General features: G+C 37.7%; 1 protein-coding gene across 3 annotated transcripts; it reads left to right on the top strand.

Moving 5' to 3' along the window:
- Positions 1-15,141: 15,141 nt before the first annotated feature.
- LOC113061878 (protein c-ets-1-B) lies at positions 15,142-57,583 on the top strand. 3 transcript variants are annotated; one of them, XM_026231363.1, is made up of 10 exons: positions 15,142-15,287; positions 16,693-16,791; positions 21,417-21,567; positions 44,118-44,237; positions 44,971-45,171; positions 46,050-46,127; positions 46,577-46,822; positions 48,546-48,806; positions 53,622-53,740; positions 54,901-57,583. In XM_026231363.1, exons 2-10 carry the CDS (start codon positions 16,723-16,725, stop codon positions 55,114-55,116), a joined length of 1,461 nt encoding a protein of 486 aa, XP_026087148.1. In that variant the 5' UTR covers positions 15,142-15,287; positions 16,693-16,722; the 3' UTR covers positions 55,117-57,583. The 3 variants fall into 3 exon arrangements, with proteins under 3 accessions (XP_026087148.1, XP_026087149.1, XP_026087150.1); XM_026231364.1 differs by lacking the exon at positions 16,693-16,791 and having other exon boundaries at positions 15,186-15,287; XM_026231365.1 differs by lacking the exons at positions 15,142-15,287; positions 16,693-16,791; positions 21,417-21,567 and adding an exon at positions 33,538-33,830.
- Positions 57,584-71,207: the final 13,624 nt, after the last annotated feature.

Genomic DNA, 71,207 nt, shown 5'->3' with positions numbered 1-71,207 from the left:
GGGGTCGGCACTCAAGGAAAGAGAAGATTTGAACCATATCCGTCTCTATAAAATGTTAAAAATGTAACTGTCTCTCATGGGATCTGGCATCTCACGAGCCAAACTCCTGCATCTCATCTGTGATCAGCCCCCGTGGCTGATGTTAGCGTTAGAGATTTATCTCAAAGGTCCAGCTCCACCTCCTGGGACCTCTCTAATATCTGTCTATTTAGGAATATGCAGAAACACACAGACGCATCTGATTACATCGAGTATGTAGTAATGAAGGCCTGGATCCTCCAGTATAATGCTTTATTTATTTAACTGGAGGAGCAAGAGAGCAGCAGAGATGAAGATAGCTCATTTTTCTACATCTCTCTATGTTCTCAGGAGGGACGTGTAAATGAGATGAAGTCAGGGCAACTCTTTTCACGCTAACCCCGTCAAGGCCCAAATGCAACTGGATAAACCCGAGGGCTTTACTAAACTGAAGCACAATCAGGCTCATTGGTACTTAAACATTAGTGATTTCAGCACAGGAGAGTGGAAGACAGTCTGCATAATCTCATATTCTACTCCCTCAGCGCTCATAAAGCCACACAGAGGATGGCGATGAACGCCTGGAGAAGGCTGTCCTCGTTCACGAAGCCTCGCATGGATTCCGTGCGCTGAGTGTGAACCCTCTAGATTCATGGTTGGTCATATGAATTTCACAGACAAATGAAACCGGATCTGGAAATGTGTCTTTATGCAAACAGCAGACCACTCAGGCATGTCATTAGAATTTGCAAAGGGAAATTTAACCGCTGTGGTCGGTTTATGAGAGAGCATTTATAAAGGTAAAGCCTTACCAGTGAAAGCACTGAACTTCTAATAAGACACCAATCATCACGGCTGTTCGCTCCATCCAAACGAAGCAGTAGATGACCTCTCAGTAATGTCACACATCTGGTTTAATCAGACTTTCAGACAGAAATATAGAAGTTAGACCTACAGAGTGCGAAGAAAAAATTGCAAACTATAAAGTGACATCTAAATTGCATAGTAGATCACATCCTTACATGCCATCTAGGGACTTTAGTTACTGAATAATGTCCATTATGCTCAGAAAAATATTCTCTCTTTAAGGCTGTAAATTATACAGTATGGTTTTTTCAGACCAATACAAACCGGTAATGCACCTTCTGAACTACTCATTCAAAGAACCAGCTCATGTTAAGAGTCATTATTTTAGGAAATCTGCATCTACTGGTCGCCCAAATTCACTGACGAGACTGAAAACCTGTGATAGGTGCTTTTGAAACCCTGCTTCGTGAAGCTTTGAAACCTTTACAAGTCATTTGTTTCGAACCAGTGATATGGAGTGTGGTTTTTGCCTTTTTTGGTTTGATTTTATAAATTTGTATATTATTTAATGACTTATTTGTATAACATAAAGGAAGAGTTGTAGTTATTAGTCTCTATATTGGCTTCATAAGGGAAAGAAAACAAGCCCTATAATTTAATAAAATAACACATATTATGCATATACTTCATATTTAAATTACACTTCAAAAAATAATAATTATATTTGAAATTGGTTTGTAAAAGGTGTTTTTATGCATGTTTGAGCTGAGTTGTTGTTGCACTTGCACTGTTCTGACCAGAAGGTGGCGTTTCATGAACTTTGAAAAAGTGAGCATTTTTCGAAGAAATTGATTCAAAGTTTTGAAAAACTTAGTTTCTCCCATAATTACTGTAAAATAACACAAATTATTATTTATTTCAGCGTGGTGTAAGGTAGAGTCGGTAGACAAAACACTGATTAAAATTGAGTCCACACTATGCAACTGGAGTGAATTAAGCCCAAAATATACAGCAGTCTTGACACGAATGTTAGTGTCAACGTACAAAAGAATACACAGCCTTTCAAAGTATAGGCTACTCAATTTGATAACATGCATGAACACACACTCAACACATGCATACTACCAAGTAGGGCTGTAGTACTCGAGTCCGGTCTTGGACTCGAGTCCGGACTCGAGACATTTTTCTGTCGTCTCGGACTTGTCTCGGACTCGTTGAATTTGCACTCGGACTTGTCTCGGACTTGGCCATTGGACTCGCCAAGTCTTCTAGTTGGTCTCGACCGAGTCCAGCAAAAAAAAAAAAAAAAAAAAAAAATTCTCCTTCAAACCAAAACCACATTTGCATGATGTCGCGACTGAAAACGTTTGGAAAACGCTAGGCGCGCCGCTCTCCTTATTTCCGAAGCACTGTAGCCTGCGCTTGCGCTCCAGTGGCGTCTGCTGTTGCTGGGCAACCATGACCCGCTCTTCATGATGACGCAGAAGTTTCAGCAAAGAATAAATGGAATTCCAGCACTTAAAATCACTTGCAGTAGCTCTGTTAATAGATTCATTTAAAAAATGGCTATCCTTGTACAACTATGATCATCTGTTTCTCCATCTTGCCTTAGCTTTCAGTATTGTTCCGGGAAAGGATGTGCATGACCAGTGGTGCACTTACTGCGACCTGAAAAGTTTAGATGTTTCTAATTTAATTTTCTACCTGTTAGATTGTGTTTTATTTACGTCTACACCTAGATAGCCTTTTTTTTAATCAATAAACGCGTATTAATGTATAGCCTTATGCAACAATTACATATGTAAATTTTAAAAACTTTATATATGACATTACATATTTACATTTTCATGTAACAGCCAGTATTTGTATCTGTAACAATCACAACATTTTTCCTATCTGCATTCGGATACAACATCGTACAGTTACGACTGTTATGACTTTTTATATATTTTTTCGTAGTTATCACTGAACAAGTATGTCGTGTTAAACTGAAATAATTATTAATTTCTAAAATAATATTTATCATGCAAGCAGAGAGATGTCATGACAAACGTTTAGTGATCATTTGAACACGACTGAATCCATTCAATGCACACATTCTCAGTACGCAGAACACTTTAAGCGAGTCTTAATGTTAATGAACTTCACTAAACAGATGTGTGTGTTCCGCGCAAACCAGCAAAAGGTAAATATGCAAACATGTAGGACAAGTAGACAATGTATCCGTATCGAAGCTGATTATTAGCCTACTCTTGAGAGAGAACTGATTTGGTTTTTGAGAGACTGAGACGCGCAGCGCGGCTGTTTGATTGGTGAGCGCGCTGTGCTTATTCCATTCATTCGTATCATATCGTGGCCTAAGCTTTCAATATTTGCCTTTTAAATATATACAAATAATATAACGTGTAGCTATGATGTATTATTATAGGTAAAACTACTCTTGCACTGATTTCTGAGAGATGCACAGAGAGGCGACAACAATGCGGTGTTTGATTTGCACTCTTTTCACTCATAAAGTTTACATTCATTCACTTCTGGCGCTGATTCCCTGGCTCACCTGTTATCTAGCAAACACCAGACTCTGTCAGCTTCAGCCGAGTATTCAGGCAGAATTATTCCTTGAGCGTTATTCGTTTTTTAAGCCATTATCCGTGCCATTCCGAATAAGGTATTCGGCTTCAGGCACAACCCTAATTATTACATTACATATTTTATTTTTACATGCAACATAGATAAGGTCATATAGTAACAGCTCCACGCAATATTGTAATTCTAAAATTCACGTCGTACTTGCAAACACTTTGTATGCATTATGGTTAATGCATGCTGGAGTAGTCGATTGTTTCCGACAGAGCTCGACTAGTCTATGCAAGCACAAGCACAGTATGACAAAAATTTCGCTGTATTTATGTGCGCATGACCAGTAGAGCCAAACGTATCCATTCTAGCCTTGCTGCACGCATTTGTCATATCCCGAGCTTTGCGTGTGTCTGTGCACTGTGCCAATTAGGCATAGTCATATACATTTTTGACCACAGATATAATGTCAACAAAAAATAAGGTACATAAAAATTATTTGACCTTACAGTTCCAAACTTTGTTTGTTTATCCAAGTTTAGCTCCCAGGGTCAGACTGGGGGTAAAACCAGTACTCATTAGCAAGGCCCCAAAGGAAGAGAGGGCCCTTGAAAAGTATGAATCTAAAATATATATTTTTTTCCTGGATATTTTCATGGGTGGGGGCCATGGGGGCCCATCAGGACTGCCTATGCATAGGGCCCAGGATCTTGTGTAACGCCCCTGTTAGCTTCAACCCAAATTATACACACTTGAACCTAATCAAGCTCTTACTAGACACACTAATCTTCCAGGTGTTTTAAGGCCAGTTGGAGCTAAACTTTTCAGGACATTGGCCATCCAGGATGTAGTTTGGAGACCCCTGTCCTACAGAGTTGTTACTTTGCACATGCTTTTTGATCATTACAAATAATAATGTAAAATGATTTTCTTAGAATAGGAGATATGCTTTCTCTCGCATCACAAACATTATCAGTAGTTAAGTATGTGGTCTTGAAGAGGACCCTTTTTTCTTTCATTTGGACTCGGTCTTGGACTTGGACTCGAAACTTTTGGACTTGGACTTGACTTGGACTCGAACCTCTTTGGACTCGGTCTTGACTCGGTCTCGACTAGTCCTGGACTTGGACTTGACTTGGACTCGACAAAGCCGGACTTGACTACAGCTCTACTACCAAGCTTCATACTTGTTCAGTGTCTGCATTGTTTCTCTCCAGAAGTTATCATTCATTAAAAAATTATTTTCACAGATTCGCATTTCATTCATTTTTTATACTTTCTTTGTCATTCTACTTTGTGTAGGGATCATACAAATAAAGACTGCACTAATCTAAAATCTAAAATTGTACCCAGACTTAGCACCATATCACAATTATTAATAATATTTGTTTCATATTTCATTCACCAAGCCTCAGAGAATCTCCAGGTCATTAATCGTTGCATTTACGACTAGCCAGGTGAAACAGAGCCATGTGAATGAAAAATAAATAAGAATAAAATAAATACTTGGGGGAAAGCAGCAAGTCAAGGCATATGACTACACACCTCATCTAATAAATGTTAAAATCATCTCCCCTAAATAAATCCTCTGACCACTCATCATTCAACAGGCTTTCTGAGGGCTCTTAAAGAAAAGCAGCAACTGAAATGAATACGCTGTCACCTCTCATTTCTGTCCACAGCCCGGTCCTGTGAGAGAGCGTGTTGTTCCCGGGGAAGCAGGACAGGACTCTCAGGTTTACCGTGCCATGCTCTTTTTCTCAGGCATGTGCTTTGAGCCCCCCCCCCCACCTCCGCTCCCCTAAACCCCCACCAGACGTGTCTGACAGCCCGAACTCACCATGAGCCGCTCACCAGACTACAAAACTCATTCATCTGTGGCTCTGACGCTCAAATCTGGATCCAATAAAGCAGGACACTATTGATCCCTTGTCTCACTGAAACTTGCCATGGTGCTTCTTCACCACCAGGGGGATCGTTGAGCCAAGATTAGGACAAGAACATGAGAATGAAAAGACCTAATTGTGCAGCAATCTACATTTTGTGTGAGATGGATGGCAAATGTCGTCATGTTCTGTTTATGTATATGTTATGTTATGTATAAGCAAATAAGCATCTCAGAAAATGCTTTATCAACAATGCAAGGTAATGCACATCTGGACGCTGGAACTGCTGACAAGTGTCCATATCTTATTAGTTGTGCAAGACTTTCAGATTTTCTTCCATCAACTACTATTATTTTGCAAGGCACAATTATAAGTCTAAAATATTGGTGTGCACCAGGCCTTCTTGGGAGGCACGAAGTGAACCCCTCCCTCTCTCCTGCTCCCTGGGGCAACAAACAAACGTATGAACGGGAACCAGGCCTAGTCACATGCAAATGCTCAATTTGCCTGCTGAGTTAGGGGGTTCACTGATTATTTAATGAGAGGAATACCTAAAGAGTAAGTAAATGATCGAAGCACATGTGACATGGGACGCCTGTCTGAAAGGATGAAGTCGGAAACCCAGCTTCAAAAGGAGAGACAGGGAGCTGACCTAAAACTGTGCATGTGTGACTGACTGCAGGGGCACTGCACTAAACACCCTGGCAAAAACCACAGCATTCTTCCTCATCCTTAAAGACTCAGAACACACACACACTCACACACACACACACACACACACGCACACACACACACACACACACACATTAGATTAACATTTCAACATGAAGACATCGAGTAATGTAATAATTTCCACTGACTGATAGAGGGCAGAGTTGAGCTATGGAAGAGGCATAAGTCTCTTTCAAAGTACACTGACTAATTTAGAAGAAAACTAAATATAACAACTCGAGTTTAAAGCAATAAATGTAACATTGTATAACAAGGTTTCATTTGTTAACATTAGGTAACTGGATTACTTTTGAACAATGAATACAGCTTTTACAGCATTTATGAATCTTAATGCGTATCTCAACATTTATTAATACATTTTAGAAAGTTGTATCTGTTAACATTAATTAATACACTGTGTTGTGTACACTGTGTACAAACCTTATTGTAAAGTGTAACCACAAATAAATGCATTTAATGTATTTTATATAGTACTCAAACATGTTCTTTTCTAAAACAGATGTTGTGTATTGTCCATTGTAAATTTGAAATTGCAGTAACGCTGACAAAAAAATAATTACTAAAACATTTATTTGTAATTTTATAAAGAAAAATATGTACATTCTAAATTTTTAAAAATATTTAAAAAAATATTCTAATTCTACAATTTGTTGTAACACCCATTAAAAATAAATAAATAAAATGTTGCTGACTTTTTTTTTTTTTTTGCATGAAATGCTTGTAATAAATGCCAGTGTACTAGGTCACTTTTTTTGACACTGTCAAGTGTTTGCTTGGCATGTTTTTCACAAGCTCTGACTCTTGACAACATCTCTAACTGAGGGAGTGGATCTCATGAGCACAAACACACAGACATGTAGAGCCGTCCAAAGACACAAAAATACATCTAGAGATAAAGACAAACACAAGCACGCTGCACCCACACAATCAGATGCAAACGTGTGCTCACAGCCGCACTGACACACATTCCCTCACATCAACACCTGCTTCTTCATTTATCTTACACCTACATCTTCAGTAACTTGTGTTACGAGCTGTATACAAAAGAAAATTTAGCCTAAACCCTTCATTTGAAATGTTCACTCATTGCGGTCGCTGAACATTAAACAGCGTATTTTACTTCGGAAAAAGTGACATGCTTTAAACAGAAAACTCTGTCATCATCGTCCCTCGTATTGCTTGACGACTCTCATCGAACACAAAGCGAGTTATTATTAAAAAGTCACAGCTCAACGAAAATACACAGTAGTCTCTGACAGTCAAATATAGCTGCAGAAAATGTACGCACGATGCCTCTGCTGCCATCCCCCACTATTATCATCTAATTTCATCATATACACTTCTAATAAATGATCATATGCAGTCAAGCAGAGGTAGATAATGTGGGCAGAGGTGAAGAAGTCTTTGGGACGAGTGTCTTGGCCTCCATATTTTGAATGTTGGAGTGCTGATTTGAGCTCAGATTAAACATAGGACAGGAAAGGACAACATTCACAAGACTGCTGATAAGAGCAAAGAAGGGTTTTAATCACCAGCAGAGAGAGAGAGAGAGAAGTAGAGCTCACTCCATTTCCTCATTGAGTATCAGACTACAGGATAGACACTACATCCTTAAACCACATCTAAAAATAATCCTGTTGTTTTGTGGTGGGGTAGTCTGGTTTATGTGTGTGTGTGGTCAGGCTATTGTCTGGTTGGCTGTGCATAATAAGCACGCTAGCATTAGAATATGTGTGTTGTGAGAATCTGGGAGTTAGAGCGGAGTTTGGAGATGATCTGCAGGTTAGGAAACGTTAATACATCCTTACATGAGCAGGAACACCTGAAAGGCATTATGTGAACTGCCTTGATGCATGTATTAAATGGACACTGAACATCATAGTTATGGAACCAGATTTGGGTCTTAGATTATTATTCAGAAAAGTTATGTAACTCAGTATAGAGCCATAACACTTTTGCAAGCTTTTACACGCGTCACTTAAATAACCAAGTATAAAAATAAGGAAAAGAAGTCAGTTTAAATCAATATCACACTTGTGAGGCAATGTTATATGTGGAAATACGTCTAAATATCAACTTAGAACTACGGCAACGAAGGCATGGAAACGTTTTTGAAAAGTCATTGAAGCATGCCGAACTATTTGTGGTTAATTATTATTATTTTTATACAACCATCCAATCAAAAGAATGTTGATGTTGAGCAACTTACATTTCAAAAGCATTTTTGCAGTTACTCTGTTTTTCGCTTTGCTGATGATAGCTCCAGACAAATCCACTGTAGCGCTTAAATCGCGAATGTGTTATCGCCATCTACTGGTGAAATAATGCAACCTGCAGAAATCCATTCAGTTATTTCCATTCAGAATGATCATTCATCACAATCTCATAATTATGGTAAGTTTCTATCCAAAAAGAAAAGAAAAAAAATGGAACAAATATCTTAATATAGATTATGTGAAGCTAAAATGTGTTATTGGTTAAAAAAACAGTGTAAATAAGAATATTACGTTTTTGGAACAGTTTATCTTTTATCATTTTGGTGATTTCCTAATTTGCTGTGAAAGCTAGGCTATAAATTGTGGCTGGTAGAGCATTGTGATAGCAGCGCAAAAGGTTGTGGGTTCAATTCCCAGGGAACACATTAGGTTAAAAAAAAAATGAATGCACTGTAAGTTGCTTTGCTAAATGGATAAAGAGAGTCACTCAGCTCTTCCCATCAGTACACTCACGAAACAGGCTGTTTTGAGCACATTTGACACACAAACACTGAATCAGTGTTTGGCACATCCTCTTGTGAAAAGAGGAGTAACTGAGGAAAACCGTGATCCGCTATTCCCTGCTAACGATGCCTCTGAGTGTGTTTGTGTGTTTAATGTCAGATTTACCACTAATGAAGAGAAGTTCTGCTGCTGGATGTTGAGGCTTGTTTGTGTTGGCCCGGTCCCAGTGTCTTATCAAGACTGAAAATGAATTTTTGCTTAATCGTTGGATTGCACTCATTTTTAATCTTATTTTTTTCCTTTCCAACAGACAAATCTTCTCCACTGGCACACATTGAACTCTGCTGTCATCCATCTCCATACAGAAACACTCTGAGCTGAGACAGCTGTAAAATGCAGAGAAAGAGCTGAGAAAACATCAAGGAAAAGGTAAACATATAAAAGGCTATAGGTGTGAAAATAAAAAGGTAACTGCAACATTTTATCTCACAATTCTGACTTTTTTTCTTGCAATTTTCACAGAATTGCAAGATATAAACTCAGAATTGTTATATTAGAACATTGTGAGATATAAATTCAGAATTGCAAGATATAACTTCTGAGAAGTCTGAATTGTGAGATATGAAGTTAAATTGCAAGAAAAAATTGAAAAATACAATTGGAATTGAAAAATAACAAGTTGCAAATAACTATTTATTTATTTATTTATTTATTTATTCATTCATTTATTGGAAGCTTTTTTCAACCATGAAAAAAATAAAATAATAATAATCAAAGAGACCACTGAAAATTAATAGAAAGTACAGGAAAAGTAAAATGTACCTGATTTTAAAACATTTATTATTATTATTATTATTATTATTATTGTAGGTTTGGGAAGTTTTAAAAAGGCTCAAATATGGATATTCTAGAAAATGTCACTTTTTAACACTAACTGAAAACTTGTGAGTGAGTAAATGCAAGATTAAATAAATAGATAAATAAAATAAATAAATAACATGTTTAAAACTATCACATATTATAAATGATTACACATGTTACTCAAATAGATGATACATTAAAAAGCATCTCTGTTTATGTACATAAATGGTTTTAAATGAAGGACAAGATGAGGTGATGAGTTTAAGGGCAGAAGTCCTAGAGCATCCTAAAAACTTGAAACATCTAGAGAAAGCTCCACATGTTCCAAGGCAGAGACCCACATTTGGACCGAAGGTGCAGTTTCTTTACTGTACATTTATTTCCATTCTCATGATGGCCAGCTCTCGGGTTTGGGTGATCAAGAGTCGATACTGTCACGAAGCATTATGAGCTCTCTTTCGTCATCATATCCATGGCTTTTATCTAAAAATACCTCAGGAAGAAATAAAACCAAGGCTTCAGCAGAAAAGAGATACCTCTCGGAAACACTGCGGCCTAAAATAGACGCGGTCTTCATAAAGACCTCCTTCTTTGTAGTCGCTGGAGCAACATCTGTGGGGCAGTTTCTTTAGGTGAATCAAAGCGAGGACTTTCTCTCACACGATCTCTCGCTCTTTCCCGGCTCGAAACGTTAGAAGAACCTGCAGCATTTGGGAGGATTCTGATAAAAGCTCATATGTCTCCTGTCCTGCAGTATCTTTGGGAGATGTGCTAGCGAAGCATTGACTGGATGGATAGACAGACTCTGCTAGATGATAAAGCTCTGATGTTCTGATTTATCATGTCATTTGATGGCTAATAAAAGGTCTAGCAGCATTTAGACACTCACGTCAAGGTCACTGTATTCTTTCGGCTTAACACTTTGAAAATCAATTATGCAACATTTGAGTGTGAGGTGTGATTCTGTGGCGTTAGAGATCTGTGAGATACGCCAGCAGTAAAGCAGTCAGAAAGAGTGAGTGATGAACGCTCAGAGCTGCTGGAGAGGGAAAAGTGCTCTGTTTAATGTGTGGCGTGACCAGACCAGGAGAGAGAAAGAGAACCAGAGCGAGAGATGTACAGAGACAGCGTGAGAGAGGCAACAATGGATAGGAAAAAAAAACGTTATTCATTTCCTGCAATGATTTTCACAGTACTCTATCTAGCTAGCTGTCTATTGGATTTAAATGTGTGGCTTTAATGACTACTTGAAAGAAAAAAAAATGAAAATAGTAATGAGAAATACAATAATATAAAAAAATATATATATATATAAAAACAAAAAAATAATAATAGTAATATCAGATCAAAATAACATTTGGTTAAAAATCTATATAAATTAAATAGACGTTTTTGCTACCCTTTTCAAAATATTTTTATTTTTATTTTATTTTATTTTTAGGGGGGAAAATAAATAAATCGTTTAGCATGATGATAATGATTGGGAGCATAATAATAATAATAATAATAATAATAATAATAATAATAATAATAATAATAATAATGAAAAATGTATACATAGACCAACTAATACAAATACCTAATTGATTTTAATTTTTTTAAAAATATTAAGTCTCAAATACAGAAATTCTTGAAATTCTGCCAATAAATAAATAAATCAATAAAAAAATTATAATAATAAAAAAAACAATAAATACATTTTGTTGTTTTAAATAAATATTAAAAATTCTATATTTAAATGTTTTATTTTAGGTAGTTGCCAAGGAAACATTTCTCATTTTTATTGAGCTAAACCTAACGTACTAAAATAATAAACAAGGTTCATGAATTATATCAATATCATGAATTATAAACTATTATAAATCTTCCCTTATCAAAAGAATCACCCGGATATTTGAGTATGAAGGGAAAGAGTGAGAGAGTAGGGGGGTGTTTGAGGGGGCGAGCGAGAGGTGCTGGAGTGATAAGAGCGTGCAGGAGGTGATGAGAGGAGAAGAGCATCAAGGCCTCTCCTTTGAAGCCGTTATTATGTTAAATGAAACAGTATTGTGGGCACACGAGGAAGATCTGGATCACATTCACTGCCTTTTATTTAATTTGGCTCATCAGAAGGGGTGCGTCTTACCCACCAATCCCGTTTCTCTCAGCACATGGCCATAAGTCACGCAGCTCCCCTTTGCCCCTGATGTGTTGGCCCTTCCTAAACTCTCTGCTGGCTTCAGAGAGATTCCCGTCCGAGACAGAGCAGGATGACATGCACTTCTTCATGCTTCTCACCTTGGACTTGAAGCACCTCCAGATTTACTTTCAAGGACCGGCACGGAGGATCTCTGACCACGCACTTTCTAATTCAAACAAATGAGAGCCGCGGAGGGCTTATCACTCACCGCAAGGTGTTTCAGACGAGACACGAATGGCACGCTGATAAAAACTAATTTCATCAAATAATCCTGTGTATTCACCATGGTTATTACTGAAAAAAAAATAATAATTACACCTTTAATTCACCTTTAATTACAAAAAAAAAAAAAAATTAGATAGTAATTAAGTTACTGAAATCATATTTAAACATCTTCTTCTTCTTCTGAGACTTCATTTTAAAATGTATCTCCTCCTAGAGCTTTCAAGCTAGAACCACCAAACTCACTCCTTCAGACTGGTCTGACTCGGCTTGCTATATCTTTTCTAACTGATCTGGCTTACATTTTTAGTAAACCAGACTATCAAAACCACCTAGTAAAAAGCCGTGGGGGGAAGTCGTGGTCTAATGGTTAGAGTTGGACTCCCAATCGAAAGGTTGTGAGTTCGAGTCCTGGGTCGGCAGGAATTGTGGGTGGGGGGAGTGCATGTACAGTTCTCTCTCCACCTTCAATACCACGACTTAGGTGCCCTTGAGCAAGGCACTGAACCCCCAACTGCTCCCCGGGCGCCGCAGCATAAATGGCTGCCCACTGCTCCGGGTGTGTGCTCACAGTGTGTGTGTGTGTGTGTGTTTACTGCTCTGTGTGTGCACTTCGGATGGGTTAAATGCAGAGCACAAATTCTGAGTATGGGTCCCCATACTTGGCTGAATGTCACTTTCACTTTTTCACTTTTTAATAGACTCTCATAGACTTTCATTGAGGGGGTGAAAATAAGACAATAAGACTTGTAATGTAATTTAGCTGTCTACTACTATAGCAAAGCTTAAAACTCCCTACCGAAAATACAGCTCAAACCAGCCTGAACTGTTTGGTTGCTTTGGCTGGTCTCCCAAGCTGGTGGTTTTAAACTGGTTTTGGCAAACGTCACATTGGTCTTAGCTGGTTTTAGTATTTTTTTTTTTTTTTTTTTTACTGAATCAACTGATTTTAGCTGGATTAACATAGAAACATGTTAATAACATGCTAATAATTTTTTTACTGAATCAACTTACTATTCATCACACTTGCTAGTCATGCTAGAAAAATGCTAGAGACATGCTAGTCATACTAGCAGCATGCAAGTCACTAGCTAATCATGCTAATAACATGCTAGTAACTTTGCTAATCATGCTAGCAACATGTTAGTTACTTGCTAGTCATGCTAGCAACATTCTACAAACATGCTAGTCATGTTAGCAACATGCTAGTCACTTGGTAGTCATGCTAGCAACATGCTAGCCACCTGCTAATCGTGCTAACAACATGCTAGTAACTTTGCTTATCATGCTAATAACATGCTAGTTAATTGTGTTAGTCATGCTAGCAACATGCTAGAGACATGATAGTCATGCTAGTAACATGCTGGTAACTTGCTAGTCATGCTAACAACATGCTAGAGACATGTTAGTCACTTGCTAATGACATGCTGGTCACTTGCTAGTCACATGCTAGTTTCAATCTTTCTGGCTAGGCTTTTTCAAGCAAACTTGAAGTTTGACCACAAACTTCATTATCTAATTCCATATAAAATACTCCAATATATATATATTTTAATCATTTGTTTTTTCTTCCTTGCAATAAAAAAAAAAAAAAAAAAAAAAAAAAAAAAAACATGTTAACTGAAATAAAATGATTTATTAAAAAGCTTATTGTATTTTAGTTAGTTGCTTGGGAAATCATTTTGCATTTTTATTTAGTTAAACATGACAAAATAAAATAAAATAAAATTAAATAAAATTACAAAAATAATAAAATAAAATAAAAAAGTTAAACGTCAAATATAGCAATTTTGCCAAATGTAACACTAACTATATAAATCACATTATATATTTATTTATATAACATAATAAAATAACAATATTTTTGCTGAAATACAATGAATGTTACAAATACATTAAAAAAAAAAAAAAACATTTTTTGTAGCTATTGCAAAGGAAACATGTCTAAACTTATCATCTTGATGAACTAACATGGCTAAAACTGAAATAAAAGCTGTATTTAGGAACCACACATGATAAATAGCCTCTTTTCTCCTCTCTTCTATCCAAAACTCATCCTAGCTCAGCAGCTCATCATCGCTTCGGCCCAAAACTGCCTTCCGCCCACCAGCAGCATAAAGAGGGTCCTTGGACAGTGTGTCCAAACAAAACAGCTCCCTAAACCTCTCCCTGATGCTCTCCTCCTCTCCACGTCCAAGCAACCTGCTGGACAGACGTGACCGGAGGAAATCCACTCATTGTGACCCCCATTGGTCGCACTCTTCCTCTGTATATGGACTTTTTCCTCCAGCGCTTTACGAATCAGTGCAGGCTGCTGGACGCCATCTGTCAGACACTAACGGAGGAACTGGCAATCGCTCCACTTCCTCTTCAACCTTTGTGACGCAATCAGACTCAGGAAGAACTAGTGTGAATAACTAAGACAACAGTCCCAACAGCTCACATCATGTGTGTACCAGACATTATTAGATCATTATATGTGCCTAAAGCTGTCAAAAGTCTCTTATAGTAAAATATCAAGAGAATTTACCTTTAATTACATTCAAAAAGACATAATATTTGTCTAATAAATGAATGAATAAACAACAACAACAACAACAACAACAAAATATCTTCTTACTTTTTTCTAATTATTTGATATACTACTAGTATCATTATTATTTCAAATATATCAAGTTCCAAAATTTAATCTTTATATTTGTTGTTTATGTTGTTATGTTTAAATGCACTATAAATGTAGTAGTTTTAGTGCATTTAAAAATAACAACATAAACAACAAATATAAAGATTAAATTTTGGAACTTGATATATTTGAAATAATAATAATAATAATAATAATAATAATAATAATAATAATAATAATAATAATAATAATAATAATAATAATAATGATAATAATAATAAATTGTAGTAGTAGTAGTAGTAGTAGTATAAGTAATAATAATAATAATAATAATAATAATAATAATAATAATAATAATAATAATAATAATAATAATAATAATTGAGTTTAACTCAATTTTAGTCTCATTAAATCTAAAAAAAAAAAAAAAAATAAATAAATAAAATAAATAAATAAACACACATATATATATATAAGAGCGTATGTATCGGTGCACACTTGTTAGACGTGGAGAGTCCTGAAAGGTTTTGGAGGGGCGCAGTGATCGGAGAGGGTGGGACTCCAGCAAGTGCGCTTTATCCTTCCTCTCCAGAGACGAGCCAGGTACAAACAGCAGCTGACAGCCCACCGCCGCCAGACTCCAGCGACTCCAGCAGACCACGGTAAGAACAAAGATCGTCTCTCTCCTCTGAGCGCGTGAGCTGCACAGAAACTGAAGTTACTCTCGGGATCAGGATGAATCGAGGAGCGCGAGGAACCTCAGTGTGACGAGAGAGAGAGAGAGAGAGAGAGAGAGAGAGAGAGAGAGAGAGAGAGAGAGAGATGATAGCGACGGGCAACAATCGAACTTTTCATGATGAGTTGATTTTGGAATGTTTCGCAACTTTATCGCTTTAATATGACTTTTAAATCCATCCCTCTGTTTTTTTTCTTCTTTTTTCCCACGTAAACTATTTGTAAAAGAAGAAGAAGAAGAAAAAAAGCTTTTAAAATGTTTTCGGTTTTACATTCTGCATTATGTGAGATCAAAATAACTAGGTCAGATTAATAAACAAAGACAAATGTATATAGTTTGTAGAAAACAGAAAAGCAGATTATGCTAATTATGATTATTATTAATAGTATCCTGTTAGTTGAATTGTGTTCTTACGTGCTGTTCGGAATGGTGAAGTGCATTGTGCTGGATATGAGAGTGTTGTGATAACCTCTGGAAGATCTGTCTGTGACAGTCACCTCAACCTTTGACTCAGAGGAACATCAGATGCCACTCTCTCTAAGCGCTTCAAGATGTTCTCTCTCTCTCTCTCTCTCTCTCTCTCACACACACACACACACACACTGCTGTTTTAGGTGAATCCTCAGTTGTTGGTCAGCTTGTCCATGTGTACATCATGAAGTCGCTCCAGAAACAGAATCCTCACAGCTGGATTCCAGCTCTCTCTCTCTCTCTCTCTCTCTCTCTCTCTCTCTCTCTCTCTAATGCCTGCTCTAGTAAACAATGATTAAGGGATGGCAGTAAGAATGAGAGGGAAGGGTGGAAAAGGAGGAGTAAGAGACAGACGCCAGACTCTGGACTGTTTCTGAAGAGATCAAACTTTATTGCTCTGTATTTGATTGGTTTAATATTCTTAGCTTAGTGCTACTACTATTTAAATAATAATTAATTGAATTGCATTGATTAAATTCTAAGCGTAAAATAAATCTGCCTTCATTCACTTCTATTGTAATTGCCTCACTGTCTCTCATGCTCACTGATGAAGCAATATCAGCTGACTACTATATTTAATAAAGTGTTCTTATTTCACAGAAGTAAACAATGAGAGTCAAAATCATGCCATTGATCTGATCAGCACCCAGTCCGGTTGATTAAGACACACTTAAACGATATAACACTGCAACAGATGAATGCTCTATCGCTTCTCCATCAGTTCATGTCAGCTTTAGCTCTGAGTGGCAGGTTATTACTAATCCAGGACGGTGGAGCCTCGTCTCTGGAATAAACAGTGTGTGATTGATCGAGGTCCTCACCTCTCGTGTGTGTGTGTGTGTGTGTGTGTGTGTCTGCAGGCCTCCATCGCTGCAGCTCCAGCTCGTAGAATGAGTTACTACTTGGATCCAGTTTCCTCCTGTCAGGCTCTTCAACCGCCTGACTGTCTGGGTGTAATGGTAAGACCTCCACCTTCCACTGTAAATCACTCTGAGCTGCCCACACTAGCCATGTGTAAGAAACAAGTGAACACACAGCCATGAGTGCTGCAGCATCAACATCAACGGCATTTGTGGCATAATGTTGATCAATACAGAAATGAATGGGACAAAGGGCTAATAAAAAAAAGCATATATTGAATGCATTATAAGTCGCTTTGGATAAAAAAAAAATAATAATTAAAAAAAATACATAAATGTAAGGTTTTCTTTAAAAAATACTGACAATGGATATGAATGGGGCAAATCCATACACATTAAGATACTCACGGTTTTGGTAGCATAGCTGTAACCCTTTTTTATTTTAATTTTTGGCTTATTAACTTCTTTTGTAGAACAATATGTCAAATTTTACTTCAAATTTTGCCATCAAAAGCGTAATGCAGTAAACGCTGAAACCATAAAACTGTAAAAATAATTTAAATACAGCTAAAATAGTACAAAAAAGTCTTACAAGAAAAAGGTAGTGTATGTATCTGTTATAAAATTGTAAACTGGACCTTTTTTTGTAATCAATATAATGCCACAATTATTAATATGTATTATTGTATCCGTAATTAAATATATATAGAAAGAGGCTCGCACAGATTTGGAAGAACATGAGAGTGAGGAAATTATGCCAACATTTTTTGGGGGTGAATTAACCATTTTGGCATCATTAACTCACTCTCATGTTCTTCCAAATCTGTATGAGTCTCTTTCTTCTGCTGAACACAAAAGTACCCATTGACTTCCATAATATTTTTATTTATTTATTTATTTATTAATTTATTATTATTACTATACAGTATATATATATATATATATATATATATATATATATATATATATATATATATATATATATATATATATATATATATATATATATATATATATATATATATATATTATTTTTTTTATTTTATTTTTAAAAAAAAATTGGAAGTCAGTCGCTGCCAGCTTCTCTTACCCACATTCTTGAAACTATCTTCTTTTGTGTTCAGCAAAAGAAAGAAAATGAATAGAAATAAATTAATTAAGATTTGGAACAACTGAGTGATTTTTACATTTTTGAGTGATCTATCCCTTTAAATATATATTAAATGTAGTGTATATATAATACTGTCCATTGACATATCCTTTATTTTGTTCTGTGCCACATTAGAATAATATCCCAGCTCTGTGACCGTGGTTTCTTGCCTCCAGGTGTTTCATATACATTTGCTATTGTCTGAGCAGATGCAAATGCTGTAGAAAGGTGAATATCAATGTGATTTCAGTGCTATTAAATGGATGTGAACCCGGGGGTGACAACAAATCCCCCCCTGAATGCAAAATGTTGTTTACACACAGAAAGCTGCGTGTGACTGGAGAGCAATGGGCTTTTCTCGAAGAGAACAATACAAAGGGTGCGGAAGAATTAATATGAGGATGCTTTAAGGAAAAAAAAAAAAAAACATTTACCTCCTTTTAACCCCTTCCACCCTGTCTAGAGGTCAGAGGGTTACGGTAGTTTGTTGGGCGCTTGTAAAAAAGAGATGATTCGGGGCGTATTGGGATTCTGCCCAGGTGAGTGTCTGATAAAGAGTCAGGCATCAGTATGCACAGACAGGGCTGTTAGTGTTTGAGCCGGAAAGGGTCGCATGCTAATCCCCACCCGACCCGGCCTCGTCCTAATACAGGGACTCACCGTTCTGTTATCTGCTCAGCTGACCTCGTGGCTTTGGAAATGGAGACGCTTGTCAAAGGCTAAGCAGACGGGGCTTCCCTCCCGGTTCATTAATTTACATGCGCTGAAGAAGAAAAGACCTTCTGTGATCTCATCTCTTCCCCTGAACATCTCCTCCACCTCTCGCTCGCTCACGAAGACCAGTGAACCTGAGGAAGACCCACAGATAGTGTCTGTCTTTAGCACTACAGACTAAAACAGCAAGTCTGCCTAGTGTTGTAGTTCCTGTTGACACCACACACTTATTTTTTTTCTGGAGGGTTGCAAATATTATCTGACAGTGATTCTTGCATTACTTTTTCAACAGTGCTGCATCTACAGCATGAAACATACCGAGCAACCAGTGCAGAACAAATGACTCTCATGAGCTGGTCCTTTTGAGTGAATCAAAAAGCCTTAAGCACAGATAATGTAGTGAGACTATGAGTCTGTTCTTCGTAGTGAATAAAACATTGTCTCTGTGCCACCAGTTTAGTCCAATTCCCAAACGAATGACTTTCATGACCCTTGTTCTTTTCAGTGAATCGAACACATCACAACACGCAGAGCTTTAAATCAGTGTAGTTACTGATGTTCACATCACAACGCCGTTAAATACGCTTATTCTGTTTTATCGTAATTTAAACAAATGAAATATTACCACCCATTTATTAAGTTTCAGTGCATTTTATGCATTTGGCAGATGCTTGTTTTGAAAGCAACTTGCATTGCTTTAGAAGATAGCTCTACAGATTTTATTAGTTTATGTAGTTAATGTCAGTTTTTTTTTTATTATAGCGCAAAGGTTTGATTTAACACCTTTTACGATAATTATTTTGCATTCATTATCTCATTAAGAAATGGAGTTGCATTAATTTTCTTCTGTATATTTATGGTTTAAAATATATTAAAAGCAGACGTACTGGTAACGGTAAGGAATCAGAACCAGAATCATTCAGTAATCTCTAATTCACAACCTGATGTGGTACTGCTAATTTGATATCCCGGCTCCCTGATGTTAATGGGGGCAGGGGTGGCATTGCCCTTTGTATGGGACGGGAACCTCCTGTACTCCATAAATCCTACAGCCGTCCTCCTTTCTGCCTCCGTCTCTCCCTCCACCATCATCAGTTTCTCTCTCTGCTCTCGACTGCTTGTCTCCACTCCCCATGACTCCAGTGACAGACTTTCAGACACCCTAACCTCGATCCCGTCCGAGCCCCCTGCCGATCCTCCAACGAGCACAGCTCTGTAAAGCTGATAACCACAGTCTTAACTCGACAGCAGGTTTATCGGTCAGGCTGCGGAGACCGGCCCTGGAGACAGACAGGAGCTCAGACACAGTTCATAACCTCTCTGTTGTCCTTTCAAGAGGAATATCTGTGTCATCCTGTAGGGGTTGCACAGTGTTACGGAGCATCTCTTAGGAATAGTGTAGATTCAGGAATAGTTCTAACTACGAACTAGACTTATTTTGAAAGTGGACTGGGTCTGTCAAGCACCAAAGTGATTAAAAAAGCAGCATGAAAGTATCACAAAAGTGCTCCATGTGACTGTAGTCCAAATCCTCTGAAGCCGCATGTTAGTTTTGTGTGAAGAACTGATTGAATCTCTGTGGCTAATCATGGAAAATCTTGACATAGTGCAGAATAATCTCCTCTAAACTGAAGGCCCGTTACGCTTTGGTCTCAAAAACAGCATTGTTTCATCAATCTTAAACACTGGATTCAAGAAGTTTCCCGAGACTGTAATCAAGCCGGGGACAATGCCTGTGTACTGTACACATACAATCTTCTACACAATTGTGTGATGGCATGTGCTTCTGGCCAGGGGAAGTTGATTCAATGGACCTTTATCTGTCACAAACTGGTATTTTCGATCAGAATGAGGCTCAGAGGCCGTTGTCAGAAAACATCCCGCTGATGAAGGACTGTTTGTGGATCTGCTGGACTCTTAGACGCAGATCGCACTGATTGAGAGGTTAATGCTTCTGTCTGTTTACTGGCGCTTTTTTTTTAAGGCTATTAAAATGCCAGAATTGATCCTTGATCAGATTTCTTTTTGTAAAACAAATTCAAACAATGACCTCTGATCGCAAAGTACTGATTGATTTTTAATCAGTAGTGTGTCCTATAAATAATCGAGTATAGTACGAGTTCTTAAAGGGGTCAGATTGTGAGAAATCTAACTTTTCTCTGAGATAAAAGAGTTTATGAAAACTACCATGAAAACATACTAAATGTTAGAAATGTGTTTGTTTGTTTATGTGTATGTGTGTGCCACATTTTTGTATAGATTGTAAAATAAATCTGTCACAATTTGCAAAAAAATTAAATTTAATTAAATTAAAAAATAAATAAATAAATAAATAACAAAAATAAAATAAAATAAAATAAAATAAAATCTGTGGCAAAACTAAAATATGACTATTTTGGTCCTAAACTTTACTAGCACTATAAGAGATCTTCATGAAAATTAAAAATACATAGGTATGGCCCTTTTAAGGAACCAGTTGACTCATCAAAGTTCTCTGCTAGTGTCTCTTTTATTTATGTTTTTATGTTATATCATTTTATTTTCTCACTGTCTGACTTCCCCTTGTCCTGGCCTGACGTCAGAGTCCCACCGAGATCAAAAGAATAAAACTGCTTCTCAAGCACTTTGCTGAAACTCGAGCTGCCTCGGGCCACACAGGGAATTTTATGTGTAAAATAGTTGCCGTTTACCGGTGGTAAGCGGTTATGAATGAAAGACAAAACACCTTTGACACAAAAAGGGTTTATATATTCTGTGTTTAAAGTGAACTGTAAATCATCCAGTCATCTCTGTGGCTTTCCGAGGTAAAACCATCATCCCAGCTCTAGCTTCAGTAGTCTGTGTTGTGTTTGTTCTGTAGAGGTCGAGTGGTGGGATGCCAGTGACTCTGGTTCCTCACATGCAGCCCCCCGCCGTGTGTCACCCACAGAACCCAGCTCCACCCAGACCCCTGTACGGCCAGCACACCCCCCTGCAGGAGGTGCCCAACGGGCCAGACTACAGCCCCAGAGGTAACACAGCATACGTGTGTGTGTGTGTTTGTGTGTGTGTGTGTGTGCGTGTGTGTGTGTGTGTGTGTGTGTGCGCTGGGACGACTGACTGAGGGATATTAACGAATCAAGGCCAAGTTTCTTCATGTATATCTTCTGATAAATAAATTATGTTTGCATAATTATAACTGACATTTTTATACTTCCAGTATTTACCTTTCCCTGATAAATAATTAAAATAAACATAATAAACATTATTTAGAAAATCTAAAATAATTATAAAATAAACAACAACAACAACAACAACAATAATAAAAATAATAATAATAATAATAATAACAATAATAATAATAATAATAATAATAATAATAATAATAATAATAATAATAATTATTATTATTATTATTATTATTATTATTATTATACGACTACTAATAACAATTACTACTACTATATAAAAAAATAAAATAATAAATATAAATAATAATCAAATAAAGTTTATTCTTACTGTATATTTTATGACATATCAATAAATGATGTTTGGACAGTCAACATTGACAAATTCATTTACCTCAACATATTAAAAAAAAAAAATATATATATATGTTATTATTATTATTATTATTATTATTATTATTATTATTATTATTATACGACTACTAATAACAATTACTACTACTATATAAAAAATAAAATAATAAATATAAATAATAATCAAATAAAGTTTATTCTTACTGTATATTTTATGACATATCAATAAATGATGTTTGGACAGTCAACATTGACAAATTCATTTACCTCAACATATAAAAAAAAAAAAAATTATATATGTTATTATTATTATTATTATTATTATTATTATTATTATTATTATTATTATTACCAACATTGTATATTCCCTTTCTTAGATTATGAACAAACATTTTAAAAATGTTAAATTATATTATTAAACTAAAATGTTTTAGTAGTAACTAAAAACATTCCATCCAACACTTTATCTCACAAAAATTTTAGTTTCACTCAGAAATGTCATATTTGAGACGTAAAAAGGGTTGTGGGCAGAAAAAAACGCATGACTCAGAATGAGGTCAATATACTCTTGACACAATATAAAGTTGAGGCCTGTTTGGTTTTAAACAGATCTTTGTGTGTGTGTGTGTGTGTGTGTGTGTGTGTGTGTGTGTGTGTGAGAGTCTGTGAAAAGTGCATGTGCGCAAACACACGCTTCACATTTGAGGAGGAGGAAACTGCGATGCATCTGGTAAAAGCATCTCTTTGGGGGTCAATGTCCCCGTCGTCCCCCAGAGAACAATGTTTTCTCTGCCACACTCAGTGTGTGTTTTTATTTGTGTGTGTTGGATCGAGGAGGTGACTGCATGCTCTGGATTTTTCTGTCCAGGACAGTTTTTTTAAATGTTTATTCAGAATAAGAACATTCCTCCCAGTGTTTGACATCAGCCTCCCTGCTTTTCAAAACGCCAGAAACAGCGTCGACATGCGCCATCTGTGCGTGCATGTGCATGCTTGGATAGATCCAGCTGTGGCACCAACTATTGCTTGACACCTCCCCAATTGGGACACAAGGCCACAAGGGTACAGGGGCGCAAGGGCTCAGCAGCGGCCGTCCTTTTCCCAAGCCTCAGGCCCCGGGGGGATCGGGCCGGGTCGGGTTTGATGGGATTTGCTGATGTTTGTTGCTGGAGCAACTCACTGTATGAATATATGTCGCACCATCATAAACAACTTCAACTGGAAAAAAACGACCTGTTGAACTTTTTCCTTGGAGGTGATGCATGAGGGTCAAGCACTGTGAACGCTCTGATGTTTGGGGTTTTATTTAAAACGATGAGTTTAGAGAGATTTTACAGGCCGGCAGAATCCAGAGATGCTGTTTCTCGGTCGTTTCTTTAGTCATGGCTCAGGCACGGTTTAGTCAGATCTAAAGTGAACGAGCTCGTCTGTGTGAGACGGTAACCTCAAAACACACTCATGAACTGTCATCCAAGCCACCGCGTGCAAAAACCGTTGGACTGCTACAGCTGTTAGTCAGAATGAAACGGGACGCCCTCCTGTCACACACAAGCCCTTGCCTTTAGCAGTTAGAATGACTTTTAACCTTATTTCAAAGACAATAGAAGTAATTAAAACTATATGAAGTCCTACTTAAGTGGGCAAAAAATGTTAATGGAATTGCATTTAATATAAGTTTAGGCTAATACATTTTCATTTAATAGTAAATAGCATGCAATTTGTGTCCAAAGGTTGTTTTTTCTTTCACAATGGAAATTAGCCATCAGTAAATGACATAAAAGTTTGGTTATCATAAATGCTTGTCAGTACGTTCAGCAGTAACTTTAACGATATTTCAAAGACAATATAAGTAATTATGACACTACATAAAGAAGCACTGCTAAAGTGGGTCAAAAAAGTTCATGCATTTGCATTTAATATACATTTAAACTGATGCATTTTAATTTATTTGGAAATGACATGCAATTAAGTGTCTGGAGACAGGCAGAAGTCTCCCAGTTTATCTGAATTCACCGCTACTGATTTTAAGAGAGTTTACTTCTATTCCCAACCACAGCCTTGCTAGAATAAAATGCATTCCTCATTTGCATAATGTTTAGCATTTTGCAACTTTCTGACACACTCACTTGATTTTCGCTCCACTGTCAGTCCCACAATCCCTCACATAATTGGCTGATTAGTTCCCACAGAGAACGAATGGGAACCGCCGCTCTTTAAGCATGACTTTATGATGTAAAGCTTTACCTCAGAGTTGACAGACTCAGTTTTTCAGTTCGGGATTATTTCAGTTTTTCCGTCCTTTTCACAGCGGCAAAATCTTTCAGAAGGATGTGACCAAATGTAGTTATTGATCTAATTTTTTTGACTACATGGTTTGGCTTTCCAGACGTCATTTTTCCCTCTGTCCTTTTTTAAGTACTCTCCAATCACGTGCAAAAGCTTATGATGTTTAACAAACCAGGGCATTATTGCTGCAAATGAAGGTGGAATGTTTTCCATGACTGTTAGAACAGCAGGCCGGCCTTTGGTTTCCAGGTGTGCCATGAAGCGTGCCTCTTGACACACTATAACACACACAGACATGCACAGACGCCCACATGTTTTCAGACAGCTTCAGCGGAGCTGTACGAGTCCTGCATCTGGTGCAGGTGCAGTCAGTTAAACCAGAGACACGCTAGAAACGGCTTTTGCATACTACACATATGGGACTTGTGTGTGGAGAAGGAAAGCTTGTGTCAATTTTCTGCGACGTGTCACACTGTTGCTCCTCTAGTCCATCAAGATGTAATTATATTTCACAAAGAACATGCATTAGTAGACTATACCTTTCTATTTAACATGCATGCAATCATGTAACAAATCTACTTCTCTACAGTCCAGATGTGAATGCTGCTTATCACATGCTTTCCAAAGAAAAGCCATGCAACCATTATGCAATGAGACATTATTCTGGATAAAATGCTGGGGAAATCTAGAGATTTAACAATGATAAAATGCTTTTAACTCTGGAGAGTACTCTCTTATCATGATCAGCCCTTGTGAAAAAGAACCATGCTGAATCCTATTGTATATATATATACATATATCATGTGTTATGATATGTTCAGTTTGGGTGAACTATACCTTTAAGTGCTTTTGAAGAAAAATACACTTGCATGATGCTTCTTAACACCCTTTTGAAAAGTGCACTTTAATAATGTCATATTAAGTTTTACTCTAAAGTACATTATAAATGATTAGTTTTTTAATAACTAAGTATACATTTTCATGAAGTCATGCAATATTGTAATACCTTGCTTTTAAAAGTAACTCTCCCCAGCACTGCCAACAGCATGCAGGCCTTCTACATAATCACCCAATCATGGCATGCAAGAAGGCAGGATCAGCAGAGAACAGTGCAATTCAAATACATGTGCATATGATGCATGTGCTGCAAAAGAACAAGTCAATAGGAAAACTGGACGTATTAGGAAATTTAGAAATCCTGGTCAGGATTTCTGGGAAGAAACGGATGAATGGTCACCCTATTTTATAATATCGTTTAAAATTGTTACCTCCACTTCTCTTGTTCACCAGACTTCATTGCTCAAATTTCACGTTTACAGAAAGTCCAATGACACAAATGCACACACACATAAATGCATGTTCCTCACAGCTCCATCCATTAAAATCACACAAGCACTGTAAACTCCCACATCACACACACACACACACACACACACATTTGGGCCACACTTGACAGCTGTGTTATGCAGCTCTGGCACCGCTGGCTTACATTTTACGTTATTTGACAACTGGAAAGTTGAATTGAGGAGAAACTGCAGAGCTGAAATTGAAAAGTGTGTGTATGATGTTGTGTGGAAGCACCTTCCAGTGTCTGTGTGTGTGTGTGTGTTTGGAGGAAAGTGCTGTCTCTGATGAGGGGCACGTCCTCGCGGGACAAGGCCCATTTCTTTCTGGGTTAAAATAAACAGACAACTGGCGGGGGTCTGGGGGTTATGGGAAAGGAGGAAACAGTGATGCTAATCAGTCCTGCACACACTTCCCCCAACAATAAAACACAACGAGAGAGAGAGAGAGAGAGAGAGAGAGAGAGAGAGAGAGAGAGAGAGAGAGAGAGAGAGAGAGAGAGAGAGAGAGAGAGAGAGAGAGAGATCATTTTAGCTGTAAGTGCACATGAGTGAAAGTTTAGGACTACAGCTCCACTTAGCAAGGTCAAGTGTCAAAACTAACTCTCCAGATCATTTTATTTCTTTATTACGGTTTTCACAAAGGCCATCCATGTTACATGATATTACAAAATCACATGTATAGGCAACAATTACACAAGCTGAACAATTCAGAATTTGTACAATTAAAGGGATAGTTCAGTGAAACATGAACATTTTGTCATATATATTACGTAATATATAATATGTGGAACAGAAAAGATCTTATTTGAAAGCATTAATGTACAAATGTCAGTTTACATATGGAAAGTGCACCATAAAAGTATCAGAAAAGCAGTCCTTTCAAGTTGAGTGCTGTAAAAATGCACTTAATTGTACTGAAAGTGTATTTGTAGTTTGTGTGTGTGTGTGTGTGTGTGTAATGTTACTGAGACACTTTCATGACTATGTTTCATAACACACTTAAGTACACTTTAGAAAAGTACACTTAGTGACAATGTCAAAGTAAAAGTTTAAATACATTTTAAATCATCATGTTTTAAAGAAGTAAACTTATTTTTTAGTTGACTAACAGAAATTACATTAAAATATTGTTTAGTTTATCATGCTTTAAATGTTAGTCAGCACATCCAGCAGTAACATTAACCATATTTCAAAGACAAAAGATGGAATTATGAAATTGCATATAATGATTTACTGAAGTCCTGTAAGCGGGTCATAAAACACACTTTTAAGTTCAATTAATTGCATTGAAATATTCCTATAATGCATTTTCATTTAATTGTAAATAACAAGCTGTAAGGTGTTTCAAAGATTACATTCAGTCCACACCAAAGTATATTCTTTTAAAGTTCATCATTTCTGTAAGTACTCTTTTTTTTAAAGTATGCTAATTATTTTTCACAAAGGCTTGTCTGAACTTGTGTGGGGCATCTTTAACTCAGCAAAACAAATTCCTTGTACGCACAAACATACTTGGCAATGAAGCTGTTTCTGATTCTGATAAAGCTCTTTCGGGAAGTCATGGCCTAATGGTTAGAGAGTCAGACTCCCAATTGAAAGGTTGTGAGTTCGAGTCCTGGGCTGGGAGGAATTGTGGGTGGGGGGAGTGCATGTACAGGGTTTGGATAGGTTAAATGCAGAGCATGAATTCTGAGTATGGGTCACCATACTTGGCTGAGTGTCACGTCACTCTTTCTGATTTTGAGAGTGAATCTAAGATCTATTTTTGTGCTGCACAAAGCAAGAAAGTCATACAGATTTAGAATACCATGTGAGTGATTAAGAAAGACAGGATATTTAATGCACATAGCTCGTGTATTGTAGCATTCCTGCAGTATATGATGGATTGAATAAACCAGCAGCCCCTGACATGTAAGATCAATGGACAGAAGTGTGTGTGTGTGTGCCTGTAAAAGACAGAACGTCTGGGGGGCAGAGACGCCTAGAGAGGGGAGGAGAAGAAGAGGGCAAAATGGAGAGATGTAATGTAATTTGCCACACAATGGGGTGAATAGCAGGCACGTGGTGGAGCTAATGGAGGAGAGAGATGTCCTTTTTAGCAGTACTAATTGATAAGAAAGAGCTTTGCCTTTGTTCAAGCAGTCCCCCTCCTCTTCTGTCTGGGACACCATCAGTGAACCCCCATCTGCTGTCCAGGGTCCTCATGAACTATTCACCACACACAAGTGTCTACTTGCTATATGTTAATGTGTGTTTGTTGCTGTGTGAATGATATATAGTTTTAATAATCAGTGTCACTGTGAGACGTCAGTATAATAATCCCTCAGTGTTACTTTATGTTATGCATATTTTATTTTTGCTGAAATGTGTTAGCTGGTACTTTGTCTGACCGTCCATAAGGGTTGGCACTGTTGTCATATTGGTTATTGGCTAATATTAGATTTTTTTAATCATTATATTATATTGATATCGGGTGTTTCATTTCCCAGATGTTTATATTTTATATACATTTGACTTAAAGTAAATCTTCAAAAACACAAAAGATTCAACAATCTTTAGAAAATCTGTCATTTCAAAATTGATATAAGAAAAACTATATCATGTTGTATTTTTAAAATGATAGATTTTTTTATTTATAATCTTATATTTATTGATATATATGCACACACACACACACACACACACACACACACACACACACACACACACACACACACTTTTTTATCTTTAATAATTTAATTATTATAATTATTATTACTATATGTGTTGCATAATGTGAAACTGTTTCTGCAGCTGTGCCAGACTTATCATTCATTTAAGTATTTTTTTAATACATAAATGAATTAAGCATAACACTATGACCTTTATGAATAACTCATGAGGTTTTTGCCCACTCCCAGTATAAATGCTGTTTGATGTCATGCATTAGCTCTTCCTGTTAGCACCCGTGGCTCGATTCTTGATGGTAGTCATTATAGAGTTGTTGCACTGCATCATCTCATACCTCATAACCATCGAAACCATGACAACAGCACAGTGGCATCAGAGAAGCGCTGTCTGCGCCGGGGTCTTCCTCCTTAACACAGTCCTGATTCCCCTCCTCAGGGTAAATTCCCATCCAACTATGAACAGTTCTGAAGCAAAGCACATGCTTCCAGTAAGTGTGACGGGTTTTTCCTTCACTGTATCCTGGAGACTGATTGTTTTGGGGAGTCAACAACTTGCTTGCAGCCCAAGTTGGACAAAGAATGAATTTCGGTTTTATGAATCAAAACCAAGACTCCCCCGTGTTCATGCAGAATTTCTTATAATTACAGAAGCATTGCCTGCATTGAGGAGGTTTCTGAGAAATCCTGAAATTCTGAGTAGGATTCCTAACCCAGGCTTCGCTGGTTTGTCCACAACAATTTTCCATCTTATAATAGAGCAGCCAACAAAACATGGGAACATTAAGAATATACACTAGCCGCTGACGGAGGTGTTTGGCTGTTGGCCAATCAGTCATACTACAACCGAAACAATTCATGGATCTAATACACAATGTGAAAATTTAAGATTTTTAAATGTTTTGAACCAAGTCTCTTCGGCTCACCAATGCTGCATTTTCTTTGATTAAAAATGCATTAAAATTAGTAATATTGTGAAGCATTATTACATTTTACTCCAGTCTTCAGTGTCACATGATCCTTCAGAAATCATTCTAATTGGCTGATTTCTACTTTGTCGGACATAGACGTCCTTTCTTAAAAGGAGAAAAAGGGCCACTCAGCAACCTCTGGCTCTGATATTAGTCAGCAACCCCATTAGTCTTAATGGCTGTCTCTCGGCACAAGGGAGCCTGGGCTGTCCTTTTAAAAGTACATATAAGGAGCTCATTAAGACTTAAAACAAAGCGGAGCAGTGAGATGGGGTCAAACGAACGAGTGAATGAGCGAGTGACTGACTAACAGAAGGGGGAGGAGTGCGAGATCTCCTCCTTCCATTAAGATCCCTTCCTCCTTCCAGCTCTCATTGACGGGTTCCTGTGACCACAGAAGCCCCATAAAGGCTCAGCAATTTCCATAATCGCTCATATCTGTCGGATGAAACACTATCCAGACAGCTTAATGGACACTCTGAAGAATCCCTGTTTAAAAATCCATAGCTGATCAATACCGCTGGCTCCCCGGCCTCTCAGCAGCGCTCGCAGATTTGCGCCACCGTACTCGCAGCCTAGTATTGACCCGGATAATAGGGTTATTCTGAACACAGAGACCTGTGCTGGTCACATGTCTTACCTCAGCTTTCCATCAGCGAAGCTCTTTGTGGAAAATCCGGGAGGTCAGAATTAGTTTTACGGAAACGCACGAATCCCCAATGTGTTCTAGGCAGCCGTTCCCACAGCTGTCAAAGCCGTTGGGCTTCACTTAGGAAACGAGCTGATCAGCACATGAAAATTGCAAAAGCATGGCAACTAATTAAGTTAACGCAGTCGCAGGCCCTCATCCCTCCGCCTCCATTCACCTTCTTTTAGACGCCAGTCAATCTTTGCTCAAATCCATAAGCAGGGTGATTTGATTTACAAAATTTTATTTGAGTTGTTCACAACATGAGTCAAAACCAACCAGATATACGTTCGATGACATTTTAGCGGTTTCCATGCATATAAAGTGGATGAAAAAAAAAAAAAAACACTAATAATAAATGAGTAGCAAATCAGCATATTAGACTGTTTTCTGAAGGATCATGCGACACTGAAAACTGGAGTAATGATGCCGAAAATTCAGCTTTTTAATTTACATTTTAACAGATATATTCCAGTAGAAAAACATTATTTTAATTTGACAATATTTCTGTTTGTACCATACTTTTGATGACATAAATGTTGCCTGGTGGGCATAACATAATTCTTTCAAAAACATTTACAAATCAATCACACGTGATATAATAGAAATGTAAAGAGTCAATCTTTGCTCAAATCCAGTGATTCAGTTTATAAAATAAATTTGAACTGTTCACAACATGAGTCGAAAGCAACCAGATATGCATTTGTTGAGGTTTGAGCGCTGATTTAATGCAAATAAAGTGGATTATTATTATTTATTGTTATTTTTTTTAACGTTTAACGTGAGAGGATCCTCTGTAAAATCCTAAATTGGGTTTGTACTGATCTAGTCAAGGTGGGCAGGAAATATTCCGAGGTGTTTATGAGGGCTGGGTCGTTACTTTCAGATCATTTTCTGTGTATTAACCAGACGAGAGACGTGTCTTTTTATCCTCTTTTGTTGCTCGTGTGATTCCTCCGCTCCGGTGAGAGTTCAACTGAGCGTACCGTCAGCCATTCACGATGACAGATGGGATACTAAAACACGAGCTAGTGCGGATTACACTGTTTATCTGTGTTTTTAAATAGACTGGACAGTTTTCTTGCCCTTGACAGCCTTTTCTTGAGAGAGCGATGTGTGTCGTATTCCTCATTCGGAGGTCAGCGTTTCTCGGATTTTGAAATCGCCAAAGTACAGCACATGCAAGTACATGAGTGTTTGTGAGCTATTATGGCGATATGACACTTTCAGCAGTAGATTGCATCAGTGTAGTTAGGCAACATTTTTCTCTTGTTTTTATTTTATTTTTGAGTCTGAAGAAATTGCTCAAGAATACTCGCACGAATAATGGACCAAGATGTGACCTCTGTTTCTTTGTGTAACTGCTCTGTTTGTCAACCTCAGCTTCTCTGTATTGAATAAGGCCCTTACAGTAAGAGACATTAACAAATGGGAAGTTCCCATAACCATTCAAGTGGCAATTGTGCCCAAGAAATGACCAAACTCGTTTCCAGGTCAGATGCTATCACAACTTTGTGATCCCTGGTGACCGTATTTTAAAATTCAATGCTCGGTTTTATTGGTGGAGATGCATTTTGGAACAAAACAAGGGGTGTGGATGCCAAGGCCACATCTGAAATGTGTTTACACTGATTTTTCAGTGGTGGCATAACTATATTTACATACGATACATTGTGGGAAACCATGTATGGTAGTCTTGTGCACAGCCAATAGAAAACAAGAAGGTGTGTGCTGATTGGAATGACTGTTAAATATTCATCTGGTTCTTAAAGATGCAGTGCAAAAAAACAAAAAAAAAACAAAAACAAAAACAAATGGTAGACTGATACTGAAGAGTCACACTGTAAAACAACAACAACAACAACAAATATGACATTTATGGTAACATACAGCTGTGGTTGCCAGACCTTCATTGTAAAAAAATATATAATTGCGACATTTTAGGTTCACAGACTTAAAAAAAATGAAAAATAAAATTGTCTTTGATGTAATGTTGATAAAAGAAACATGTTGTACTTAGATGTAAAGTACTAATATCTGTTTTGTACCACTGTAATACACTGATAACCATCAAAAACAGATGGTGATAAGAAGGTCACACGATGAATCAAAGCTCATCACAAACAGCTGAGAAGTGAAATGCTTAGCTTATATATAGAAGGAGCACTGTGTCATTCTCACAAATACTAAACACCATCATTGTAACACCCTGAAATAATGCAAAAAAACAGTCATTTAACAACATTAGACGTACACAACTGATGAGGGAGAGAGAGAGAGAGAGAGAGAGAGAAAACACTAAGAAGAAACATTTATTTTAATGAAAAAACATTGAATATGAAGTGTCATGCAAGGAATTTTGGGATTGTAACTCTACATTTTATTTTTATTTTTCACTGCAAATTATACAATGGCGATCTTTTTCATTTTCATAAACTGTAATTTTAACAGTATTTTACTGTTAAATATAAAGTTATTCATTTTTTTTTTCTAATTAATGTAACCACAGCACCCCATATTGACAGAATAACACAGAATTGTTGACATTTTTGCACATTTATTAAAAAAGGAAATATGAAACTGAAACTGAAATATCACATGGTCCTAAGTATTCAGACCCTTTGCTCAGTATTTAGTAGAAGCACCCTTTAGATCTAATACAGCCATGAGTCTTTTTGGGAAAGATGCAACAAGTTTTTCACACCTGGATTTGGGGATCCTCTGCCATCCCTCCTCGCAGATCCTCTCCACTTCTGTCAGGTTGGATGGTAAACATTGGTGAACAGTAGGGGTTTGCAGCGAAGCCAGTATTTGTATCAGTATTTGTATCTGTATCAATCACAACATTTTTGAGTGGCAAAAGTGGCTAATTGATTGGCAGTCGTGTTTGATTTGCGCTCTTTTCATTCATAGTTCACGTTCATTCACTTCACACACTCATTGAGTGAATTTAGAGGTTTGTGAAAAATATTGCCAAAATCCCCTGGCCCACCTGTGAATCTAGTAATCACCAGATTGTGCTGCAGCCTCAGACGAATATTGGGCAGAATTATTCGTTATCTGTTATTCATTTTTGAAGCCATCATTCGTGACTTTCCGAATAAGGTATTCGGCTTCGAGCACACCCCGAGTGGATAGCCATTTTCAGTTCTCTCCAGAGATGCTCAATTGGGTCTAATCATATATATATATATATATATATATATATATATATATATATAGTATATATATATATATGAAAAAATATAATTATATAGGTTAATTACACCAATGGATTTCCGAAAAAAAAAAAAAAAGTATTTCCTTCATTTTACTGTAGCTGATCTCACAGCTGAATTAGTGGACGTTTTGAAATGAAATGCATCTTCAACCTTGCAGAGCTCTGGCAGCGCGTGCGTCGCGTCGTCGGTCGCGTCCAGGGAGAGACAGCAGAGTGGAGTGTAATTGAACTGAATGAGCGTGTAACGCCGCCCCTTTACGCGGGGATCAGCCTCTTCCGTGCCGCACACAGAACCGCCCTGGACCGGGGTAACTAACAGAGGGAGGACATGAAAGAGTGATTGAGATAGAACGGAGAAAGAGAGAGGGAGGAAAGAGTCGCTTCAATACTTCAGAGATCGGATCTTGTTAAGGGAAAACCTGTCATTTCTAAGAAACCCCTGGCACACAGACAGACTTTGGAGGACACATTTGGGACTAAAAACATCCAAACTGACTTTCTGCATTGTATGCGTGACAATGACGGCAGCTGTCGATATTAAGCCGTTAACTATAATCAAATCTGAAAAAGTCGACGGTAAGTGCTCTGTTCGTTTTCTCATCCCTATGATTGTAGATTATTGCAAAACGCGTCTTCGTCACTTGTCCAGTCAGCTGTGAGTAACTTTTGTGTATATTGAGGTAATGTCTGTGTGAAATGCATTGAAATCGAGATAATGTAACATACTGTCATGATTTGATGTCAGACAGCAGTTTTCCGAAAGTCTTTGCAACATCAACTGGTTTTGATCAGCGAGTGATAGACAGGTATGATGACAGCCTGCACGCGGCGCTCCAGATGTGCCAGTCGCTGATTTAATGCTATACAAATAATCTTTATTATGTAACCCGTTGGTTTTAACACAGCTAACTGAGCACATGCAGTTACCTCCTAGTCTAATTTCATCAAAGATAGTATGCATGTTTTATATGTGATCACAATTGAAACCAGTGAGGACAAATCGCTTAGTTGTTCAATAAGATCCAACAGAAAGTTGCACACAGTAGACTAAGATAATTTAGTATGATCAGTCTATTGTAGGAAAAGGTATCGATTAATACAAGAATACTTATATTTTAACATTGTTACATTTGTTACACCCTTTTTTTCTTCCACTTTTATTATGGAAATTAGCCAGTTACATATTGGGAATTATTTTCTTTCTTTATTATGTCTTGTTCTTCTTGTTCTCGTTCTTCTTCCTTGTTTTTTTTTTTTTTTTTTTTTTTTTTTTTTTTCCCACTGGCCACAAATGTAACCACCGACATGTTTGCATGTATTGTGATCATGACACAGCAATAATAGACTGTTTGTATACTCTTTAAATGTTATAGAAATCAGATTTGTTATGTGTATAATGACATGTTTTCCATGCTTTCTTTTACTGAGCTTTCAGATTGGAATTAAACAGCTCTGGTCATGTGACTACTTCTGCCAGTCATGTAAAAACGTTTTAATGGAATGTAGTCATACTCATTTATAGTTGAAAACTCTGTAAATGTATGTCACAATGTTACCTACAGGATTGAATGGGTTTAATACGGTGTTATTGTATAAGGGAATTCAGACCATATCATTGTTTTTCAATAATTTGAACAGATATACTGATAGTATGTGCAAAACTGGACTCTTTTATTGCTACAGTGCAAGGTTATTGCAGCAAATACTGTACATGAAGAGTAATGTCCTGACAAGAGATTGATGTTGAATGACTCTCATGACTTGACACACTTTTCCGCTTTACACAGTCATGTTTCATTTCATGCATCACCAGCAGGCTTGAATTTTAACTACATGAGTGATTATTTTTTTGTGTTCAGCTGACTTTTAAAATATAGCATCTTCTAATGCACTTGTGCATTTAGTCTAAGTTCATTATTTGGTCATTGTCTGAGCCCTGGGCTTTCAGTTCTTTAATGCAGATAGTATGGGCCTCCTTGTTAACGCGTGATTAAAGTTTCATCTTTCTTTATTTCTCTTTGCGTTTTGATGTGAGTGTGCTTGTGCAACCTCATGCATTCATGTCATGGCAGGGAATTTCCCTTTTGGCTTAAGAGTGGTCAATCTGAACTGAATGAAGTATGTCATGATTCTGCTTCACTGTCCATTCATACCACATCCATTAACCCCCACCGCTGACCCAGCACGGCTCAGGAGGGGGTGCATGCCTGACCAGGGAAAAGGGAGGTAGAGAGGGAGGATAGATGCCATGCTGGTTAAGCAGTCAGCAGTCTCACACTCCCTATCTGTACTCCTGAGGACTGGAATAAAGTGACGAGTATGCAAGTGGGATGTTAGCACATGCCTTAGCCCGGTGGAGTCAATATGGGAATATGACCCTCTTCTTTGGCCCGGAAGGGCAGGGAGAGTTCAGTGGCCGCTAGTTTCCCTACGATAAAATGCTGACTGGCTTCGACCACAGCTGGTGGTTGTACACACAGAATTCTGACTCCCAACCTCTCAAACACACACCACCAGCTGTTAATACATCATGGAAAAAGGCATTCACCTTTGCAAGCATGACAGAATGAAAGCTAAAACATGATGACTCCAGAGCGATGTGCAAGATGTGATATGAATCATTACTAGGTTTGCATATTATTGCATGCACAAGGGCCTGCTCTCTTTTCACACACCGTTGCAGAGTTTACATTTACAAATGCACTGGCACATGAACATGCACAAACACTCTCCAACACACATGCACAAGATTTCTCGTCGGATGGAAAATCAGTTGTGTGCTAAGAAAGTGCTGATACTTGCAGCGGGGGTTGCCAAAATATCATGCTATCTTGCTAAACAATTTCTCAAGACGTGCTCCCTCGAGTTCAGTTAACAGTGAATGTTCAGGCCAGGGTGAATGGAGTGCACTGGGAAATACTGTAAAATCCACATAAGACTTGTTTACTGCTGGTCTGCTGCTTTCGTCTTTTGGAAGAATGGATATGTGCACCTTGCTGGTGCCATTGTTTAGCACAAAGTGCTTGTAAGAGTGTAAAGCTCTGGCAGACTGGCACAAATGATAGTTTCTAGCATGTATGCGTCGTTAATGCGGAGAGGCCGTAGCCATTAAGCACCTGATCCCAGTTTGTATTGGGTCTTAAATCAAGACAAGCGAGCTGTGTCTTGAAGACAATGGCTAGTCCAAAACATGCCCACCTTCCCCTGCCCCTCATTTGCTTTTGACTCTGTTTATACAAAAGTAATGAATGGCTGAATTCAATCGAGTCACACAAAAGTTGTTTAGAGTTCAGTCAAGATTATCTGATTTACCCCAGAGACACGTAGTGCATGACGAGACAATGGGACCTACACAAGAACAGGATAGCTTCGATAAACACACTTAAGTTCATTAATGGAGCTGCTAAAATAAGATTGCATATTGAGTTATCACAAAACAATCTCGAGCAACCCAAAAAGATTGACCGTGCAACCTGCTTAAGAGCGTACAAGTCATTCACCAGTATGAATCATGTGTTGTGGCACAGCACAGATCTTAAAGCGGCCTTACGGTCAAAGATAAACCCATGTAACATCTGCTACCAAAATGGATAATGTTGTTCCTACCCAGGCAGTTTTGCTGTGCCAGAAGTCTTCAGCACTTTCTTTGAGCTTTGCTTCGAAAGGGGCGTAGTCAAAATGCTTGACAACAGGGTCAATCCTTTCATCTTTGCCCAAAGTCTACTTAGCAGTGTGAAATGAGTCAGCAACAACATGAGAAACAGCCAGGGGTTACCTCCCACTCATTTCGGACTAGAGAACTAACCCTTGATGTGGATATCTGCTCTTCCCTTTCTCCTTCTTTTTCACTCTTGCCCTGTGTCCGTCTCAGGGTTCAGTGAGTGACAGGAATGTCTGAGGTTTGGGTAGACTGCCTATTGCCCACCTTTATCTGATTAAGACATTGCACTCTCTCATCCCAAACCCCTGCTAGGCCCCACTTGTACACCCTAACTTTAGATACCCGCACACTGAGCACTCGTGCAAAAGCAATATCCAAGCATTTTCAGGTGTGTTAAGAGATGATAATTCAAGCAGACAGTCATCTTCAAGGGTGCATCTGAAAATGGCCTAGATTCCCAAGTTACATAACAGATAGGTTTCTGTAATATCAGACTCTTTGCACTTTCGCCAGGCCCTGAGTATGCCTTGCTTACCTGACAGCTGTGCAAACACGGATCTGGGTAATCAAGGTTAGTATGATGAGGGTCTCTGATTACAGCTTTTATAATTTGTTGAAAAGTGTACAAGTCACTTAGAAAATAATTTATTAATGGGAGGTGTAGGGCATGCTTAAGGTTTAGAAGTCACTGGATTAATATTTGATGCTCAAAACTGGTTCACCAGACTCAGGCCTCAAGGCTAAGATGAAACACACTCAAATCAGGGCTTCTTGCCTACTGTTAGTGAATGACTCCCCCTTCACATAATGTCCAATGGCTACATGACTCCCCTGTCAAAAATGATTTCTGGTGAACACAGGTTTTTATTGTTCCCTTTAAAGTTTAGTCATCAAAGGGTGAAGGGAGGTTCAAGTTATTGGCACAGGCTAATGGCACAAACAAACTTTTTCAGAATCCTTAGATGCGTCAGAATGACTGAACCATACGTCAGAGCTGTTTTCTCTGTAGCATACTTGTGAAAGCCATTCTGACCCACTTCACTGTTTTGCAGTTTGAAGTCTTCCCAATAGTTATCTCTTGCCCTGCTTCTCTGAAATTCAAAAGAACAAAACAAAAGCAAACGACACAGCATGTCCCAGAGCAGGGAAAAAATAACAACCCCAGTGTATTTTTTCCAAAATTTTACAGGATCCATTTTCTCCCCTGTGTTGCATGTCTCTTTTTTCCCCCTGCGTTTGTCTCTCTACCGTCTGCAGGCCACATGGGCTCTTTCCTTGTCTCCCTGGCCCCTGATGTGGCGTCTGCCTAATGTTGTCTTCTCATCCCGACCACGTGCTACAGGCTAATTTCTGAGTCACAGCCCCTACCCTGCTGACTCCAGCACCCACCCCTCCTCCCATAAGACATTAGCCCAACCCAGTCCCTCTGAGGCTTTCTGGTGGGCTCCAGACCACCTCCTGGGTGGTGGGAGGCCCTTGAGGTGAGTAAGCCAGCCAAACCGGTGCCTGCCTTTTCATGCCACACTTGTTTTCCACTGTGGCTGTTTTGCAGATGTCTACCGAGTACAACAGAGAAACACGGAGGTTGACGTTGAATCTTGAATTGAGAGGTAGAGGAAGACCTGTTCCCAGATTCCACTCTCCCATCAGTGTATGCACTTTCACCAAGTCACCTGTTTTAGGGCTCAGTAGTCGGAGCTGGTTTTGTAATTATCCTACTTTTGTCTCACCTCTTTGAACACAGTTCCTACCTCTGAGGCATATTGACAGAACACTTCTGGCGTCCAGTCCAGTTACATATGAGATCTTAAGCTGTTCTCAGGTGTTAGGATGTAGCCAGCTTTACGGTCTCTCTCGGTTTGTGAGTGGTACTTGATTTACAGCTGAATAGAAGGCACATGATCCTTGGCAGTCACAGGAGCAGCTACAGCTGGGACTCTTTCTCGTTCAACCTTCTTCCCTCTATCTACATATTTCTGACAGAGAGGCTCTGCTTGTGCGATTTAGGGACGAGAGCAGTTAAAGGCTTTTGTGTAGGTGTCTGGACCGGATCCAAGAGGCGGTCATAATAAGGGCTAGTCTTTGACAGTGTTCACTTACACCAGTTCAGCATGGTGGGATCTGGCAACTCACCCCTTTCTCATAAAACCACAGAACATGGTTAATATGACTTTTTTTTGTTAGCTTATGAGAGTGTTCAAATGGAACCTGTTTAAAGCATGTTATATTATTCCTTACACAGTTTAGAACTGCAGAGATGCAACTCGTCATGCCTCTCTGCTTTTCACTTCTTCTGCTTCCTGCAATTTGATGTTGATATTTGTCACCAGAGAGGATTTTACTAAAATTACGTATCACTTTATTCACTTGTGCTTTACAGTCCGATGTGGATTTCAGAACAACTTCCAGCCATCCATTCATCCACTTTGGGCTCGTGAACTCTTTTCATTGCTACAGTTGTGGTACTTTTCTCTGCGTACAGTTAATTGTGTAATTGGTGCATTTAGAACTGAACTCAAAGGCGCATTGGTTTTTAGGTCACAGATACAGAACAAACTCACACACAAATCCTGTCCACATTAGCGACTGTAAAACAAGGCAGGAATGTGTGGCACAATACATAAAAACAATGCGGCCTGTGGGGAATTCATTTACAGAGAAAGCATCTGTTGGCCATCGGCTGGTTCCACAATAGCAGAAACCATTAGCTTGCTAATTGCATGCAGAGCTTTCCTTCCTTCATTTCCCTGATACTGAAAGCTGCTTGCTCATAAACGTAGCTCAGGCATGACTGACTACTCTTGTATGAAGTTGCTTTGATCAGAAATGCTTTTGGACATATTTATATCCAGTGATGGAAACATGTCTTTCTTTTGCCCCTTCTTGAAGTGCTGCAATTTCAGGTACGCTAAGAGGAGGTTATTGGAGGTTTCTAAGAAGAATATTGAATGAACAGTAAACTGTTTGTCAAGATATGCATTTGTTTGTTCAGAAATCTAAACAGTATGATTCACTGATACAAGTGCACTCATGGTCTTTTAGAGGTGTTCACTCCTGCAATGCACGCTCTCAAAATTTGCATGCTGCAAACCGCCTCCGGTTTACTTTGCAGTATGCATAGTAGCACCACTATATGTATCTCTGTAATGCCTAGCATGACAATTGTGGGCAGTTGAAAAGCATAAATGCAGAAAAAAAGCAGTTGATCAGCCCTAGTCTCTTGTAATGCAAACAGTTATGTTTGCAGCAGATCAAGGTACAACAGTGGTTGCCATTTCGAGCCTACCAGATTGAACATTGAATTGTACAACTCAATGAGCAAGAACTTGCCAAATTATGCCCATTTTGAAGTCATTCCTGAAGGTCATTAGGATTTGAATGCTCAGTTTGACACATTGATGGTATTGTGTGTGTGTGAGACCATATAGTAAACCCGGGGAACCCACTAGCTGGGTCTTTAAGAATTGCCACAGTGTTCCAGGGCAGGAAAGCCCCCGACGCTTGACCCCAGCACGGTGGATGGACCCTGCACTGCCTTTGGGAACTCAATCGTGGGCTGCTGCTATTCCTGTCTCGGCCCGGCCCGATCTGCATGCTTTCAGATGGAAATCTAAACAGTGGGCAGAACAAGCACTTCTCTCACTGGATTCCCCACCCTTGACCGTGCCTTGTTCAGGGTGGACCTGCTGTGTGAATGGCCCTCCTTCATGTGGGCCAGGTTTAACAGCCTCACTGTCACACGCTCTGAGAAAGATAGAGCAAAAGATAAAGAACTGAAGGTGTTTTGTGGGCTACCCTGACACCCTGCTGAGACACAGCTGTCAAAGGGCAGAACCCAAGTTTTTTTGCAGGTTTGGTGATTCTTTTGTCCTTTGTACTGAGCTCTACATCCTCAAACGACTTTATTTTCAGACTGGAATTTGATGGCGTATGCAACTCTGAATTGAAACAGAAAGAAAGCGATAAAGGGAAACGCATGTGGGGTAAAATATGCTAATTTGACATACAGACACAAATATACCAAGCACAAAAAAGCATTCAGAAGCTCAAATACCATCCAGACTGTTAAAGGACTTGAATGAGCTGTTTGGCTTTTATTACACACCCACTCACTGTCTCTCACGCACTTAAGACAGACCCCTCAGACACACAAATACAGACACACACTTATTCTTTGAAGTGTATCTAATTTTACAATGGACCATTGACACTATCATCAGTGTGTGATATGTAAGGCTGAAGATCGGCCCTGGCTAGATGTGTGCATGACATTAAATACTATGGAAAACACTGAATGGACTTGATGGGCGGGACCTGTGGTCATGCCAACGGTGATGACTTCCCTTTGGGGACTCCATTCATGTTGTCTTGGATGCTCTCACATCATGTGACCAACCACACCCGACTACATGAGACCACCAGGGCCTCATGAACATACTCACATTTTCACAACCCCATGACTAATGCACAGAGCTCACACATGTGGACTTATACTCATCCACACCGCCCAATCCACACCTGCACTGTTTCCATATGATATGAAGGTTTTCTAGTTTGGACTGTATGACTCAGACCCAAGATCTTTTGGGCCTTAAGCAGTTCAGTAGACAGAAATATCATGGCTTCATATTTACTGCTATTAGCAATGTTTAGTTGCTATCTATGGAAATTAATACAATCCTTGTTTAATTAATTTAACTTTGCATTAAGGTAATGATTCATTTGCTTCATTAAAGAAGTAGAGAAAAATAAAAAATAGGTTACCAAATTAGTTTTCAAGGGAACTTTATGTTTTATGTTTTATATGAATGTAACTCTTGAAATTAAAATACCTAAACCAAATTCTGAAATATTGTGATGTACATTGAACTAAATATTTACCTTCAACCAAGAAGACACAAAGGGTTAAAATGAATTGGTGAATAGTTTATTTGATCAAATTAATTGTATGTTTGATTAGCAAGTCATTTATTTACAGACAAATTAATTAAAATGAATTGGATTTCCAATGGAATATGAGAGTAGTGTTTTATTAAGTTTGTTATACTGTTTGATGACTGTGATTGGCCAATGATAATGTCAGCGTTCAAATTCACAGAAAGCCTCTTCCAGCTCTTTTGGAGGTAACAGCGGGCAGATTAGATCAGTTGATGTAAAGCTTTTCTATGAAAAAGGCTCACTACCCTTTCACCTCAGTTGTCCTTGCAGATTTTTATAAGTGAACATGGAACTTAATGCAAGTGAACCACACAGATACTTTACACATTAACAGAATCTTGACGTTTGTCGTGATTTTGGCTTTTTGTTATTTTATCTAAATATACAACCATTTGAAGTCACCATGCTGCTTTTTCTTGTTAAAAAAGCACTTTGCATTTGTTACTAATGTTAAAACCTCACTGCAGTTTGTATGCTTTATTTTGTCCAAACGCAACGTGATTCCCTTACGAAGAAAAAAGGAACATTCGCACTTGACCAGGGTCTTCCGGTGTCTTTCTTGCCAGTTCTGGCCTTGTATCACCAAATGTGAAAATGGCCTGTTCTGCAGTGAATGAAGCTGCTGATGTCCAGCTGGTAGAATGGCCTCTCTAATGTGCAATTAAACACTGTAAATGGAGACTGCAGCATCTCGCTCTAATCAAATCACAGGGTTGCAGATCGGGAGAAGGAGCGGGAAGGAGGTTAGGAGGGACAGCTGTTGTGCATTCCTGGCTGGGTTATGTCGTGATGTGGATTGACAACAGCGAGCGCAAACCCATACGGCGCCCAGGGCTGGCAGTTTCAAAACCGTGTGGAGATGCCAGAACATCTGGGTGTCAGTAGAAAAGCAGTCACAGGCGGCGAAAAATACACATAGTGTTGGCTTTCCACAGTCTGGACTGTGCATTCAGCTCCCAGACAAATTAATTGTGCTTGAGTCACAGTCGGCCATTTTTTGAGGGCCACCAGTAATAGAATAATCACCCCTCACCTTGTGTTTTTGCTCGCATTATTGTCCTTTCTTCTTCACTCAGCTTTGTGACATTCTTCAAACCCTTAGGGTTTTTTTGTTTTTCTAGACCCTCTTCTCTCTCGAACCGCCACCCCGACATTCCTAATTGGATCAGTGGAAGTCACTGGGCACTGTTTAATTCATCAAAGCCCTCTCTGTGTCCTGCTGGGTGCCCACGAGCAGAGAGGGCGAGCTTTCCAACACTGAGCTGTCTGTTCGATGCCCTGCAGCCTGGTGTGACATCATCACCCGTCTACCACGACCTCTGACCCCTAACTATTGACCCCTGCCAACAGAGGCCCCTGTGTCTGTGGATGGAGATGGGACAGCTTGCTGGGCGGAAGGGATTGTGGGAAGGTGTTCATTGATGTAGAATCTGACCTGTGACACACACTCTCTGTGTTTGCAGACTGTTCTTGGCTCTGAGCAGCAGTCTAGGAGGTCAGGGTGTGTGTAGGACTGCAAGACAACTACATTTCACTGTGACGCTAAGAATGCTGTATTTAGTTTTGCTGGATATGATGATTTAGTTCTTGACACCAATTAACTTTTTTTCTGGAAACTAATTTTGTGGAAGTCAAATTCCAATAAATAAATAAATAAATAAATAAATAGGAATTTGACTTGGAATGTAGGATATCTTTTGTTGTATTTTTTATTTTATTATTTATTTTGTAAAATGAAGAATATTTAGTGAAACGTAATATGTGTTTTAATTTATTTGTCTGGATTTATTTTATTTTACTCATTTAATTTAAAGTATTACATCTAATTTTATTTGTATTTGAAAAGCATTTTTATTTATTTATTTTTTAATTTATATTTTGTGAAGTAATGCAGTGTTTTCTTTGAATTGACATGGTTTGACTTGATTTTACTTAAATAAATATAATAGGTAAAATGATCATAATTTGTTACTTGAATTTATTATTTTATTTTAGTAAAATGTATATCTTATAACATTGGAGGATGCTTTTTTATTTACTTATTTTGTTTTACTTTAAGCAAAAACAAGTAAATAAAATGCGAAAAAAAAATAAAAATAAAAATTTGTAAATTAAAAAAAATGTGTGAAATGTTTTATCTTCAAATTATTTTATTTGACTTTTTTTATTTGTATTTCTTTATTTGACCTATTTCTCTTTTTTTTGTGTGTGTGTGTGTTTTCTGAGATTGTGTGATGACATTTTGTCTGTGTTTGGTCCAACAGATCTTGAGTGTGCGGATGTTCCATTATTGACTCCAGGAAGTAAAGAAATGATGTCACAGGCTCTTTTGGCCACATTCAGCGGCTTCACCAGGGAGCAACAGCGGCTCTCCATCCCAAAAGGTGCAATTCTGCAGCACTTACATCTAAATAAAAACTCTCTCTAATAGAATAAATACTTTCTTGAATAAATGGTATAACCATACATCTGTAGCTCTCTCACGCTTAAGGGAAAGTTTCTGGCTCAGTATTCTGTGTAGCACTAGGCTGTTTTTGAAATACCACAATCAGATGGCCTAAAAAGAGATCTTGCTAGATAGGCACATGGCACTTTGAAGCAACAGAGGTTATGAATTATGTTTCCCAAACTATGGCAGACCGCAAGATGGCTTAACTTGCTGTGTCTGGAGAGGCTGAAGTCTGTGTCAGGTCTGCGTCTGTCTGGAAATAGTTGTGGAGCATGTGCACAGCCGAGAGAGAAAGAGAGAGAGAGAAAGAGAGAGGGAGGGAGGGTGTCTAGGTCTGTAGGCTAAAATTACAGCTGTTTCAGTTCCTCTCATCATAGCATCAAATGTACATTGAGATCAGCTGATAATTTCACATGAGCCACTGGACCTGGGACTAAATACTGTATGCATCAGCACTACAAGTTCACCGTATTAGTTTCTTTAGAGTTGCAAATGCACGCTTACTTAAACATTCCTGTAGTTGATTATGAAACAAAAACTTACTGTATTCTTCTTTAATGTATTGCGATCTGCACAATATACTGTATGTCATACTGTCTATAAAATACAAATTCTATATGCATGTAACACTGAGATGAGACGTGTGCCTGTCCCCTTCTCTTCTCTAGACCCCCGTGGGTGGACAGAGGCCCACGTTAGAGAATGGTTGACTTGGACGGTAAATGAGTTCAGTCTGAAGAATGTGGACTTCCATAAATTCAGCATGGACGGGGCCCACCTCTGCGCGCTGGGCAAAGAGCGATTCCTGGATCTGGCACCAGACTTTGTGGGTGACATCCTCTGGGAGCATTTAGAGATGCTGCAGAAAGGTAGACACCCTTACCTCCTCACTTCAATCAGTGTCATTTTAATATCATTGAGATACGGTAATACTTTTTCTTCATATTTTAAATTATTATAATTTTTTTTTTTTTTGGGGGGGGATATTTTTTGTAATTTTGTTATTTTTATGATTTTTAAAAATATGCTTATATATATATATATATTTACGCTTTATGTTATTTTAGTACTTAAACTACACAAAAAATAGAAATGTTGTGTTGCCATTTAGATCAAATAAAACCATTATTTTAATATTTTAGTTTTTCAGTAAATTATGATTATTATGATTATTATATTGTTAAATATATAATTTTTTTGTAAAATAATATATGAATAAGAATAGTATTGATAATTCATATATTAAAATTTTACTTATTTAGTTACTTAGTTATACCTACTGTTGTTCATTAATCAAAATTAGAAACTTGCATTAAATCACAAAAATGCATTAATATTGTTATATGTGCAAATGAGCAACTGCTTTGCGATAAATGCTTCAACATGACACATTAATATAGAATTTGACAGATGTATTTTAGAGTCACAGATGTGGGTACTGTATATCCAGAACTCTTAATGCAGCACATCCCATCATAATTTTGAGCTGTAATGTTATCTATAAAGTGATTTTTACAAAAGTGTATGATACAGTAGGGTAAATCATCTTTAGCATATTTTATAATATTTGCTGTGATTTTGTACTGTCAAATGCTGGAAGCATGCAAGAGGTTTCACATTTTAAAAGTCTGTAGAGTAAATTCCACTGTGATATGCATTTCTGTTGCACAATCTAATCTGTTATCCACCACGTTCAGCTTTCAAAGTGTGCATAGGTTCAGTGATGTGTGTCATTTTCTTCAAACAGAAGACCAGAAGCATTATCCTGTCAACAGTCTGACCTCCAGTTTACAGGAATGCCGCTACCCCTCAGACTACTTGTTCAGTGAGTATCAATCCTTGGTGTCAGTATCTGAGCACACGTTCAGCACTTCAGTCATGACTGTACTAGATGTCATCGGTCCGTGAAGGCAGTTGAAGAAATCCTTTTTCACTTAACGCCTGCATGAATGGAAGAGTTCATTCATAAAATGGCTGTATTAACTCACCGATATGCCATTCAAGTCTAACTTTATTTATAGAGAAAGTTGTTGATGTCAAGCTAAGAAGTATTATATTTGCTAATAATCATATACTTGCATAGTGACAGTGTTTTTAAATGATTAGTTCTGAATTTAATCTTTAATCTAATATTGACTGACACAATAAATGGTCTCTCATTTTAGCCGATAACTGATAATGTGTACCGATATTGTAACCGATATACCATGCATCCCTTAATTTAAGGTCTTCTGAAATATACGTTTGCTTTCTTTTTGTCTTCCTTTACTCCAGATTATGGCATAGAACATCCTCAGTGTGTCCCTCCGTCAGAATACTCCGAGCCGAGCTTCATCACCGAGTCCTACCAGACCCTCCACCCAATCAGCTCAGAAGACCTGCTGTCGCTCAAATACGAGAGCGAGTATCCCAACGTGATACTGCGAGACACACCTCTCAACCCGCTGCAGGGAGACTACTTCTCAGTCAAACAGGAAGTTGTGTCACCTGACAACATGTGTGTGGGTCGCATTAGCAGAGGTGAGTATGGGCCAAAGGTCATGTGTTTCGTTGGAAACAAAACTGAGTTCATGCAAGCTCTAGATTAACATGGTTTAAATGTTTGGGAGATTGAAGCTAATTCCTTTTATCTTAGATGCACGTTTATGATCTCCCATCGGGGCTTAAATTGATCCCCATCGCCCCCACAGTGATCAGCAGTGTGTGGTCTTCACAATGCTGCGTTATGCATGCATTACCTGGGAATGAAGTAGACCGTTGGGTTTATTTGTGGTTCTATCTTACACCATCTTGAGGTGCTCTCAACTGCGGTGGGGAAAAAGGAGAGAAAAACAAAGCTGTTTGCTTCAAAGTGAGAGATGTTTGAAGCCACAGAGCGCTGGAAGCCGTCTTTTGTGTCAAGGCGTCCCATGTGAGGTTACGCTACTGGGGTACAAGGTGTTTTTTTGTGAACCCTAGGTTCTCGTAAGGAGCGAGAGTAAAGCGTGAAAAGAGCGTTCCGGTTTCTCATGAAGTTTCTTTACCTCACGTATGTCTGGTTTCGCTCCCACTCGTCGAATAAACAGCCCGCCTGTCTAACCATCATGCAGCAGAGCAAATGATCAAGATTTGGATTGGATGTTGAGATTTGTTGAAGTCGCTTGTATATTTTTGAACAACGCAGAGATTTGGGTTTATGCCCTGAAGGTACACACAGGCTTTCTATGGAGTAAATCCCAGCTTTGGCAACGGCGCTCTTTGTTTTTTCTGTATGGGAAAGCATTTGTGGTGCCACCAAACTCACATGTGGCTTCAATTTTTCAATTGAAGATTTCGGGATCAGACCCAGCTCTTATATTATCTTTCATTCTGTAATTGACATTCAATCGAGACCAGCCTTTTATCTCCAGCTTGGCCAAAAATAGAGAAGCAATTTGTTTTCCAATTAGAGAAAACCCAAATATTTCCACATGGAAATCGTGTAAGAGAAAGACAGTGTGGTGTGGAGCGGTTCTGGATTTTTCCACGTGGTTGAGTCTAGACCGCTTGTGAACAACTCTGGCTGTCGTAGATGCAAAACTTTGCACCCTCTATAACCAAAGGCCAGGGGCCTCATTTATAAAACACATGTACAATCAGATTTCATTCTTTTGCATCAAGTGAAGAAAACAATCAGCATCTATGAAGTAAAAAAAAAAAAGGCGTGCAACTGTTTTCACTCTTTGTATACCATTAATTAAAATAATCCAACAGTTAATTAAAATGTCAAGATAATATGCATTAATATTTGCAAATGGGCAACTGCTTCCTAATAAAAACATCACTGAAATGAGATAATAACTTAAATATAATTTCCTGAAAAATGACTACTACTAATAACATTTTTTGGAACTTTTTTAGAAATTGTTGTATGTTCATATTAAGGAAACGTTCGGTTTAATTTTTGCATAATTGAAATACTAAAAAAGTGTGTGTGTGTGTGTATGTTTATATAGTTTTTTTTTTCTTTTCAGTTTTAGTTTTCAGTTTTCTTTTCAATTTTTTTTTTATGAATGTTAAATGAATACCCTGATCTTTAATGGAAAAGCCTGTCAGTTTAAAAATTCAGCATGCTACTATACACTGTTCTTTTTTACTGTGTAGATATTTTGAAGAATTTCCATGCTCCTCTTTTCCATACAACATGCATCCGATCAAAACACTGTCTGTTTGAATATGTGGAGTGAAAATTGACTGTTTAATAACAGTGAAATCTCCGTCGCAGGTAAGCTGGGAGGTCAAGATTCGTTTGAGAGCATTGACAGTTTCGAGAGCTGCGACAGACTGACGCAGTCCTGGAGCAGTCAGTCGTCATTCAACAGCCTACAGAGAGTTCCCTCCTACGACAGCTTCGACTCGGAGGACTATCCCACTGCACTGCACGGACACAAACCAAAGGGCACCTTCAAAGACTACGTACGAGAGCGCTCGGACCTCAGCAAGGACAAACCGGTCATCCCGGCGGCTGCACTCGCTGGCTACACAGGTAATTAACCCGAGTTAACCTGAATTCAATCATTCACACTTCACCTACTCACATGCATTAAACCCCAAATGAGTCAGAATTCAAATAAACACAAGACAGAAGCCAGAGACATGAGACATAACCTAGTTTCACAGTCATACACAAGGCAAATAGGGACAATAACAGCAACTTTACTGAAAATATATATATATTTTTTTTTTTGCTACCATATTATTACCATGGTATTTTTGGAAGTACCATGTAAATATGATATCACATACCATATCATATATAATTTATCATAAATCATGTCATATTAGATACCAAAACCATGCTATTTACCATATCACATCAAAAAGCATGTCATGCTATTCCATATGTGATATTATAAATCAAATTGTATTATATTTTATATCACATGCCATATATTCTGTATACCACATAATATCATATCAAAAACCATGTTATTCCTTATATGACATTATAGATTATATCATATTAAAAGCCATGCTATTCTATAAATCATATCAATACGTATCATATTGTATATGTCATTTACTGTATATCATTATCATATAGTGCATGTCATATCATATGCTATATACCAACAAACATATGCTTTTCCATATATCATATTTTAGATAATATTGCATGCAATTTTATGTACTTAATACCATATCAAATATTTAAAAAAGTAATAATAATGCATGCTATATATCTTATTGCATACCATAAAAAAGGAAAAAAAAACAAGTGATATGCTATTCCTTATATCATAAATCATATTTATATATCACATTGCATGCCATATGGTATAAAACAAATATTATGTTACTTTATATATCACATAACATCATTTAAAAAAGCATATGATGTTATTCCAAATATCATACAGTATATATATTATATCATATGTATGTATGCATACAGCAGCAAAAGAAATGAAATCTGGGTGATGATCAGCAAGCATTTGGAATCACACATTTGTGCATGTGTCCTGCTAAACGAGGTGCATGGTCTCGTGTTACTGGGACAAGGATCGGTGAAAACGAGTCGTGCACCAGTTCTGAATGCATTGGTGCACTTGGTAACCGCAGAGTCATGCCAGTGTTTTTGTGAGCATGACTGCAGCAGCGGCTTGTGCGAGCGGTTCACATGAAAACACAGGCAGACGCTCGCTCGTTCCCTCACGCTCCCTCCCTGTCTCGTTCTCGTCGCTGCCACCAGCTCTCCGTTTCTTTCTCTGCTGTTTTCATCTTGTACTCTTTATCTGCGGCCCACATCTCAACCCATTTCCCAGGTCGTCTTGGCAACAGAGGGTGCAGCACAGAGTGATAGCAGTCCTGTGCACTTAAGATGAGAGCTCCTTTAATCGGCCCATCTTCGAGGGGCTTTTTTAACCTTGTGCTATACGTCTCAAACCTACCTGCTCATATATCTGAAAATGCAACAGAAAAGCACTTCCCTGCCATAAAAATAATGAACATGCACGCCCCACTCACTATGTGTGGCTCATTTCATTTCTATTTTGGGAAGCTAAGGTTTCTTTGAGCATATAAAGGACCGTTTTGCTTGTCTGTCATCTTCTCCATACTAGATCCGAGCTCAAAAACGAGACGTAATAGCCATATTTCACGTCTGAGACTGTAAAATGTGTTTTTGTGTGTATTTTGTTTGTGCACATGCATTTATATAATTGACAGAACTACCTGTTTTTTGTTTTTGTTTGTTTTTTTTACAAGTGTTACCGCAGTGTCAACACAACAGCCTTCAGAGTTCAGAGATGAGGTTGATAAAGACAGCAAGTGACAGAAAAGATCTATTTGCTCTCAGAGCTCTGAGGTTTTCATGTTTGTCATCATTAATCACATACGCACGTACAAATCCATCAGATCTGTGAGGAGAGCAGCACAACCACACTACCACAACACTTTCTTCAGCGACGGCTGATTTTTAACTTTATAGGGCAGCTTCATTATAAAGACGCACACACACACATTAAAGGGACAGTTCACCCAGAAAATCAAACTCCTAGACCACAGAGGGACGTTTAGAAGAATGTTCACTCTGCCTGTTTTTTTTTTTATTTTATTTTATTTTTTTTACATACAAAGAATGTAAATATGGTCTGATTTGACCAAGCTCCAAAAACAACAAACACATAAATAAAATAAAAAGCACCACAGAAGTGGCGTAAAAGTAGTTAATATCACTATGTATGGCAGTTCAATTCTTCTGAAACAATATGATAACTCTCTGATTTCAAAATACTCAAGGATCAATGACATTAGCCATCTCTGGCAGCTAGTTTGGTAGCACTTTACAATAAGCTCCCATTAATGCATTAACTAACAAAGACGATATTAACAATTCGTTATTAATCTTTGTTAATGTAAATTAATAAAAATGCAACTGTTCATCATTAGTTTGTGTCAGCTCTGGTCCATTAAATAACTTTTGATTGTAATAATGCATTAGATGTCAAAATTAACATGAACTAAGATACTAATAAATAAAGAAGTATTTTTCATTGTTAGTTCATGTTAATTAATGTAGTTAACTAATGGACCTTATTATAAAGTGTTACCATTATTTTGTTACTTTTTTGGATATTGGTCACCATTCATTTTCATTTTATGGAAAGGTGCAGCGTGAACATTCTGCTAAACATCTTCCTTTGTGTTTTATGCAAGAAAGAAAGTCATACAGATCTGGAATGACACGAGGGTGAGTAAAAATGTCAGTCCTCGCAAAAACTATTTGTTTTAGGGTTAACTATCCTTTTAAGTTCAGTGCCACAAATCCAGGTTGTTTTCAGAAATCCTTGTCTTTGCTTGTGTGATGTGCTGTAATCATGCACTCACTTCGAGTAAAGTGGTCTTAATGTACTTTTAAAGCTTTGCTGAAAGTCTGCGGTGGATTTGTCTGTCAGTCTGAGGGTTTGGTTCAGGCGTGTACGGTTGATTTCTGTTTCTTTGGGTGAAATGAGGGTGTGTTACAGTAGCGAGCTTATGGAATGTGATTTAATGCATTTACCTACATAAACAGATTACTACATTGATCCAGATGAGTGATTGTAGTGATTCATATGTTGAGACGGAGACAGAGAGGCAGACAGACAGAGGGAGAGAGATGGAATGAACTGTTGAATTGTTGATGAGATAATCTGTTTCAGAATTGCATTAGTGTTTTATTGCATTATCGGCAAGGATATTTTTAGCTGGATGTAACACGCAGTGGGGAATTGACTAAGAATGAAATGTGCCTGCTGTTATTGTCATTTATTTTGCATGCACATTGCTTTCCTGCCTAATTCACCAAAGGAATAATGCAGATTAGGTAACTGAATGAATGCAGCACACAGTCTATGCTGAAAGTAATAATGTGACAAAAATAATATGTCTTCTGAATAATGTGCTACTCTAAAATAAAACAAAAAAACAAAAATAAAAATAGGGTTGCACCAGTATTAAAATTCTGCCTGATTACAATATTTATTTATTTTGCTGATGAACGATAAATGGAGAAGATTAACGTTATATACTACTGTTTAAATAACTGAAAAATAAAAGTAGCTTGAAATGCATATATATATATATATATATATATATATATATATATATATATATGTGTATATATATATATATATATATATATATATATATATATATATATATATATATATATATATTACATTTCATATATTTCATTTTCTTATTTATTTATTTATTTTTTATTTTATTTTATTTTTTATTTTTTACTTTATTTTATTTTTATTTATTTTTTTATTTGCTGATAACCAAGAAATTATCAAGATTACATTTCTACATACTACTTTGTTTAAATTAATAATAAAATATTTTTTGATGTGAATTATTGAATTTAGGCATCACAAAATTGATTTATACAGAATGGAAATGTGCATCACTAGACTTTGAGGACTTTTGCAGGGAGAAGGAGTTCGAGTCTCCCTCTTCTCTTTGCTCTTGTCTTGCAGCAGGTATGATATGAAACGACAGTTGGTTTTAATGCACACAAACCACAAGATGAAGAAAAAGCCAAGCTTATCTAGCCGGGTGCATGAGCTGCTCTGCTGCTGCCTACACACTGTGAAGTCCTTGCACTACAGATCTCGCGCTGTAGGTCAACACGACCACATAAACCCTACACGCTAGTCCTCAAATTGCTTCTCACAATCAAGTGCATTAAGATGCACGTTTGCAATTTTTACATGTCTCCTTAAATATCTAACCGTGCAGAAAGGTTAAAGTCTTTAAAGCTGACCCCGGCACAGTCAAGGGCAAATGCAAAATTAAAGCCTGTGAGAAAAGCCTGTCGGTTTGCAGATGGCCACCAAGGGCTTCACTCTCTCACACCCACACAGTCTTTCACACACATGTCGACATCACACACATGTGTGCTTTCAGAGACACCCAGGCCACATACAGACATATACATCATGGTCTGCTTGACCAAACACATTTATCCGCCAGATATTTAGCCTTGGGGCAAAATCCAAATGATGTCAGTGCTTTGGAATTCACATAAAGAGTAGGACATGCAGTCTGAGCAGTAGCCAGTCAGTGCTCCATTGTGTCTCAGCCATCTCTGATTCACGCAGAGTGACATAAAGCTAATGGCATGTGAAACTAAGTTTGGACTGGGGTACCAATACTAACTTAATGCACCAATTAGAGTAGGAAATCTAGAACCGAGAATTCTAGAATGGAAATAACATGGGACTTTGGTATGTCGTGCATGTAGATGGTATTGAGATTTTGTTGTGAGCATCCTCCACAGAGCTGTAGTAAGTCATGGTGTTGCTTATCTGTTCAGGCAGTGGACCCATCCAACTCTGGCAGTTTCTGTTGGAGCTCTTGACGGACAAATCCTGCCAGACCTTCATCAGCTGGACTGGAGACGGCTGGGAGTTCAAGCTCTCTGACCCTGATGAGGTGAGCGGTTATACAGTCAGCGGACCACAGGTGTAGTTGGGGAGGGTTCGATTCCATTTTTTTTTTATTTTTTTATGAAGAATATATATATATTAAATTAAATCGATGCATTTAGCAGACGCTTTTATCCAATGCAACTTACAGTGCATTCAGACAGTTTTTAGCTAACACGTGTTCCCTGGGAATCGAACCCACAACCTTGCACTTAGTTTAACTTGATGCACTAAAATAACGAAAACTAAAATAAAAAAAAATAAAAAATATATAGAGACATTTCAAATGAAAAGTCTAAAACTGACAAAAACGGAACAGATTTTCTAAAATATTTAACTAAAACTAAAATGACAACGAAAAAAAAAAAAAAATCTTATTCAAAATCTCATAAAAATTATAATATCTCAGTGATGCTATAATAACACTGGCACTACAGTAATGACTGGCTATATCTTAAAAATGCATTGACATACTTAATAAATGTGTATACAATGTGGAAATAATTTGGTGTTAGAGATGTATGTGTATCGCTGATACAATAACAAGCCTTTTTTTATGCTTATATAATAACACAGTTATGTGTGCCCCTCTGACCCACACACATAAGTAAATAACATGTTGCATATAGATAGTTTAAATGATAAAGTTAAGATTAAAGTTAACAAATGCCTCTAATTTTATTAATTTAAACAGGCCTTTAAAATTTGGGCAAAAACTTGCAGAAGTTATGTGTTTTCATGCATTTTATTTTTGCATATGGTGATTGTGAAACATGAATGTATTTATTAATTGAGTAATTTGGCCCTCCATACAGAGCCAATTTGAATCAGCATTGATAAAAAAGAAGTAAAACTATCATTAGAAAAATGTATTGTAAATGAGTTACATGTACTGTACGTGTATAGTAGTTAAATTCAGGTAAATTCAGATATTAAATAATGCATGTTGCTGGCTGCTGTTCATCACACGCTTACCACACAGTGCCATTTATTGTTTGAAAACCAATGATCTCTAGTGGTATCTAATCACTATACATCGGTCCCAGCACTGTAAGAAAGCGAGCAGCATGCTTGCACACACACATGAATCTCATGAACAGCCAGATATTCTACGAGCGATTCTTTGTGTGTGTCCGTGATCCTGACCCGTGTCTCTCTGACCTCTAGGTGGCACGCAGATGGGGCAAGAGGAAAAACAAGCCCAAGATGAACTACGAGAAGTTGAGTCGTGGTCTGCGCTACTACTACGACAAAAACATCATCCACAAGACGTCGGGCAAGCGCTACGTCTACCGCTTTGTGTGTGACTTGAAAAGCCTGCTGGGATACACTCCCGAAGAGCTGCACACCATGTTAGACGTGAAGCCCGACATGGATGAGTAGACTTCAGACACAAGTTTGGAAACAATAAGGCTGAAAAAGTCCCTTACAGACTCTGGAATAAAATAAAAAAACAATGGGGCATTCAATCACATTCCATCTTAACACTTAGTCGTGGTCCAGTCTTGTTTTGCGCTCACAGGGGACGAAAAAAGAAAAAAAAGAGCAAGTGTCAAAACATTTACCAAAGTTAGGAATCCGTAGACTTTGCGCCTCTGTGTTGTTTGTAGTTCTGCTGGAAGGGGAAACTCTGCGTTCAGGTGGAAACTGCTGTTTTGACCCAGTCGCACAAACACCAGGAAGGAACAGAGGACAATAAGATGGACATTTCTGGGACTCATCGCTCCTGTTATTAAACACGTTGCCAAAATTAGAGACAAGAGGAATATCGCAGAAATATTTACGATTGAGTTACACACTGTTTCTCTCTCCTTGCATACACAACCACGAGGAAGAGTTCTCAGCCGGACCGAAAGAACAAAAAGTGTTTTATTATTTTTTATTTGATAGTTTCTTAAAGATCTATATGTGTCAGTATTAATTTGTCGTATTGCGATGCTGTCCGGACAGAGATTGCACCGTTTTGTACATTTTCATATGAAGGTTTCTTGAAGTCAAACTGTGCTTAGATAGTCTCTCCGCTTCTTTTAAGGTCACGGTTGGTTACGGTTTGCTCTTACCACAGTGTCCATAAGCGCTGTTTTTGATCACCAGATCAGAATAGATACCAGAGTCTCGCCCTTTTCAGTTGAAAGAGACGTACCTCAGTCAAACTGAAAGACGCATATGAAAGCGGCCGTTGGCTTCTCAACGGTGACACGCTTGTGGTGAAAACGAGGTGTCGTTTTATCACTCGTATTAAGACAAGAGACATCAAACATTTCTTGCCTCGGTTTCTTTGTATGTGAATGGTTTTTGATAAAGCTTTGCCTTAATATAGCACATTACATTTATGAACTCGCTGTGCTTTCTCAAGGTTGACTGAAACGTGTGGGTTGGTGACAACTGAAATGTCACTCAACCGGGCCTCAAGCGGTTTGCTGGCAGCGCTAGACTGAACCGAAAACAATAAAGCGAGGCCTTTTAACCTTGAGACAGACGTGGCGATGTTAGCCGTGTTGAAAAGTGCACACTTCAGCATGCATCTGGATTGGCTAAGTACGTAAGATGGATATCGCAGCAGAAACCAAGGATCTGTTGGGCTGCGTTCAATTTTCCTGATGGTTTGTGAAAGTGTTAATGTTAGCGGCTGATGTAATGGTAGGATTGAAGGAAGACCAGATCATGCTGAGACTTTCGGCAGCTTTAAAGATGATGATGTGTGCTACTACTGGCTAACAAGCGTCAGAAGATCAGAATCATAAAAATGGGAGCAAGTTCGTAATGGTTCGTTTAAATGCAGTACCATGGACACTGAACTATTTTAGTCATTGCAGGGTGTAACTTAAGCCAGAGTTATATTATAGTGTCCATGAAATGAATAGCGTACTTTAAATTGAGCTACTTGGAGTAACTGCACATGAAATGTCAAATATGTTACCAGTATTTCCAACACTTTACAGGTTAAAAAGACTGAATGGTTTTCTTCAGCACAGCATTTCAGTCTGTGGGAAGGGTCTTGAGAACCAGACCTTGTGGGAAAAGCCAAAGTAAAGAAGATTCATCTAGAAAAACAAACCGTGTTGTTTACAGTGGCAGAACGCTACCCATCCTGATTGGTGTAGCTTTGGAATTGTCTATTTTTACAGATAACGTTTCATAAAATTGCTAGATTAAACAATAAACTGGGAGCACATTCAATATAAAAGTATTTAATTCAGAGATGAGCTGCTTTCAGTCGCAACAACCCCAAAAAGTGCTACGTCACCTGAACAATCAGTTTATAGTGTTAAAAAGTCTCTCTGGAATAACACGAAGAAAGCATGAGTTTGAGCCAGCGTGACTTTATTTTTTAATTGTCATTATTATTTGACAAGCACCAAATCCGAACGCAGTCTGTCCTGATTGTAAACGTTGCAAAAGTGATGCATTTGTGTGAAAATGAACACTTTTGACAGATGCATAACTTGCGTCTTTTTTTATTTCCCCACAATTTTGCCTTGTTTTGTATATTTTATATTTCTCTATTTTTTTTAATTTTAATGTATTTAGTTTCACAAACATTTTGATATTTTTCAATAATTTATATTTTATAAACTTTGAAATATGAGATGCAGACAGCTGGTGCTTTCGTGGGGGGAAAAAATAATAAAAAGGTAGCGCAGGACAAAATGTAGCGAATTTTCTTTTATATGAAACGAAAAAAGTCAAATTTACGGATTTTAAAGACCTGTCTGCTTCTACAGTTCTGTATAGATAAGGCTGATGCTGGCCCATCATTATTTCCGCTGGAGAGTTTTATAAACAGTAGCTTCTATTTCTTATTGTACTTTCAATTGTTATGTTATTAAAATATATGTGGAGAAAATGATTCATGTGCGTCCTCGTTATTTCAATGTGAATCTTTCACCAATAATGCTGAATCAAAGTCGCATGAAGGAAGACACACCCATAGCAAGCCAACGCTCGCACAAACACAGGTATGAAGTTACAAACACATGCAACCATCACCTTGCTCTCTCTGCAGCGCTGCAGGCTTTGCGGCAGATTTGTGGTTTTGTTTATTATGAGTATTGGTTAAATGAGAAGCTCATTTCTTTCATTGCTAATCATCATGAATACCACAGCTGCAGTTTTTCATCGAGCTAAAGTTGTCATATCACGGAAAGACATTGGTTATTACCTTTGATTCTCACACTTAAGATAGCGTGTGGTGCCTTTGGCTGTCATATGTCGGGGCTTTACATTCACCACGGGCTCTTCTGAGGAAGGAGATGGGAATATGTGATGCAGCGACAACCCTCGATAAAGGCCTTGACGTAAAACAGGCACACTGAGTCTATTCATGTAACCTCACAGTACAATAAATGACAAATGACAAGAGCCGTCTCTTCTTTTTATGACTGTCTGTCCTCTCTGTAAAGATCCAAATACGCTTTCTTGACTATATAATATGTATTTAAATTGCCAAAGCATAAAAAAAAAGCATCACACATACAGTGGGGTCCAAAAGCCTGAAGCTACACACTCAGAATAAAAGGTACAAAAGCTGCCACTGGGCCGGTATGCTTTTAAACTATGTGCAGCTTTAAGGTATTAATATGCATCATTTAGGGGTAAATAAAGTACAAAAAAGTACCTTTTAGCTTTCGGACCTTAGAGTACTGCCACAGTAATAGTTTTTTTAATGTGTGTCAAAATCTAATTTTAACCCCAAATAAAGTGAGTTTAATGATTTAAAACCATGTAAAACAAAGAAATGTAACATAAAATGAAGCAATATTTATGGGTCGCTAATGTGCATGTCACTGCTTCATCTGTTCTTGCTTACATTGCTTACTAAAAAAGAGAGAGAGAGAAACCAGATACTAAGACTTTTTGAAATGCATGTTAATGTTATAATTATGCTGTTTATAATCTGCATTATTTGCATGTATATGAGTAGGTTATGGATATGCATTGCATTGCAATTTTTCTTCACACACATTTCGAGCAGGGCACTGTGATTATTATGAGTTTTAGAAATGTCTAAATTTTATCTGGGAAATATTCTTACTTTTCAAAGATTTGTACCTTGAGTTGTCCATACTCGCTTTTCAAAGTGTTCCTATTTGAACTTGCAGGGGATTCACCAGACACGAGAGATGGATTGCACAGTTTAGCTGAAATTCTTTGTACGGGTCTAACTTCGGGTCTGTGGAAAGAAAGAGTCAGTGGTTTGTGCATAATCAGAAAATCCACTTTTTTTTGACCTGTGCTCTTTGTTATTTTGTGTGCACTTTGCATATACCGTTGTCTTTTGGTAACTAGGTCTGGAAATGTCCGTCTTCGGAGTCGATAAATAGTGTTAGTCGGTCACGGTGGTCAGATAGTGTGTCAATCAGCATTTTCTATTCTGACACATATCATATTCCAGTATGCTCTGTGTAGATGGTTAGGACGTGGGGGTGATGGGGGAACCAAAATACTTGGTCTTAGCAGTTATATTAGCAGTAATATTAGAAGTGCGTCACTTGTCAAGGCAAAACACTGCAGGTGAATAGGGACAACTTGTTAACTAATAGATAACTTATTATACATGCACTCATTTTCATTCATTCTCAGAATAGAAATCTAAAAACCTAAAGCAAGTTTCAAAATCCTTGTTTCATTTTGTTAACATTAATGGCATTTACAGATGGGATTCAACATCGTGGAAGAAGTTATGGAAGCAAAACTGACCAGTGCAGAAAAGAGTTTTTGGCTGTAGTTTCTTGTCTTAAATGCAACTGACTACACACAAGCACACAATATTGAAGGTCCGTGCGTTCTACACATCCTTCAGCAGTTGTACGTTCACTTTTGCAGGTGGTTCCTCTCTTGCCTTCACCTTTGTCTGCTTAAGATCTGCATGTCATCACACGCTTCCCCCATACACACACTAGTGCACTTTACCTCATCACTCGTTTATAAAGAATAAAATAAAGCCTTAAAATAAGGCCTTTAATAGAAACATTCAATATGCACAGAATTATAAATATAACATGAAGTAGATTTTTGTGAGTGTGTTTGGGAGGCATTTCTCTCTCTCTCTCTCTCTCTCTCTTTCACTATACAGTTGAAAAATGCTGAAAATGGTTGTCAGGTTACACAAACACGGTGTATCTGTGGGTTTCAAGGCACCTACAGTTGGGGATTTCAAAAGGGTAATTTTCATATCTGACTGAGGTAATTTTCCATTACGGTTGAGTGAAAAAAACGAAAGAAAGGCAGAGAGAGAGAGAAAAAAAAAATTGCAATTGCAAAAGTGTCATAAGTGGTGAAGTTAGGTGATGTCCTATGCTTGCAGGCTGTTGAAGAATTTCTCTCGCTCGCTCTCTCTCTCTAGTATGCACGCACACACACACACACACACACACACACACACACGCACACACAGAGCTTTAAGTGTCCTGTGCAGGAGATGTGTGAGGAGTCTGAGCAAAAATATTTATGCTAAGGTCTACGGCTGTCTCCTGTATCTTACTACCATCAGAGCACAAGCAGACAAATCCCCCAAAAACTCAAAATAAAGTGAGGGAGTTTCTGCAGCATCAGCAGTAAACTGAAATGCAAGTATAATGACTATTTTTTATTAAAGTTTCAGTTCGGAGTAGTGGATGCACATAACTGGAAACATTACAAACAAACATAAACAAATAAACATAACAGGTGCCCGGTCAAAAATAATCAAAATGTAAGGAATGATAATAATAATTTTAAAAAGCACACAATTTTATCTTATAAAACTTAAATGAATTATAATTACAATTTTCCCCAAACAAGGCCTTCGTCAGCTGCCTTGTTTGGGTTGAAACATAATATATTAAATAGTTCGCCGAAAAATGATTTTTTTTTTTTTTTACATTATTATTATATATATATTTTTTTCTGAAAACAATGATTCACTGTCAGACCATCTACGGTGTATATAAGTTTGTTTCTTTATTGGAACAAAGTTGGGGAAATGTAGCATTCACTTTACTTGCTCAGCATTGAATGCTCTGCAGTGAATGGGTGCCGTCAGAATGAGTCCAAACAGCTGATAAAAACAACACAATAATCCACTAATAAATAATGAACTAATACACACCACTCCAGTCCTAAAATTCACTTTAATGAACTCTTGTTCATAAAAACAAGGAAAACAGGAGACTGCCTTGTTCTCAGAGGAACAACTTGTCTTACTTGTGGATTATTGTGATGTTTTACCAGCTGTTTGGACTCTCATTCTGACGGCACCCATTCACTGCAGAGGTTCTGTTGGTGAGCGGGTGATGTAATTGAGGTGGCTCTGGTAATATGATCATGGTGAGTTTCTCCAGTTCTGATACTGGATTGGATTCAGTGCATGTAAACACACCTAATGACATCTGACTGGACTTCTGCATCATCTGGTCCTGTCAGTGGTGATGTGAAGATATCTGTTCTCCAAAACCCAATCTGATTGTGACAAATTAAAACTCACAAAACACAAAATGTGCCATGTGTCCCCGTGAGGAGCTGGAGAGAGAGATGGCCCTCCTGATGCATGTGAAGCTCCTCTCACTGGTTCCATTACGCCACAGCTTGTGAAACACGAGCCCATTCCTGGTTCCCCAATGTCCTCTTCATAACAGCGTTTTCTATTCTGGGATCATTGTCCTGAACGTCAAATCTGGTTCGGGTCAATATTACCAGGGATCAGTAACAGTGTCTTGGGAGTTGATCACAGCCCCATAACTGAGCCTATTGGACTATCAGTGTCTGATCTATCTCTGTTCTCATGGTTTCAGCAATGACTCATGATCTGCTAGCAAATTATCTTTATTTTAACCTTTTTACTGTAAGCCAAGGGGTAAGGGTGCCAAATGATATATACAGGAAATATCTGTTCACTCAGAAATATGATAAATAAAATACAAATTTTTATATATAAATAAATAAATACATAAATAAATGCATTAATGTCTTTAAATGAACACAATAAATGCATTAGCTATTATATTCAAATGCAAATAAGTGTATTCATTTATTTGTTTATTACAAATATGAAAATGATTCTATTTAAGCATTGGTAAATGCACTCAATTACATTCACATTCACATTAAATACATTAGTTATATTATTAGTCTCATTGGTATTTATATTTAAATAGGAAATAATGGAAACCTGATCAATGTCATTTCAGTCATTTAGGGTGTTACTTTATTTATACCAATGTGCAACATACCATAATATTTGCTATTATAAAAGCAAATAATAGTTGTTTCAATTATTTAATTATTTATTTTTGCAAAGTGCAGGTAATTATAATCAAGACATCTCTGGTAAAATTGATGGATGAATGGATGGATGAAACAAACAATCATACATCGTGGCATTAATGGGTTAATATACTCGTTTATGTTCAAAATAACTATATTAGTTATACCATTGTGAGGCCAATTTGCATTTACTGTATATTTAAATCAAATGCAAATATTTCTAAATTATAATATATCATTTAGAACACATTATTCTAATAAACAAAAACATTGGGCATTAATGGGTTAATATACTCATTTATTTTCACAAATAACAGATTTTTACTATTGTGAGGCCAATTTTATATTTAAATATGATTAAACGGGAAACAACAAAGACCTTATAAATGTCATTTCATGTATTCAGCGTCTCACAGACGGTTTGATTTTCTGGCTCTTGTGTTTGTCAGTCTGCAGTGAAGAAACGTGACCCAGATTTAGCCACAGGTGGAGGTGTATTATGTGGTTTAGGGGGTCAGGGCTCGGGTCGCCCAAGTTTTACCTGTGATTTGCATTTTTATTACACTTGTCCTTGTCCAGGAATCCCATAATGTGCTCACACGGACCCCTCGACAACCCCAGATGAGAGCGCCCTCGCCGGGACCACACCGTATTCATGAAGGGCCAGATGCTAGGGACCTGGCATTCGAGACAGGAAATGGAGACGTCTGAAGATGGTAATGTGGATTTTCCATCAAGAATGCTGAGTGATTGTTGTTTCAAGGCATGACAGCTTATAGAAGACAGGTACAATGAGAAGCGAGTGTGTTTGTTGGAGTAGAGCCAAAGATGGTAAACGGAGGGTCAGAGGACGATCTCCACTGCATTCAATACCTGACACTCCAACACTAAAAGCTCACAATGAAGTGCATTTATTATGTTACCAAAAGGCAAGTGCTGGCCTCTTGCTGCACCTGCAAAACCCACATCAATAATGTAATATTTGGTATTTACAAGAAAAATGGTGCTTATGCAATCGTCCTCATCTAGATTCATAAACCCGAGTGCATTTCTGCTGGCCACAGTATGGGATTCCAGGCACATGTTTGCACAAGTGTGCTGCGTGCATGTGCGTATGCAAGTGCAGCTGGTTGAACACGATCTCTGCTCTGGAGCGAATGTTTTCACTTCTCATTTACTGGGCTTCGTTTGGGAGTCAGCGCGCCTTTCCCAGGACATCTGCTCCCAGCGCCCACGGTCAGCCTCTCGACCAATCAGGACGCTCCTGACGCCTTTCAAATGGGTCGCTGATGTCCTCTTATTGGTTGATAGAGGCAGGGCCCAGAAAGTGAAAACTCAGGCCTGAGAATTTTCCGAACCCCCCCCCTTCCTCTAGGTCTTTTTCGGGCCGACATCTGCTTCCAATCACAGTTTCTCCAGAGATCCCCCCTCAGCCCAGTTTTCAAGGGCCCCCGCTGGAGAACTGTTCTTGGGATTCTCCTAATGGACTCTGGTCCCGCTCTGACTCCAACAGAGGTTCTCATCCATACATGAGGCTTTACAGAAAAGGCATCTGGATAAACGTAACACTTGGCCTGGAGTGATTCAAACACTTGCTATGGTAGATATACTGTGGGGAAAAGCTTTTTGGTGGGAAACTCCATGTAAACGTTTTAGTGGCCTCATGAATGAATCAACAGAAATGAAATAAATGTCAAGGCCATATTAACAGTACATACAAATAAAAACTATTATCTGTCCGAGAAACTGGAACCCATTTTTGTTTTCTCATTTTTTTCAGTTAAAAAACTAAACATAGATAAAAAATGTAACAAAATAAGCTATCTGACTTGAGCAACTAAGCTTATTTTATATATTAAATATTTTTTGATAATAATAATACATTAATGTTTTTTTTTTCTATTGTCAAAAATATTTTAATTTATATATTTAAAAACATTGGATTAAATTACATTTAAATAAAAAAACACATTTATAATAAATGCAAGTATTAATAATAAATGTATCATTTATTATTCATTATAAAATCATTCATTTCAATACATTTTCTGACAAAAATAATATATTATGATGTATTTAATAGAAAAAAACATGCAATCTATAATTTTTACTACTTATTTTCTAAGTTAAACTAAATGATTTAGCAAAACTAAGTTTTCACACCATTAAATTATCTATAATATTACAGAAAATAGTATTTATAATATATATATACTCCATTATCTATTTTTAGATAGATAGATAGATAGATAAATAGATAGATAGATAGATAGATAGATACTTAAGCTATAATTTTATACTTTGATTAAAATTAAGAATCAATAATTTATGATACATTCTCTGGTAACAGGTCTTATCTTATTTTTATTTTTATTTTTATTTTTTATTTTTATTTTTGACAGTGCTTAGATATTTTTTTACTAAAAAAAAATGCTTTACTGACAAAAACTATTGAAAATCAGTTTATTAATTTTAGAAAGCTGAAAATGCAATTAAGTGCAATGCACTTTACACCCAGCCAAAACAAATGTGCTCCTTTGTTTCACGACTGACCTTTGTGCATTCAAAAAACACAAAACCTGCAAGGCCAGAGAGAAGACGGGCCTTCATACGTTAGCTGGATGGAGATGAGTCTTGCTGCCTCACATGCACATGTTTGAAGTGGTTTCTGAAGGGTTTGGGGAGGGCTGCTATAGACCACCAAACTGCTGCAGTAAGCATGCTCTCCCACGACATCTAGAGCCAGCGAGGCCAGGGTCATCTCTCTCTCTCTCTCGCTCTCTCTCTCGCTCTCTCTCTCTCTCGCTCTCTCTCTCTCGATTGTCTCACTGCCCTTTAATACCCATCAAACACAATTTTCATGTGTGGTCGCTTGTGCAGTTTTTCTCTGAATGACTTTTAACTGCACTAAGAAAATAAACAGCTGCAAAGGCTAACAATAACAGGAACTTACCGTAAATATTCACAGCTAAGATTCGTGATCACTATAGCTAAAGCAATCACACAAGAGATGGAGCTGCAGCATGGATTCCCATTACCATGTTTTCCAAGAGCTTCTGCAATGATCGGATGCTGGCATCTGGAAAAGCAACTCTATTTTGGCAATAAAAAAAAAAGAAAAAAGGGGGACATAAACATCGCTCAAGATGATTAACAACCAAGCTTACTTTCTGTTTACCAGGGTAATACGAACGAATCAACTCCCTCCAAAACAAAGAAAGCTGTAAAAAACAGTTAATCCACAGGTGAATCATGAACTCTTTCATAATGTGCCCTTTCAGCGAGTCATACGGAAAGACAAACTCAGTGTTAAAATGCCAAGACAGCTCAATGAATATCACCTTTTCAGCAGACTTGGTTTCAGAAATATGCTTCCAAACCATTTTCTTTATAGGTATTATTATTATTATTATTATTAATAATAATAATAATAATAATAATAATAATAATAATAAACTTTATCAGACATCTGATTCTCAAAAAATGAAAAAATTAAAAAAAAAAAAAAAAAAAAAAAAAAAAAAAACTATATTTAAAAGACAAAAGCAACTATCTTTCACAAGGCACTGAGCAACATCTTCCGTGAAGCATCACAAATCATTCAGTCTAATCAGTTATGATGATGTAATATAAAACTATTGACTATGAATTATGCATACAATCAATTTATTTGACATATGTTCAAACATATGCAGTTATAAAGTGTCTTTTAATATGCTTTATGTGAGTAGTGTGGACACATTTTCATGGTAGCAGTGATTATTATTAAAATTAATAAAAATGATGCTGAAATCATATTACTTGTGGCTTTTACAGAAGCACATATCATTGCTTAAAGATGTATTTTTTAATGGTTTATACATTACTTCTAAAACGTATTTAATGGTGAAAATCGATAGGTGGTTTCTTCTAGAACCTGTTTATCTGTACATTATGTCAAAAGAAGACAGAAGAAAAGAGCTTGTCCTGTTTTGGAGTATGAGCTTCCTTCCTGTAAACTCTCATAAACACTTACGCCATAACATTTGATCTAGATCTGATTTATTGGCCCGTGTGCTGACTGCACTTCCTTTATACATTAACTTCACATGTGAGGAACATATTCTATAGGCTTCACTTCTCTGTGGAGCTATGCTATCTTTGTATCTATTTCTATTTCTTTAAATCAGTGAAGAAATGTACTTACAGCACTACTATAAAATAAGCAAATGAAGCTTATTCTCATCCAATACATGTTTCTTTATAGCCTACATGAGAAAAATAATAAATTAATGTATAATATATCTTGTTTTCCCCTCTTGATTCATTTATTCAGTACAGAAATAGGAGTCATAATATTAATTCAATAATATTAAAATACCTAAACACATAAAATGAGATACATTTACTTTTACAAAAAATAAATGAACACACAAAAAAAGAAATGTGCAGAAAAATAGTGACACGTTCCAAAAAAAAAAAAAAAACAGCCCTTCAGACTATTGAATAAGTATTGCATGAACAGAGGAAGATAAAGATATGACTAAGAACAAATAATTCTAGCCACTTTGAGATTTTCCATAATGAATCATCTTAACTTGCTTCGCAGATTCTCTGTCAACTTAAAACAATCAGATCTCAAAGGACAAGATTACACGCCATCTTACTAAATAATGCTCTCATTTAAAGAGTGTGATCATCAAATTCCTTTGAGTTAAAAGTGAGTTAAAAGACAACAGATGTGTTCATAGGGCATTCAAAGCTGTCATGATGTGATGATGTGTTGTCTGTGAGATGGTGCTATTATTAAAACTGATAAAAGTCTAACTTTTGACTGAAATATATTGTATTCTATCAGATATATATGCAGTTCTTTGCTTCAGGCGTAATGTGGTCGAATCACGTGACGGATCCCTCATTATTTCCTTTTATGAGCACGTTTACATCAACTGACTCATTCTTTGGTGGAAGTGGCATTGGCAGTCGGGAACCTCCATTAACTCATTCCCCTTCAGTGACGTCAGCGGGTCGATTAACTATGAGAAAGAGTGGAGTCACAAGATGAGCCAGCAGACGCATACACATCTACATCCTGGCACATGCCAGCAGTCCTGACAAGGTTATGAATAAAGCAAATGAAGAATGGAAAGACGTATGAAAACGGGAGTTATTCTCAAACACTGAGCATGATATGAATCAGAGATCATGGACTCCGCCCTCCTGGGTCAGATAGGGTTACTTAGTTTAGTTTAGTTTATTTGTTTAGCACATGTTTAGTACATGTACAAAACTATGCAAGGAGGGAACGAAGCCACTCTAGGCTTGTACAGAGTTCCACTCCTGCTCATATTAACTCATGAGACATGCAGACTAAACACTCAAACAAAAACAAAACAAACAACAAACGAAACAAAGCAAGAGCATAAGCAAAAAACAACAATACAAGACAATAGTTCAATAACATAAAAGATTTTATCTAGCAAGTCTAGATAAAAATACAATAGAAAACAAAAAAGCAAGCACTACCTAGAAAGGACTACATAAAAGCATCAGGCTAGCAATAGAAGTCTCTTCAGATGCTTTTTGAAAACCGAATAAGAGGACATTGATCGCAACGATGGGCTTAACTCACTCCAGAGCTTAGGACCTCTAAAAGAAATATTAAATTGATGTCTTGTAGTTCGTGTGTAGGGTAAGACAAAAGTATTATTGCTATGTCTAGTTTGAAATGAGTGTACATGTGAAATAGGGATAAACAAACTCTGGAAGGAGTCTATTAGCAAAGTTAAACTGAATTACAAAAACAGTGACAACAATGTTCCCTAAACAATGTACAGTATGTGTGTGTGTGTGTGTGTGTGTGTGTGTGTGTGTGATTTTATCCCTTGCTTAAGGCTATCAATGAAACTCCATCTTTCTGCTCTCTGGACTCCAGTAATGTCTAGACTGATATTTTCCCGCTCTCGTCTCCTGACTGTCTTTGTGTGTAGTTTTGTCATGGGTGGCCCTGCTCAGTGCCCGGTAGAGAGATACTGGAGGTTTGATTCCCGCCGTCGGAGACTAAACAGACTGCCGTGTGTTTTATCTATTAAACACGGCTCCTGCAGACCGCATTATCACAACCGTGCCAAAAACTGGAACACGTTTGGAGTGTATTAAAAGACAATTATAAACACTTACATGCGCTGAGGCTACAATTGGAAATAAAAGGTCATTCCGTGACCTAAATAAAATGAGTGACTTGGTAAAAAAAAGGGTAGAAAATAGCAGGTAGAAATACGCTTTATATTCACAGAAGTCAGGGTTTATCTTTTTACCCGGCTGGCTGGGATGGTCTCCTCTATCCCCTCCTGGATATTCCCACATTAGGAGTGTCCACGCCGGTCTCCAGGGCCGGGAGGCTGGGAAAGACAGCAGCCTGGTGTTCTCACATTCAGTCCAGGACGCTTGTTCATTGGCCAGATGTGTGGATGAAGAAACCAGCTCAGATGTGTTTAGAGAAGCACAGCCAATCGCTGAACATCGACACAAACCTGCAGGGAGACATCAGCGGATTACTGGACGTAGGGATGAGGTTCGACCACGAGGAACTGATCTAGATTGATTTCATGGAAAAGATGCTGGAAGAGCAGAGGGGGTCCAGTTTCATGATGGGTTTGTTTTTAAATGTGTGCAAAGGAGTGTTGCAAATAAAATATAAAAACTCGAACATATGGGATGGTTAGTGTTTAGTAACTTAATCATTGCAGTAGGTTTGGTTTTAACATTTAAACATCTGTTTACAATCAAACTACCTACATTTCTGCCCACACAGTGAAATTGCTTGCTTCAGCTCATTTGTTCTTGTGGTTTAGAAATTATATTTATATATGTATAAGCATCTATGCACTGCAATAAACTGAATGAAACATGAACATTTCTTGTTTTGTGTTCACCACTGACCTTGTCCTGGAATCAAAAACCCACTGACTTGAGATTGATGGAAGCATAAGTCATCCCTGCAGCGTTTAACATAATTGCTGTTTGATGAATTTATTAAAGGGGGGGGGGGGGGGGGGGGGGTGAAATGCTCGTTTTCACTCAATATCCTGTTTATCTTGAGTACCTATAGAGTAGTACTGCATCCTTCATAACTCCAAAAAGTCTTTAGTTGTATTATATTCATAAGAGAAAGATAGTCTGTACCGATTTTTCCCGGAAAAACACGACCGGCTGGAGGCGTGACGTGTGGGCGGAGCTAAAGAATCACGAGCGCCAGTAGGCTTTTGCGTTGAGAGCGTTTGGAAACTGTGACATTACCGTGAGGAAAAAAACATCCAAAACAAACCATGGCTAACAGTCAGATTCAGCGTATATTTATGATCCAGAATCAGATCCAGAGGCTGAAATTTAACAAGAGCAGCATCAGCAAAAGCGTCTCTATGTGGTATGTACTGAAACTGTATATATTTGCCGTTTTGGAAAATGACTAAGTTCCACTTTATGTCGTCTTTTTTTTTATTTTTTAAGCTGTACATGTGGAAAGTGCAGTTTGATGACAACATCGCATGTTGTTTACTTGATGTGCTTACGCGCCGATAGCTAAGTTAACAACACAGAGATATTTGAAGCAGTTTTACTCACCGCCTGTGGTTCCAACACACGATCGTGACCCTTTTTCGTTGGGATTGCATCATCCTTAAGAAATAAACGATGTGCAAATCCGGCGTCAAACTGGGCCTTGTTTGTAAAACAAGCATCTTCAAAATGCAGGGAACAAACACAAACACTTGCACAACTCCGTTGATGCTCTGTAAAAATAGACTCCATCCACTGGTCCCTTAATGCTGTTCTTTTTTTGGTAATATGTGCAGGGTTGTCTGCCCTGCCCTTGCCCTGGCAACCAAAAACACACTTTTTTTGTGACATTTTGGTCTCTCTCTCTGATCAGTGAATGTCTGTGCTCTGCAGAGCAAAAAAACTCCTTCAAACGTATAACTTAATTTTTGAAACTTTGTCCATGTTTAGCATGGGAATCCAACTCTTTAACAGTGTAAAAAACTCAGTATGCATGAAATAGCATTTCACCCCCCCTTTTAACTATCCAAGTTTTTTTTAGCTCTCATTCATTTTCACATTAGGTGTGAAAGCGAGGCTCTTAACTCAAAACTGTAAAAACCTTAAGGTTTATCTAACTGACTACATCACAGCTGATCAAAGACAGTATCTCTTTATAATGAAAAACATGTTCTGAATAAGCGTAAATCAAGCGTTATCTGCACAAATGGATCACAGGACAACAGCAACATGGCGGATGAGTCTATATATATATATATATATATATATATATATATATATATATATATATATATATATATATATATATACTTCTGGCACATTTTAGCATCTGGATAAACTGGCTCATGGGTGTTTAATGAATAAGCTGCAGGTTTTATGATAAAATAGTGGGTTCAGTGTATTTTTTTGTGAATTTACATAATAGTTTCGAAAATATATAACTACGATTTTTTATTAGTCAAGCTGCATCTTGTCTTATCTGCAATGAGGACAAACATGGATTAAAAATAAGTCAGAGAGATAAAGATGGGGTGGTGAAGTTTAACAAACTGCAGACTTGCAAACCGCAGCTTGTACTTTGATAGAACACCTTTCTTCCCCCACACTGTGAACTAGTGCAAGATGAGTAGGCGGCAGCACGGCAGATTAGAAAGAGAGAGAGAGAGAGTTTCAGGTCACTGACTCTGCAGCCGCAACATACTCCAAGACTGCAACCGAAGGGCAGATGTGCGGCGTCTTCTCTGGACTGACCGGAGGAGCCCGACCCCGTCAACCGGTTCTGTTTCCACACTTTCCCTTTCAGCTGTTATTGCACTTTCACAATCTCCACCAGCAAAATAACACATCAACAGGAAACCACTTTATCAGGAGCACAAACTTTCTCAGAGAGCCATCACACATTAAACACAGATAGAAGGGACTAAAGCATAGTTCAGCTGGACGAGCGAAACACTGGGTCATGGGTTCGACTCCCAGGGAACGCACTCAAGTGTGCATTCAGTGCACTTCGGATAGACTAAATATAGGATTTGGACACGTGATACTTCTGAAATGCTGGTTTTGATGTTTTGCGTTGTTGTATTCAAACATGCTAAAATCAGTATGAGAGACGTGCTGGTATCTTATATAAACCAAGACTGCTGCCAATGAACACCCACATGCTTCTTTGATTTGATCTAAAATAATAATAATAC

The sequence above is a fragment of the Carassius auratus genome, chromosome 43 (genome assembly GCF_003368295.1).
Source record: "Carassius auratus strain Wakin chromosome 43, ASM336829v1, whole genome shotgun sequence".
Taxonomy (NCBI): Eukaryota; Metazoa; Chordata; class Actinopteri; order Cypriniformes; family Cyprinidae; genus Carassius; species Carassius auratus.
Note: the sequence above shows the minus strand (reverse complement) of the source record. Positions and strands in the feature narration are given on the sequence as shown.

Excerpts from the sequence above, each read along its gene's own strand:
- LOC113061878 (XM_026231363.1), top strand. The coding sequence starts at position 16,723 with ATGAGTTACTACTTGGATCCAGTTTCCTCCTGTCAGGCTCTTCAACCG. Across the intron at positions 16,792-21,416 it reads CTGACTGTCTGGGTGTAATG|AGGTCGAGTGGTGGGATGCC; the intron begins GTAAGACCTCCA and ends TTTGTTCTGTAG. Across the intron at positions 48,807-53,621 it reads TGCACTCGCTGGCTACACAG|GCAGTGGACCCATCCAACTC; the intron begins GTAATTAACCCG and ends TTATCTGTTCAG.